This window comes from Mercenaria mercenaria, chromosome 7 (assembly GCF_021730395.1).
Source record: "Mercenaria mercenaria strain notata chromosome 7, MADL_Memer_1, whole genome shotgun sequence".
In the NCBI taxonomy this organism is placed as follows: domain Eukaryota; kingdom Metazoa; phylum Mollusca; class Bivalvia; order Venerida; family Veneridae; genus Mercenaria; species Mercenaria mercenaria.
Window position 1 is genome coordinate 64,384,254 of NC_069367.1, and position 72,089 is coordinate 64,456,342.

Below are 72,089 nucleotides of genomic sequence, written 5' to 3' on the forward strand. Positions count from 1 at the left end.
TTATCATAGTCTGCACACTGTTCTAAGTAACGACAGCTACACATCGACATGATCTCTGAATGACAACTTGTGTCATATTCTGGCACTCTTTAATGACGTCATTTTGAAGATAATTTAGATTCACCTGCTATGGCAAATCGAAACGTCGGATTCTTCTTTTGAGAAAGTCCCTTAATTTGCTCAGTTGTATTAGGTCGGGACATTTTGCTAGGTAACGCTTGAGTATCATTGTTATTCAATACATTTCGCATGGTTCTAGCCATGTTACACGATGCGTTGTCTTGGGCCAGCATCATTCTGCAATTTGTGGGCACAATAAGTGGAATCACAATGACTTGTTGATATGTTGATACCTCATTGATTAATTCACCAATGTATACATGACCTTGAAAATGAAGCCATAAACGAGTGACAGAAACTGGCACAAGTTGTCATTCAGTGATACCAGGTAACCTCATGTCCATGTGTAGCCGTTGTCGGGCAGTTATAAATGCGAACATGGGACATACGAGGTATTATCTGACAAAGAAAAGTGTGACTTTGAAAAATGAGGGTGGTGTTATTCAAAGTGTTGTTAACTTGTTACCAAATCTCGAATAGTCTAATGAAATGAAACTGGCCATATTGTTATTAAGATATTGAATAAATTGGTGGTTTATAGGTGACCGATTATAAATGTCTATGAGTGTAGTTTCTGACAAGATGCGATAACATGAATTGTTAACGGATAGTTGGAATGTCGGTCCACAGACAAAATGCGATATGAAAAGCCCACAATCTGTACAGACGATGGGCTAAAAATAGCAAATGCTCTAACCATTTGTCCAGATACCTCTTCATGGAAGTAGTGGTCTATAAAATTACATAATACTGGTGGTTCAAGACTCTGACTTCAAATCACTGTAACCGCTCATGATAGACGATCATGGGTTTCAGCTCCCCGCCACAGACCATGTCTTTATTTAGGAAAATATATTTACTTACTTAATTATTCAATTCTCTTCAGCTCTCTGTTTTCTGTCTCCAGCTCTCTGTTTTCTTTCTCCAGCTCTCTGTTTTCTGTTTCCAGCTCTCTGTTTTCTGTCTCCAAAGTCTGACAGTTTGAACATCTACCCACGTTGATATTGGTTGAGCCACTGCTGGGCATGAATTGCGATCTTGGTTGTTTGTTTGCACATGTTGGATATCCTATATTATTTAGTGATTGAAATGTCAGGGATTTTTGGGTAATCCTTGGGAGATCTTCTCGGAGAACTATAAATAGATGCGTATGTGGCTGGAGATTTTGTAGGTGTGTAGTTTAACGGACCAGGAGATTGCGTAGAACTATAACTGGATGTAGCTGGTGACTCGGGGGAAACTGGACTAAAATGTTCCCTGTGAGATTTTGAAGGAGAAGCGTAACAGAGTGGTGATGTTTCAGTTAATTTCTTTTCAATATCAGCAAGTAACTTCTGTTTCGATTTGCGCAGAGCTTCTTCTTTTTAACTTTTCTCTTGTTTTGCTTCTTCAATTTTCTTCATCTTTTCATTTACAGCCATCCTTCCTACATTGCTGCCTCCTTTGTCAGTACCAGTTGGTTAATAAAGTAAATGATACAAGAGATCCAAGAGGGGTCTTGGTGCCCACCACTGAAGGATATTTTTGATGGAAACTTGACCATCAAAAATATGATAGCACCTTTCCTTTGACTCAAAACACAATAAGGATCATATACACACCAAGAACTATGAAGTTTCAAGGTCCAAGGGTTCTCTTTTTAACAAGAGATCACGGAGTGATCTTGGCGCCCACCATTGAGCCATTTTTGAACCGGACACGCCCATCAATGCACTATCATGATATATGACATTTAACGTCTAAGTGTGACCTTGACCTTTGAGCTACAGACCTGGGTCTTGCGCGCGACACGTCGTCTTACTGTGCCACACATTAATGCGTAGTTACTTGAAAATCCATCCATTGATGACAAAGATATGGACCGGACACGCCCATCAATGCACTATCATGAAAAATGACCTTTAACATCTAAGTGTTACCTTGACCTTTTAGCTACGGACCTGGGTCTTGCGCGCAACACGTCGTCTTACTGTGGTACACATTCATGCCAAGTTATTTGAAAATCCATCCATGGATGACAAAGATATGGACCGGACACGAAAATTGCGGACAGACCGACAGACGGTTCAAAAACTATATGCCTCCCTTCGGGGGCATAAAAAAGCCAAAGCTTTAACAATAAAGCTTGGTTTGAAAAAGTAAAACACAGTTGAAAACTATCCTTCATGTAAAATGTCACACTTTTTTGGGTGCACAGGGGACAAAATTAGCTATACAATTTAACTATAATATAACTGCTTGAGTCATAAAGCTGAAATTGCACACATTTATTGACTACATTGATTTGGATATAACATGCCCAAAAACACATTCTAAAACTGTACTGAATTAAAGTAAGGTGAGAGAGAAGAAAAAGCTTCTTTTTTTCTTTCAAAAAACCAACCACAAGTAAAATCAAGTGACCCCTAGGGCTGGGTCAATTTTGACCCCGGGGTAACGATTTGAACTACTTTAGTAGAGGTCCACTAGGCAATGCTACATGTCAAATATCTAAGCTCTATGGCTTCTGCTTTTTGAGAAGAGAAGAAGATTTTTTTTAAGATTTTCCTATGTAAATTTTAAAACTCGAGTGACCCCTGGGGCGGGGGTCAGTTTTGACCCCGGGTCATGATTTGAACAAACTTGGTAGAGGTCCACTAGGCAATGCTTCACACCAAATATCTAAGCTCTAGGGCTTCTGGTTTTTGAGAAGATTTTTAAAGTTTTTCCTTTCGGTTGCCATGGCAACCAGAGTTCTCCATGGAATTCGATTCTTTGAACAATTTGGAAAGGGGGCCACCCAAGGATCATTCCTGTGAAGTTTGGTGTAATTCTGCCCAGTGGTTTTCAAGAAGAAAATTTTTTTACAAACTGTTGACGCACGACGGACATTAAGCGGTCACGATAGCTCACCTTGTCACTTCGTGACAGGTAGGCTAAAAATAAACAAAGGGCCATAACTCACAGACTCCAAAATTGTTGAACCATTCTGATTTTCAGGGGAACACAACTAGGGTACCAATACATCATTCTGACAAAGTTTGGTCAAAATCCACCCAGTAGTTTCTGAGGAGATGCGATAATGAGAAATTGTTAACGGATGGACCACGGACGCAGAGTGATTTGAATAGCCCACCATCTGATGATGGTAGGCTAAAAAGCAGAAACCAGTTTCTAAGTTTATGTCACTGTGACCTTGACCTTATGAACCCATTCTCACTTAGGACCAACTAGGGTACCACCAGGGCTTTATGTACCCTTTTCATTTTTACTTTTTTGTCGATAATTTTTCCAATTTTGATCTGGCGCCTTTTCCCAAAATAGCTGGAAAAATCCCTGACCATTCTGGCCAAGTTTCATGGAAATCCAACCAGTAGTTTCTGACTAGATGCAATAACTTTTTTTTTAAATTCCAATGTTAATATCACTGTGATCTGGTCACTGTTACTTTCATCTTGTACCCAGTGACCTCAGACTCAGTTAGGACCAACTAGGGTACCTTTGTGGAGCTAAACAACAGCTTTTTCAAAATCATACAAAGCATGACAAACCTGTTTTTGTTTGGAGAGTCCACTTCTGCTTATCAGATGTGCCCTGCTTCTGCTTATCATATGTGCCCTGCTTCTACTTATCAGATGTGCCGTTCTGCTTATCAGATGTGCCCTGCTTTTGCTTATCAGATGTGCCCTGCTTCTGCTTATCAGATGTGCCCTGCTTCTGCTTATCAGATGTGCTCTGCTTCTCAGACGTACTCTGCTTCTGCATTTCCTCATCCTCTAAAATGAATGATTTGCCAAGTTCTACTTGAGTTCATAATCATTGCATTATGATTTACTATTGTATTCAATAATTATATTTCAACAAAATTGAGTTCCTGAAACATAATTTAATGCACCCCCCCCCCCCCCCCCCCCACCACACCCAACACACACACACTGGAACTTAAAAAAGACCTTGAAAAAGTCATGAATGCAGATGATGGCCACATGTTTAATGATTATGCACCTATCAATATTTTGCCCAAAGGGGGGTGAGAGGCGGGCTGGCCCAGGGGAATTTTGTATTTTGTTGGAGTCAAAATCCCCACCCTAGAGCAATGGCAAATTGTAAAAATCCCCACATTTAGAAAGTTACCAATTTGAACTGGCACTGTTTTGTCTGTCAAATTCCCACATGTCTGTAATTGCCCTTTTGTCAAAAGTCCCCTGTATGCCCACCTCTCCTCCTGGGGCAAAATATTGATAGGTGCATTAACAAGAGATCCCAGAGGGATCTTCGCGCCCACAATAAAATGATCTTTTTGATGAAAAATTTTCAATGTTTAGGCCCTTATGAGCTTGATCTTTGATCCATTGACCCCAAACACAGTAAGGGTCATCTGCACATCAAAACCAACATAACTATGAAGTTTCAAGGTCCTAGGCGAAATAGTTTACTAGTTATTGAGCAAAAACCATTTTCAATGTTCAGAATCATGTGACCTTGACATTTGACCCAGTAACCCCAAAATCATCAGGGGTCACCTGCATATCAAGACCAACACACCTATAAAGTTTCAAGGTCCTAGTCAAAATAGTTCTCTAGTTATTGAGCAGAAACCATTTTCAATGTTCCGGTTCCGGTCCCTGAGACCTTGATCTTTGACCAATAAATCCATAGCCCTCATCTACATATCACAAACAACATAACTCTGAAGTTTAAAGGTCCTAGGCAAAATAGTTATTTAGTTATTGAGCAGAAACCATTTTCAATGTTCAGGTCCCTGTGACCTTGACCTTTGACCCAGTGACCCAAAAATCATTTGAGATCATTTGCATATCAAGATCAACATATCTTTTAAGTTTCAAGGTCCTACGCCAAACACTTTTCTAGTTATTGAGCAGAAACAATTCTCACTTAGGACCAACTAGCTAAAGGTGCTAGGGGATCATTCTGACCAAGTTTCATTGAAATCCACCCAGTAGTTTCTGTCTAGATGTGGTAACAAACATCCAAGTTTCAGGTCACTGTGACCTTGACGTTTTACCTAGTGACCTCATTCTCACTTAGGATCAAGTAGGGTATAAGGGGATCATTGTGGCAAAGTTTCACTGAAATCCACCCAGTAGTTTCTGACAAGATGCGATACCAAGAATTGTTAACGGATGGAGAGAATGACGGACGAACCACGGACGAAATGCGAACTGTTAATAAATGTAATAAAAATTAAAACGGCATGTAGCACGTTCTGACCCACAGACAGGTCAAACTCTGCAAAAACCTGTCAGACAAATCTGACAAAAATTTACGTCAGACAAAAATTTGGGGGCTGTCAGTCACATCTGACCAAAAATTTGAAAATTTCACAGGGAGCAAGCATGTGAGTCTGACAGATTGACCAACTCTCTTGCAAGATTGGAACCTGATCAGACATTGTGTCTGACAGACGTTTCAGATTTTGGTATTGACTGGACCTGTACAACAGAATGAGAACTTTTACGAAAAATATTATCTGTACAAGAAGTTTCAATTAAGTCTCTTCAATAGTTTTGACTTTGATATTTACTACACTGTTTTGGATAGATTTTATGAATGAACAAATAACCTACCTATTCCTATCACTGTCATTAATCTCTTATTACATCTGGCAATTATTTGCTGCATCTCTAACTTTAGGAGTTTCTGATTTTCTTTTAAAATGAAAAATTATACTAGTTAATAGCATTTTCCTGTTACAAGTCTTATCTTTTTGTATAACGGTAACACCGGGCAACTGAACTAGATCTAAATTTCATAAAACACTAGGAAAAGTGTATGCCTTCGTTCCCCTAACAGGTTATTTACATGCTACTCCTGTGTGATATTGACGTAAAGGTATCAGCAATGCTATCTATAAATAAGAAAGCTTCTATTCTCTCCAAAAACAAGAGGGCCATAATGGCCCTATATCGCTCACATGTTATCACTGCACTTCAGGACAGGAAGGCCAAAAAATCATAATCAAGATCAATCAAAAGAATCATGAGTAAATATAGTTGAAATTTTCTTAAAGGTACAGATATGTCTAAGTACACCTAAAAATTGGAGGTACCATCCATGTTGTACCACAGAAAAGTGGTATCAGTTTTTCCCTACGGCCAATAATAAAGAAGTTACTAAATAAGCTATTTATAGAAACATAAAATAAAGTAACCCCTGGGGCTGGGTCAATTTGACCCTGTGGGGGTCAAGATTTGAATTTTTTTTGTAGAGGTCCACTAGGCAATGCTACATGTCAAAAATCTAAGCTCTTCTGGTTTATTTTTAGAAAATTTTGAAGATTTTTCTATGTACATCAAGTAACCCCATGGGGCGGGGTAAATTTGATCACGGGGTCATGATTTGAACAAATTTTGTAGAAGTCTACTAGGCAATGCTACATGTCAAATATCTAAGATCTAGGCCTTCTGGTTTATTTTTAGAATTTTTTTTAAGTTTGTCCTATGTAAAATCAAGTGGGGGTGGGGTCAATTTTAGCCCCAAGGGACATGATTTGAACAAATTTTGTAGAGGTTCACTAGGCAATGCTACAAGTAAAATATCTAAGCTCTAGGCCTTCTGGTTTATTTTTAGAAAAATTTTGAAGATTTTCCTATGTAAAATCAAGTGACCCCTGGGGCGGGGTCAATTTTGACCACGGGGTCATGATTTGAATAAATGTTGTGGAGGTCCACTAGGCAATGCTACATGTGAAATATCTAAGCTCTAGGCCTTCTGGTTTATTTTAAGAAACTTTTTGAAGACTTTCCTATGTAAAATCAAGTGACCCCTGGGGCGGGGTCAATTTTGACCCCCAGGTCATGATTTGAACAACTTTAGTAGAGGTCCACTAGACAATGCTACATGTGAGTTATCTAAGCTCTAGGGCTTCTGGTTTTTGAGAAGAAGATTTTTTAATATTTTCCTGTGTAAAATCAAGTGACCTCTGGGGCGGGTCAATTTTAACCCCGGGGGGTCATGATTTGAACAAACTTTGTAGAGGTCCACTAGGCAATGCTACATGTGAAATATCTAAGCTCTAGGCCTTCTGGTTTATTTTTAGAATTTTTTGAAGACTTTCCTATGTAAAATCAAGTGACCTCCTGGGGCGGAGTCAATTTTGACCCCGGGGTCATGATTTGAACAATTTTAGTAGAGGTCTACTAGGCAATGCTACATGTCAAATATCTAAGCTCTAGGGCTTCTGGTTTTTGAGAAGAAGATTTTTTAAGGTTTTCTTATGTAAAATCAAGTGACCCCTGTGGTCATGATTGGAAAAAATTTGATAGAGGTCCACTAGGCAATGCTTCACACCAAATATCTAAGCTCTAGGGCTTCTGGTTTTTGAGAAGTTTTTCCTTTCGGTTGCCATGGCAACCAGACTTCTGCATGGAATTCAATTCTTTGAACAATTTTGAAAGGGGACCATATAAGGATCATTCCTGTGAAGTTTGGTGTAATTGTGCCTATTGGTTTTCAAGAAGAAGATTTTTTTTACAATTTGTTGACGGACGACGCACTACGCACGACGGACATCAAGCGGCCACAATAGCTCACCTTGTCACTTCGTGACAGGTGAGCTAACAAGTAAAAACAAGTCGAAATTTCACTGTTTCCAAAAATAAACACGCCTGGGATTAGTCGGCCATGAGACACTACGTCACTGAAACGCTTAACATCAAATTCGTGCCCACTGGTTCCCAGCTCGCTACTGCAGTCAACGTGAACAGAAAATCCAATTTTATATTTCATACAAAAAGTTTGTTCACCGTACTTTATTGCCACTATACTTTTTATCAAGATTTGAAACAGTATTATAGTATTTTTCTCAAAAATTCAAAGAGCGCTATCAAATTTATTACAAAATATTTGGAGCACATTTACCATCTGTCAAACAAGAACACTGCTGCAACAATCAATCAGATCACGGTTTTCTCTTTGTGGTCGCCACTTGAAAGCATCAATTAAAGCGTTAACACTTTTTATTTCATTAAAATCCTTCAATTAGCAAAACAAGAGCTCCGCCAAGCCGGGCAATATACACCCGAAGGGTTATATCAGAGGAAGGGGGCAAAATTTAAGGAACTTGACTGTTGAATCCCAAAGGACAGGAACAACAATGGGAAGAAATTCAAAAAAAAATTCAAATCCCCAAAAAATTCTCTCAAGTCCACAAAAAAAATCCTTACCAGGTACAGATATGTAAAAATACACCCAAAAATTAGAGGTCCATGTTGTACCACAGAAAAGTGGTCTCGGTTTTTCCCTACGACCAATAATAAAAAAGTTACAAAATAAGCTATTTAAAGTAACAAAAACGGGAAGTAATTAAAAAAAAATTATTGTAAGTGAACAAAAAAGGGATCTGCCAAATAAACACAAGAGAAGCGCAAAGCAGAGCAATATAAACATGAAACAAAGTCATATGACCTTTGACCTCTAAGTGTGACCTTGACCTTGATGCGCTCTGCACGTCGTCTGGATGTGGTAAACATACGTGGCAAGTTTCTTTAAAATCCTTCAAGCAGTTCAAGAGTTACAGAGCGGACACGAAACAATGCCATATGACCTTTAACCCCTGATTGTGAACTTGATCTTGAAGCCAGCCATACGAAACATGCACTCTGCAGGTCGTCTTGATGTGGTGAACTTTTGTGCCAAGTTTGTTCGCAGTCCTTCAAGGGGTTCAAGAGTTACAGAGCGGACACGAAATTGCTAACGGACGGACAGACAGACGGACGGACACCGGGGGTATAACAGAAGGGACGTATAAAAATTATGAAAAGTTTCAAACAATTTGCAATTCATGTCGTTTTCTATACATGTATACAAAAAATGATTTCATGTATAGAATGGACGTCGAAAACGACACGGATTGCAAATCGCGGTATTTCGTGAAATTTTTCATCATTTTTTTGCTATTCGAGGGATTTTAATGAAATAAAAAGTGTTAACGCTTGGACTTACGCTTTCAAGTGGCGACCACAAAGAGAAAACCGTGATCTGATCGATTCAGCAGTGTTTCTTGTTTGTTCAGCATGATGTTTTTGTTCCGATGGACACCTTATATTCTCTTATTTATATATAGAGAGCAATGCAATATTATCGACCCTTTTAGCTATAATATTATGTGCTTCATAAATTTGTCATCCGATTTTCCATCAAATAGTACCATTTGAAAGAACGTTTTTCATTGGCCATCTTTAGTATTTTTGGTATCTGTTTAAGAAGATATGTCCAATGTAAATCTTTGCTACATTTCATACAGTAAGTGTAGCATATATCGACCATTGCACCAATTACCGACCCCCAACTAAATTCTAAAAAAAAAAAAATCAACTTAATGAAGTATTTTTTTTCGACAAACAGATAACATTACACACAGATAATATTTCAATCTAATACCATTCGGAATCTTGCATGAAATCTTTGTTTTTACCGATTTCGGGCATGCACGTACAAACAAGGAGATTCTCGTGAGCACGCGCTGTCAGCAAACCTTTTGGATATGCTGTTGCGGGTGCAAAGTAAGCAAATTATGGGTCCCAAATCAGTTTTGGCCGAAGTCGAAAGGTCAAAGGCTTATAGAATCTTTTCATCTCCCTTTTTTATTAGCTCACCTGTCACATAGTAGTGACAGGTGAGCTTTTGTGATCACACGTCGTCTGTGCGTGTGTCCGTCAACAATTTCTTGTCTGCGCGATAGTGGTTTCATTTATGATTTTATTTTAACCAAACTTGCACACAACTTGTATCACCATAAGATCTCGGTTCTTTTCTTGAACTGGCCAGATCCCGTCATGGGTTCCAGAGTTATGGCCCCTGCAAGGGCCAAAATTAGTTATTTTTACCTTGTCTGCACAATAGCAGCTTTATTTATGGTTTGATTTTTACCAAACCTGCACACAACTTGTATCACCATAAGATCTTTGCTCCTTTCTTGAACTGGCCAGATTCCATCATGGGTTCAAGAGTAATGGCCCCTGAAGGGCCAGAATTAGCTATTTTGGCCTTTTCTGCACAATAGCAGCTTCATTTATGATTTGAATTTAATCAAACTTGCACAAAACTTGTGTCACCATAAGATCTTGGTTCCTTTCTTGAACTGGCCACATCCCTTTATGGGTTCCAGAGTAATGGCCACTGAAAGGGCCAAAATTAGCTATTTTGACCTTGTCTGCATAATATCACCTTCATTTATAACTTTGTTTTAACCAAACTTGCACACAACTTGTATCACCATAAGATCTCGGTTCCTTTCGTGAACTGGCCAGATTCCATTATCGGTTCCAGAGTTTTGGCCCCTGAATGGGCCAGAATTAGTTATTTTGACCTTGTCTGCACAATAGCAACTTCGTGTATGATTTGAATTGAATCAAACTTGCACAAAACTTGTGTCACCATAAGATCTTGGTTCCTTTCTTGAACTGGCCAGATCCCGTTATGGGTTCCAGAGTTATGGCCCCTGAAAGGGCCAAAATTAGCTATTTTGACCTTGTCTGCATAATAGCAGCTTTATTTATGATTTGATTTTAACCAAACTTGCACACAACTTGTATCACCACAAGGTCTTTGTTCCTTTCTTGAACTGGCCAGTTTCCATCATGGGTTCCAGAGTTATAGCCCCTTAAATGTCCAAAATTGGCTATTTTGGCTTTTGCAGCCATATAGAGACTTCATTTATGGTTTGATTTGATACAAACTTCCAAAATATCTTCAACAACAATAAATCTTGGATTCCATGACGAACCTGTCAGATCCAATCGTAGGTTCCAGAGTTATGTTATATCTGATTACCTCCCCTGATTGTAATCAAAATGGATTTATATCCGTAAGTACTTATAGAACTTATTTGAAATTCATAATTGTCATTAGTTGGACTGAGACAATCAGGGTAGATAACTATGGACTGATTTTATGTCAAATTACCTCCCTTTATTTCAAATTAAAATGGGTATATCTCCGTAACTAATGAAGATACTGATCTGAAATTTCATTTATTTCAACAGATGGACTTGGAGAATCAGTGAAGATACATATTGATTGAATTTATGACAGATTACCTCCTTTATTATTTATCTAAATGAATATACCTTAGCGGCTTCTAATGAGATTGGTTTGAAACGATCATATCATTTTGAGCAATAGTACTCAGGTTAGCGACTCAGGGCCATCATGGCCCTCTTGTTTATATATATATTTTTTTCAATTTATTTGTAGATCTCACCAATCATGTTTCGGTTTCTAAATCCTATCTGAGTTGCCAATTAATATCGATGTTCGAAAATTCAAATTCTTGTGTTTTTCAAATTTTGATCGAGACGGGGCGGGGTGCAAAGCATTTTTAAGTTGATTTAAAAAGAAAAAACGGCGTAGATATTTCATTAAAGTCACTTATGAAGGGTGTGTGTATCGATTTCAATTATACGATAATGTAAACATTTAAAAAGTGCAAGGGACCGAATGAAGCATGCAGAACTGTTGCCAGTTAGCACCTCTCGGTACCTGTATGTTGTGTGAGGATGATGTAGTGTCATGTAAATCTACAACTTTCATTAAAGATCTGTACCGAATATAACGAAGAACGCGGGACTCACACTTGCTAAAAAGAAATTACCACGTCAATAAATGCTAGATCTACATTGGTATACATTTATAATCATATAAATATCCTCTTGATGTGTTGAAAATATATATAAAGTTACTGTAGCCTTGGAAAGGCATATAAAAAACATGTACCCGGCCAACTTCGATGTAATTGTCTTGTATTGTCAATATTTTCAGTACTTTGTTGTGTTTTATGCAAGAAAAGCGATAACGCACGTTTCATTATTTAAAAAAAACACTAAGAATCCCTTTTGATAGAAAAGTCTCATTTTTTTACTGCCAGGCAGACCGATTTTACAGACTGACATTTACCGTATATCTTTATATTTTGATGTACATAATTACATAGTTTGTTAGCGTTATCAACATGTAAATGTAACCAAACCTGTTATGAACCTTAAAATACAGTCGGGGGTCGATAAATGATACAATGTATAAAGAGCGTAACGTATTATCGACCCTGCTATAACTGTTAATTAAACCAAGATACTTGGTTATTTCAGTCATTTTTTGATCTACTTTCATTTCTTTTGAATAACTAGACATAAAATTACTCCAGAAACAGAAAACAATGATATATGATATTATCAAAAAATTCACACCCTCCTTATTTGCAACAATAATTTTCGACCAAATTTTTTCAAACTTCTCCCTGCAGCAAAACTTGGCCAATAATCAAATTCCGTAAAGAGGTATGATGACGTCATAAACTGTCTCACAATCTATGTTGTACGTGGAGGAAAGATATTGACCTATACAAAAATTATCACAATATCATGGCTCACGTACAATTAGTTGGACTAGGGTCGATATATGAAGGGGGTCGACATTAGATCTACGCAGTTGCTCTACATACAGTATAGGCCTAGTAAAATATTTGATTATGTGTTTAACACCTGTGACACTCTGTTCCAACACCCCTGTTGTTTACATGTAATCATCTAATAAATTATAAAAAAAAACTAATTACAAAACATCCTTGGACGTTACCTCCTTTTCTGACAATCTTTGCTGGATAGGACTTTTTCATAAACTTTGCTTGGACCTGTTCACCTATATTCATCAAAAGTACGTCGTGGTTCCACAATATCGGAACATTTGATAACGCTGTAGGCACCTTCTTCAACTCAAAACACAATAACGAACATACTGCCCTTTTTTTGCCAACGTTTATTTTTGTTGTCGTTTGCTTTTCCTGCAGAGGCGCACTGCAAGTTTTCACCGCGCGTTTGCTTGGAATCGGCCAATCAGCGAAGACGTCTCTTCCAGGAAGCTGAACAGTCCAATGAAATTTCCCGATAGCATTGCCGGAAATTGATAACAGAGATGGCGTCTCGGAAATTTTGAAACTTGTCGGTTGATTATAAAATTGAAATTGAACCATGCAACGATAAAATCCCTTGGTAAATTTACGTCTTTTTATTTTCTAGATTGTCAGGTCGTGCCGTCCGTATTCCTGATCACTATGTCGATTATTCCAGTGATACAGTGTTCAACGAAGTCATACCTGTCAAGTTTCCAAAATATGAAAGAGTGAGATTTGTGCGACGAGTGGGGGTGGGTGCGGGTGGAGGGTTTGGGGTATCCCCCCCCCCCCCCCCCCAACCCCACAAAGAAATTTTTTACAAAATATACATGAAAGTTTGCATTCTGGTGCTTTCTTAGGCCATTAATATGAATTTCAGGTCCACCCTTTTTTGCTTTGCTTCAACACATTCTGTATGGAAAACACATGATTTTTTTGTTTAATTTTATTTCACGATAGATCTAGATCTACAAGAAAATTTAGTTTTCTAAAAAAACAAATAAAAAATAAGGTGATTTTGTCAGTGAAACTGTTTTGAGTTTTTATTAGAGCCGTGATATAAAATCTATCTATGAACCGAAATGTTTAATACAAAAACGTCTCAATGATCTACATATTTCACTTTCGATTTGAAATGTACTTTCGGTTTGAACCTGCACCGGAAAAAAGGTTGTGCATAGAACTGACTTCCTACATAGCTTGCAGAAAGCAAAATTAGGTTCATTGTCTGCTTTTCCAAGCCAAGGAAATTCAAGTTCCCACGCGTTGTTATATTTTGACGAATAATTCTTTTTTTCTGGCATCTTCATGTTTTTTTTTAGTGTCGGTCAAGGCAAAGAGCTATAAAAATAAATAGATCGGCAACTTGAAAGACATATAGAGCAAATCTCGCCAACATCCCGTGATAAATGAATGAGATCTCGTTTACCGGAAGTGACGCTTTCTCCACACGCGATTTTGTATGCAATTATTCATCGGTAAATTAATTATCATTGTATGACCATGCTTATTTTGGTGGCAAGAAACGTGTACTTTGTGTCTTAAGACTATTTCATATTAAACTCATGTTGTTTTAGAAGCTAACATGTATCTTAAATGTAGTTTTAATTGTACAAATTGTAACTTCGCCGATGTTTGTTTTTACTAAGATAACGCCGATTCACGCTCTGACACGAGATCACGCGAGATTACAGCCAGTTGCCATTCTGTGTATTTTATACTTCTTTGGTCAAGGTCAAGTGTGCGAATGGTTCTAATACTTTTCCGACAATGCAACGTCCACGAATAGCATAAATAGTAACCAGTCAGTCAATATCGATGATTTACGTAATTTGCTCGGAAATTAACGCATCAATTTGTTTGATACAATCTCTCTTGGGAAGCTTCGGTTAAAGCAAAAACTGGCCAGAACCAGTTTCTGCAAGTCCGTTACGTAATCAGTACATTAAAAATGACACTTGACATGTGTTTTCTGTTTATTATTGTCTCATCCTGTCTAAAATAACGATGCCAGATGGCAAATTAGAAAATAAGTGGTCCACAATTTTTTTGGTCTGATTTTTTTAGAAAGAGTGAAAAAAATGGTCCAAATTCGTTAATTCGTGATCAAACCTTGAATTTGTGAGAATCACGATTCCAGTGTCGACTTGACATGTATGACGAAGTGTATTCTTTCTCTATCAGAATTTCTTGTAGATTAATATCAATAATATTAATATTCAACGAATATCGCATAGTAGGAATTTCTATCTGTGAGAGCACCTGTGCTATTAAAATTTAGTGGATGTCTGACAACCTTCATTTCTTTTGAACTTTTGATATTTTTAAAATGAGTGACCACTAGATCTATTTAATTTTTGACGAAATTTCACCAGCATAATCCTTACATTTTAAATGCTTCATATATTTTTTGGATTTTGAACTCCTTGTTAAAAAAAATTCTGAAACAAACTCTTTATATTTTTTATTGCCCAGGTTTTCTCTAGACAATGCAGCAGAGCTCTTATTTGCTTTTTGAAACTGGGGCCAGGGTGCATCAAACCATGCAAGTGGGGGTTTTGTGTGTGTGTGTGTGTGTGGGGGGGGGGGGGGGGGGGGGGAATTTCGCATGATTTTAAAATATCTTTTGCTCAAGGGGGAATTTTTAGAATTATCAGTAAAAGAGTTTGAACAGAAGATGAAAAGTGTACATGCTTTTTTTGGATATGAATGTTTTCGTTTTTCAAACTCATAAAAATCTATTAAGTAAGCTGCACAAAAGCGAACTGTTTCTGATATGGGAGAGTTCTAACAAGTAGACGATTTTGCCTTCCATTTTTCAAAATTTAATTATGAAAAGGTATGATCTGGACTCGAGATTTCTGCTCTGTCCTCTATTTTCGTAACTCCCTCTGATGCGAATTTTCATTGATCCAGCTTGAGAAAAGTTATTTTGATGGAGAAAATACATGAATACTTCCAGGTTTCTTTGGTCAAATTTAATTGTGTATTTTAAGGTCAAAAGTCGGACCAAACACTACCATTTTTTATTTGAAATGGGGCTGAATTTCATGCCAAATTTTTTTGACATTTCAGCTTAAATCTGTCTGGATCAGACAGCACTAAATGACGTGTACTGTACAGGGTATGTCTATTTGCCTTTTTTTCTTCCAAGGGGGGAATTATTTGAAAATTCTGGGGAAAATTAAAAAGATACAATTTTTAGGGGGGCATGGGGTCCATATTTAGCCCCCAATTTTGACAAACGAGAGCCCTGCATGTGCAGGGGAATATAATGAGAAAGTGTGAACTTTATTGAGAAGGATAGAGGTTGGGTTATTTTATGTGATTTTAAGGCAGTAGTTTAAGACTCTAAATTGAGGTTTTAGAGCATGGAATACTTGACAAGATAACATTTTGTTTGAACTGAACCATGTAATTTAGTTTATCATGTGCATATGCAAGTTAAATTCGTAAGAGTCTGATAATACGAGAAGGAATCACATGTAGAGATCCATAACTTGATATAAAAATCAGACATAGCCAATAAATTCATACAACTATAATGCGAGGGGTGTTCAAATATGAATGCAACTGGGTCAATTTTATTTTATGCAATTTTAATGGTTTTAACTAAATCATATCCAGTTTGTTCGCGCAACGTTACGTCACGTGCATCACATCATGACGTCCACAATATTGTGACGTCGAATATCTTTGTAGAAAAAAATGTAAATAGTTCTATTATGTTTCCTGATTTCTTTTACATTTATTTATAATAAAATGTAAATATTTAAGATCATGTAATTATTTTTATACATATATACCTTTACTAAAGAATATTTTGCAAGGAATTTCATTTGCTATCTTATTATATTATTTCGCATTCAAGTGTAGTTCCGTACCAGTGAAAAATAAAAATGATATTTTCACTGTTTGAAACAGTGAAAATATCAATCTTATTTCAATGATAAATTTCAGTCTTTCACTGAAGAGCGTAAAATAAATATGTATTTCGCCTGTATACCAAGAATACAATGGTTCTTGATATAGGACCGTATTTGGTCAGTGAAAGGAGACCTATTCCCAACCATTTTATCTTAAGTGTACACGAGTAGACAGTGATAATCGAGCTAAAATGTCAAAGCCTGACTGAACGTATTTAAACATGTATTGTATCAATGGAGAGCTTACACAACCCTCTGTGCGTTACATGTACCTATTTCATGCAAATCGTGGTTAAAAACCTAGTTGCATTCATATTTGAACACCCCTCGTAAAGTATGGCTGAAAATTTAGGAAAAAAGGATACAAATGAACCCCATTAGTTTTGCCTAGTTTATCTGTTATTTTATGTTCATATTTCTATATTGTGGGGGAGGTATTGTAGTAATAATACTTGAACATTTTCACACTTCTCTGGAATATTTGCCCACCATCTGCTGGCTCTATTTTAAATTCTCTGGGGGGTATAGCCTGTAAGTCGGACGATCCACTTCCAACAGTTGTAGTTTTAACTTTTATATGTATAAATGTGAATAGACAAAATATTTATTGAAGAACTGATGTTTTGCTTGTTCAAGGGCTCAATATGGCAGAGAATATTGCCAGTACACCAAGGAAGAGAAGAGGGCCATACAAAAAATCAAAGTATATAGAGGAAATCAAAGAACCTAGAAGTACAGCTTGGTTTAAAAAGAAGAAACAAAGCCATTGCTTTGCGCCAACAAGTCTTGAACATCCAGACCCGAGTACAGATGCTGATTCATATCAGGAAGCACAGGGTAATGTACATTTTTAGCTCACCTGAGCCAAAGACTCAAGTTCAGCCTTTCTGACTGCTTGATGTGCGCCGTCCGTCAACAATCTAAAAGGAATCTTCTCAAAAACCACTGGGTGGAAAGATTTACACCAATATTGTTCAAAGAATTGAATTCAACACAGAACTCTGGTTGCCATGTCAACCGAAATGGAAAACTTAAAAAATCTTATTGTCCAATACCGCAAGGCTAACAGTCTCTAGATGGGGTATGTGACATCATCTAATGATCCTTTATGAAATTTGTTCAAATTATGCCCCTCGGGTTAAAAGAGGCCCGCCCCAGTGAGTTTGAAGTTTTACATAAACTTATACGAAAAAAAATATTAGCTGAAACTGCAAGGCCTAGGCTTTCGATATATGTTATGTTGCATTGCTTAGGCCCGAAAAATAAAATGTTTCTGGTTTCATGCTCCAAACATTAGGGAAGGTACATGTTATGTAGGTCATTAAATTTTTGTTTCCAGATTTATGGCCCCTGAAATAGTCAAAAATGCACATTTTCATCTTGTGACGCGCCTAGCTCAAAAAGTAGTTTATATAAACTGATTAAACCTTGTGTGAAACTTTATAATAATTTGAACTTGCGCGCCCCCTATTTCCAGAGGTATGTCCCCTGAAATAGTCAAAAATGCACATTTTCACCTTTTGACGCACCTAGCTCAAAAAGTATTTGATATAAATTGATGAAAACTTGCACGAGTCTTTATCATGATATGAACTTGCGCACCTTCTATTTCCACCTGGCTCCGCCCCCTATTTCCAGAATTATGGCCCTTGAAATAGTCAATAGCACCTTATTTGTGACAAATGTACTAGTGGGGGCACACCCTGTGTCCTACAGACACATTCTGGTTTTTTGTTAATTTTAAGTGGGACTTCAGTGTGGCAGGTTTTGTTTTTACTTACAGCATCTACTGAAAGTCAGTCAGATGAGGAATTAGTACATAGTGAGTCCAGTACTTCATGTGATAAAGATGGAGATGTCCATACGCAATATGCCGATGATGAAGAAGATCCAGATTCAGAGGAAGAGTTTGAAAACAATAGTGGAGGTAAATGAAAAATACAATCAGCTTTTTATGCCTTCCCATTCAAATAAGATGGAGAATATTAAAAGTTGATTTACAACTTGGTCCATCAGTACTCAGTAGGTTGACCATTTGATTTCTTTCAGTAACATGAACTCAGTTTTGCCAGTGGTCTGTGTGGTGATTGGCAATTTCAAATATTTTCCCCATCTACTTTAAGGTTAGTTGGGCAAAGGTTATTGGACATCCATTTGTCAATTTCAAATTATATCTGCTCTGTATCTCATTTATAAGTCAAAGGAAGGGTTTTCAAATAACTTGACACAAATGCTCACCATAATTATGGAGTCTGAGTGTGATGTAGAGGGACTTGTTTCATATCCGGAGCATTAACAAATTAACAATCTTTCTTTTTGATGAACGGCTGGCACACAAGGTCATTTGATTGACTTGCAAGGGCTCATATTAGTTTAATAAACAGATGTTGTTTCTTTAACCACTTGTCATTCATTATTAATACTTTACATCAAGTCTGACATGTCACTCAAAGAGGCAATGGTAGCTGATGGGTCAAGTATGCATCCTGTGGTCAAAATAATGAGAAGCAATCAAGCCTTGCTATTAATACCTATGACACACTAGAACTCGTGTTTCACTTTCTATTCTTTGTTATTTTCAGTAACTAGTTTATATTTTGTATAAATGCATGATTTTGTTATTTATTTATTTCAGATCTGCCCCATGCCCCTGAAGGTGAATCATTGTATCAGGGTTCGAGATTATCATTACTTGAAAGTATAGTATTGATAATTACATTTGTATTGAGACACCAGCTCACTCGAGAAGCTACAAAGGATCTTTTGAGCCTTTTGGAACTGCACTGCTTGACTCCAAACTTATGCCGAAGCAGCATGCATCTGTTTTACAATTTCTTCACTGAACTCACTTCACCTGTACAGAAGCATTTTTTTGTGACTTTTGTAAGGAGTACTCAGGTACAGTAAGCATGAAGGAGTGTGCATTATGCGGCAAGAAGAAAGAAAAATACTGTATGTACATTCCAATAGCTGGGCAGTTACAATCTATTTTGTCAGGTATTGTATATATCTTTTCCACCAACTTAAAATAATTATGACTTAATTGTGTGTCACAATATTACTCTTATCTGATGGTTATGGTCAATAATAGTGGGTAGTGTCTGGTGGTGTAGTGGTTAACATACATGTACTTCGTTTCAAATAATGAATTTTGATGTAATCAGTTTGATCTTCAATTGGCTACAGCCTACACTCATTGTGGACGTGTTGTCTGTATATATCATTATGTACTCTATAAATACTGGCATTATTACAGGTGACATGTTGATATAAAAAACAGACTTCTTCTAAAAGTGGCTTATTTATCTGATCTGTGTATTACTCAAAAGCCAGTGTGAGGTGATGTAAACAGATTTGCTTTTTAAAAACTGTCATTGTCTACTGTGAACACTGAGCCTGGTTCAAATTATTATATAATTTTTTGTTTGGATGTATTTTCAAACAAATATAATTAAAGAATATTTTTGTTCACAATAATCCCTTTTATTTACAGGGTTATCAACAATTGACCTTAACTACAAAAGGAACAGAGACAAAAAAGCTGAGAGTAACATTGAAGATGTCTTCGATGGTAAAATGTACAAGAAACACTTTGATGGTTCTCACTTCACTGGCACACCGCAAAAAGACAAGTCGAAGGAGTTTCACATATCATTACAACTGAACACCGATGGAGTTTCCATATTTAGATCATCCTCATACAGTGTGTGGCCACTTTATCTTATCATCAATGAACTCCATCCTAAACAAAGTATGAACACAAAAATATAACAGGGTCATGTTGGCTCTGCTATGTTCACAATCCAAATATTGACAGGCGTTGGACAAAAGATGGTAGCACATCATTAAGCACATCATGCTTTGTTTTTTTTTAAAAAGATTTTAGTTCTGTATAATTTTAACATAAAGAAAATATTTTTGAGAAATTTCTTGATTTAATTAATTCAATAAATTTTAGTTGTTAAATACACCAGCATTTTTTTTTTGATGGTTTTTGGAGGAAGCCCTAGCCTCTTTAAATTGGGAAAGCGAAGCGTAATTATACCCAAGCCAAAGGAAGTTTGAAGGGGGTATATTGGAGTCACCCTGCCCGTTTGTCCGTCCGTCCGTCCATCAATAAATGTCTGTCCATAATTCTCCAAACTCAATTGCTCCTAAACTACTTGAAGGATTTTGATAAAACTTTAAACACTGTTAGTACATGACCCAAAGACATTAATGGTACAAGGTCAGGGGATCCCAAGGGGAGATAATTCGACTTAAGTAGTTTTTTATTGCAAATCTTGTGAACACAGCCACTTTAATATCAATGGAAGGATTTTTATGATGCTACACAGACTTACAGTGTATAACCTGAAGATGTGAATACTGCCACATAATCAAGGTCAGAGGTTCCCAAGGGGAGATAACTCGACCCTTATATTATATACACATGTACATTTCATGTTCAAAATAAATCAAACAACATATTTTAAAAATATTTAATCTGAAATCACGTTAAAAACAAACGGTGCCTAAATAAACATTATAGGTAATGCGCTTTAGTATTTGCCGCAAATAAGACGTCAAAGTTTGTTTTCGCAGTACTGTGGACGTCAAGCGTCTTTCCATTACAGCGTTAAGAAGACGTTCTATATGCATACGCCATACACAAGTAGTTCTGTCTACACAAGACTGATGTTATACAGAACCGGATCAATGAGAGTATCAGTGATCCGTCGAGTCGGATTTTTTGACGTAGGTTGACAGAAAACATGCATGTATCAGGGTTAGGTATATATTAAATTGTGTTATTTTCCGGTTTAATTGTCAGAACAGAATCTTTGCGGGACTCTGGTTTGGTGGAATAAAACCAGTTATGAATGTTTTTCTGCTGCCACTTATTCAAGAGCTGTCTGAACTCTACCATACAGGTGAGACTAACGTGTTGTTGTTTTTTCCCATTATTATGGCGAATGCATTTTTCAGAAGGTTGAAATAATTAACCAACATTGTTTCTGTAAAATTTAATTTAGGTCTGTTATAGATAGATGCAATTATATTACATAATTATATTATGTGCAACATATTAATACTTTTCTTTGGGGTTTAAATGTTTCATTGTTTTACCTGGATATTGTTCAAAAGTGAAACGAACAAGTGTTGCAGTTGTAGACTTAAACAAAAAAAATCTAGTGACAGAGGTACAGATACAGTCAAATCTGTAAGTACAGACCACCTGTGAATAAGAACTGCATAGGACGAGTTTGTTTACTTTCATCGGCACAAAAGAACATTTTCTTTGACTCAAAAGATCACATAATGGTCATTTTTAGGGTGGTTTGTAATTTCAGGATTGATTATGGAGGGATAGAATTGAAATTTTATTTTATTGATGTTTGCAGGAATATCAATCATACTACATGGAAGGGAAATTCTTCTTCGGGGAGTATTATTAAATGTGGTTTGTGATGCACCAGCCAGATGTCTGGTACAAAACTTTACTCAGTTTAATGGATTTTTTGCCTGTGCATTTTGCCAGAAAAAGGGAAAAAGTGTGAAAACAAGCGAAAGAGGATCGATGATGTCATTTCCATACGATTTTAACTCTGAATCAGGTCATGCATCTGTACGCAAACATTCTGAATCTGTCAAGCAAGCCAGAGATGCTGAAGTGGCTGGAAAATCTCAGTATGGTGTAAAAGGTGTTACTGTTCTGACAAACCTATTATATTTTGATGTTATTAGAAATGTTAATTGATTATATGCATTGTGTTTTGCTTGGTGTGCAAAAAATGTTGCTAACTCTATGGACTGATAGTGCCAAGAAAAACTGAAAAATTCTATAAAGGGGATTTTACTGCTGTTTTAGATGCCCGCATGAAGGAACTCACACCACCCAATCTGATAAATAGGTCACCAAGATGTCTTCCTGACTTGAAACATTGGAAAGCTACAGAGTACAGGTCATTTCTCTTGTTTCATTCTGTCTGTTGCCTCCAAGAAATTCTGACTGAGGAATATTACCTCCATTTTATCTTGTTTGTTGAGGGAGTTTACCTACTCCTACAGTCATCAATATCAAAGTCTGATCTGTCCATAGCGAAACTTCTTTTTAGCTCACCTGTCACATAGTGACACGGTTAGCTTTTGTGATCACCCTTCGTCCGTCTCCGTCGTCAGTCCGTGCGTGCGTGCGTCCGTCCGTCAACAATTTCTTGTCTGCACGATAGTGGTTTCATTTATGATTTTATTTTAACCAAACTTGCACACAACTTGTATCACCATAAGATCTCGGTTTGTTTCTTGAACTGGCCAGATCCCATTATGGGTTCCAGAGTAATGGCCCCTGAAAGGGCCAAAATTAGCTATTTTGACTTTGTCTGCACAATAGCAGCTTTATTTATGATTTGAATTTAATCAAACTGGCACACAACTTGTATCACCATAAGATCTTGGTTCCTTTCCTGAACTGGCCAGATTCCATTATGGGTTCCAGAGTTATGGCCCCTGAAAGGGCCAGAATTAGCTATTTTGACCTTGTCTGCACAATTGCAGCTTCATTTATGATTTGATTTTAACCAAACTTGCATACAACTTGTATCACAATAAGATCTTGGTTCCTTTCTTAAACTGGCGAGATTCCTTTATGGGTTCCAGAGTTATGGTCCCTGAAAGGACCAGAATTAGCTAGTTTTACCTTGTCTGCACAATAGCAGCTTTATTTATGATTTGAATTTAATCAAACTTGCACAAAACTTGTGTCACCATAAGATCGTGATTCCTTAGTTGAACCGGCCAGATCCCATGATGGGTTCCAGAGTTATGGCCCCTGAAAGGGCCAAAATTAGCTATTTTGACCTTGTCTGCACAATAGCAGCTTCATTTATGATTCGATTTTAACTGAACTTGCATACAACTTGTATCACCACAAAATCTTGATTCCTTTCTTGAACTGGCAAGATTTCATTTTGGGTTTCAGAGTTATGGCCCCTTAAAGGTCCAAAATCGGCTATTTTGGCTTTTGCAGCCATATAGAGACTTCATTTATGGTTTTATTTGACACAAACTTCCAAAATAACTTCAACAACAATAATTCTTTGATTCCATGACAAATCAGATCTAAGCGTAGGTTCAGGGTTATTTTATATCTGATTACCTCCCCTGATTGTAATCAAAATGGATTTATATCAGTAGGTACTTATAGGACTTATTTGAAATTTCATTATTGTCATTAGTTGGACTGAGCCAATCAGGGTAGATAACTATGGACTGATTTTATGTCAAATTACCTCCCTTTATTTCAAATTAAAATGGGTATATCTCCGTAACTAATGAAGATACTGATCTAAAATTTCATTTATGTCAACAGATTTATTTGGCAGATCCTTCTTTTGTTCACTTACAATATTTTTTTTTAATTACTGTTCTATTACGTTACTATAAATAGCTTATATTTAGTAACTTTAATATTATTGGCCGTAGGGAAAAACCGAGACCACTTTTCTGTGGTACAACATGGATGGTACCTCCAATTTTTAGGTGTATTTTGACATATCTGTATCTTGCAAGATTTTTTTTTCTTTTTGGTTAAATTTCTTCCCTTTGTTGTTACTGTCCTTTGGACTTAGATATTTTTTCTGAGGACCTTCTTGTCCTCAAGTGCAATGATAACAGGTGAGCGATATAGGGCCATAATGGCCCTCTTGTTATGAAATTCTGTGCACAGATTGATTACTTGTATGGTGTACGCCATGAAACTTCCAATGTGCATTGTTTACTACACCATGTAGAAAAGGTTGAAGAGTTAGGGCCACTCTGGTCACAGTCTTGTTTCTTTTTTAAAGATCTTAATGGTGATTTACGCTCTTTGTTTCACGGAACCACAAAAATTGAACTCCAAATAGCAGAAGCTGTAACTATACATCAACAGCTTCCTTTGTTGATAATGGCTATTCCCAAAAGCTCTGAAATAAATCTTTATATCAACGCTTAACTAAGCATCATAAATATAAAAATAGAGAATATATCAACACTTCTTCACTGGCTGTTGGAACACAAGTTGAATGTCAGCTTTTGCCAGACACAAGACAACGGATTTAACATTTGATAGGACAAGTTCAAAATGTTTACAAGTTCTACAGGTTGTTAATTGGTGGTACAATGTTTCATTCAAAAATGTACTTGTCTGCAACAAAGAGGAATAGCTATACGATAGAGTATGTACAAGATTATATGTCATATTTTGGACAGATTTTGTATTTTCTTAAGGTAGACACAGAATCTTCCTGTTCCAAGTATTTGGCTGTCATAAAGAGATTTGAGAAAGTTGAATGCAATGTGAAGCTTCCTTGTCATTTTTTCAAGTAAGGGAATTGATTGAAACAGATATTATTGAAGTATAGAATATTGTTGATATGTATTATTTTGCACATTTAATCAGTTCAAACAGATGTTTTGTTGGAAAAATTCCTGTCATCAGTGAAAGTGATTAAAGGCAATATACTAGCAGAAAAAAAGAAACAGTGCACTTGGGTAAAAGAAACACTGCTCAAAATATTTAAAGGATATACATGTATATATGATTTTCCATACACTTACATGTTAAAGGTGTCATGTTTGTCCTGCTGTCACTATCATTTCTGTAAAAGTAGGCGTTTAAACTTAATTATGTCTCCCACACCACTGTAGTGGTGGGAGACATATTGATTTACTGCAGTCTGTGTGTGTGTGTCTGTCTGTCACAAACATTGTCCGCACTCTTAAGTGGAACATTTCTCATCCGATCTTCATAAAACTCGAACGAAATGTGTCCGCCAATATGTCCTCGGCTAAGTTCGATAACTAGCCAAATCGACCCAGGCACTTCGGAATTATGGCCCTTGAATTTCCGAAGAAATGCTGATTCCCCCCTGCCTCCCCGAATTCATTTTTCATTCAGCTTGTCATGACACCCACCCCCTCCCTCCAATTGGGGGGAATTTTAATATGTACATGTGAAATTTTATAACCTCACTGATCACCCCCACCCCCCGGAATTTATTTTTTTTTTCAGCTATATTTTAATATGTACATGTAAAATTTTATAACCTCATTGATCACCCTCCACCCCCCTCCCCCTCCAAATTAATTTTCCCAGCTATATTTTAATATGAACATGTGAAATTTCAATTACTTCACTTCCTCACTTGTCATGACCCCCCCCCCCCCCTCCCCACATATTTTCTGTGATTATACAGTATAAAAAGACAGACTTACTAGTCAGATGATTAGGCACTTGTGTGAGACATGCGCTTTTCCCAAAAGCACCTATAGTTCTCTCTTGTAATGCACTGCATCAACTTTATAACATGAAAATATTGCACATGTCCGATGGCTTGGAAACCATAGGGAGAGGAATTACATGTATAAGGATGGCATTGTTTTTCTGAAAATTTTTGCCTATACAATCCTTTTTATTTAGTACAGTGTGTATCTTACCCACCCTTAGTGTGAAAAAATTCTTGTCGTTTTACTGAACAGACATTTAAACACGATTTTCAAACCCCTTAATTTTCGAAAATTTGATACTTGTATGTTCACTATTTACTTCGTACATCAATTGTCAGACACCTGATATATTTCATTCTTTCACAATATAAGGTTGATACTATACTATAGGAACCAAGAACGCGAAAGTGCATAAAAATATACTGAAACATTGAAAAAATACTATCGTGCCAAAGATGCAGTACTTAATATGTAATCATATGGGAAAACAACCTGTGATCCGTTAACTTTTTTGAGCAGTGTATTTTTAGAGTATTTTTTTCACTGAGATGCAAACTTGGTACTAAAAATTTAGGTTATTCATTGGCTAAGAAAACTTTCTGAAGTTGAAATTATTGGTACAAAAAGATGTTAAATTCACGTTAAATGACATAGGGGTCAAACTGAAAGTTCGCAATTTTTTTATGTCGGCCTTCAAAGTGGTTTTTCTTCAGGTTTATTTTCTGTACCTCTTTCAATACTGAGTATGTCTACATCTTCTCCGAATCACAGTTATTATTCCCAAAAGCATCATGCACACATAACGTGTAATAATGTCTTTTGAAATATGATTCAGTTTTGGCAAAAGTGCATCTCTAAGGTCATTCATTTCGTTGATGACATTATTTACCCTTGCCAAGCGTGCAAGAACTTCTAAAATGTGTTTGATGGGATTCAAGCCGGTTATTGAGCTTGTTAATGTCATGTCTGGTTAGTAATTGCTTGTATGTCTGTCTGGCCATGTTTACATTTTCAAGCGTAGGTGTACCAGGATATTTTTTCCCAAATGGGACAAAAGCTCAATGAAGAAGCATATATCACTGAAACTGTCTTGCGACATCAGAACGCTAAAATGTGAGGCAAATGAGTGCAGTACATACACATGGTTACTTATCCTTGAAAATTTCATTCGTTTTCAGAGTAGTTTAAAAATTACAGCGAAAATAAAAGTGCACAATTTCTTTTTTCTGAAAAAAAATTCCCTTCATTTCTCAGCGCAGCCTTATGAAGCACGGTTTCTTGACCTAACATTTTTTTTATTTCCCTTTAGTTGTTTTTTAAGATTAAAACCTTCAATTTAATAGTATATGGGTACAGAAATGTGACATGAAGTAAAACTGTTAAAAAATATTAATATCTATGTCATGCAAACTTTTTAAGATTTATTCGTAAGCTTAGAAAATCAGGTAAATTGAGCTAATGTTGTCACTCATTGTCTGCGTTAACGCGTGTTAGTTAAGTTTTTCGGTTAAGTTTTTTTAAATCAACATATCTCCAGGTTAAGCTTTTCAAACAGACCTTGGTCAAAGTTTGAAGTGGTTAGGCGCTTGACTGTCAATCAAGAGGTCGTGCCAACCTCTGCGGCGATTACTTCTCCTTGCGATACAGTAACTAATGAACGTCAGGGAAGGTAACTGCTGCGAATAGTTTGGAGGTCGTGAGTTTGTATCACGCCTTTGGCGCTTGAAATTTGAAATTAATAGAACATGCTTAAAGACTTGTGTAAATAAAAGATCAGAGCAGAAAATAAAATATGAAAACCGTGACTGACTTGACAGTTATTGTAGTTTGGACTCCATGAACTAGACGCACCAAGAGTCAAACCTTAAGGTCTATGTTCACCTTTGCTCCGGTCCTTACAGACATTTTTTTTATCTTTTTTATGTATGCTTTCCGTTGCCAGTGCCTGGTACCTCCTATAAACGGTAATGTACAGTCCTTGCCAGTAGACTTGTCCCCCATGGTACCTATGTACTTAACTAACTCATTTCCAGTTTAAATATTCTTATACTAATCTGCAGAAATCACATGATCAACTTCTTCTATGGCATCTAGTCTCTAACTGACTCACAAAAATATCATTATAAATTTTGAACAACTATTGAAAGAAACAGACAAGTTCACCACTAGATGAAAACCGCTTCAGTAGGCCAATTCCATGCTACCGGTGCAAGGGATAAAAATGGTACAAGTATGGTAAGCTGTACCCCGCCACTACTGATATCTTATGGATATGTGTGTGACATCAGAATTGTCAAACTTTGTATTGGAAATAAACAACTTGTTTTCTAGTAAAAACTGAGAAAGGGACTATTACATTTTACTTTACACAAAGTGCGGCTGAAATTGTCAGATGTCAGCCCTAATGGACAAAGCTGACTTTCATTTACATGGAATTATTCTATTCTTGTGTAATTTACATATATGTGTTTTGAGTATTTACATGGAATTATTCTATTCTTGTGTAATTTACATATATGTGTTTTGAGTATTACGTAATCGGTATTTTTGTATTTTTTCAATGATATAACAAAAATTAAGGTATAGGATAGTGTCAAAAAGCATGAGCTAGAATATGCAGATACTATTTTTAGTGCGAAAAGAATCCAGTTGAAATCAACTGTAAAATTTACACAATGTGGCACTTGGGCTTTATGATTAGCAAGACAAAATATCTGTACAACTTTAATTGTTTATTACAAATATACAAAGTTTAACACTTTCATAGTATAAAAAACCACTGCACATAAAATGAAGGAGTCACTTTAAAAATAGAAAGTCACAGAAGTACCTCTTAAGTTCCTTAGATGCAGGTATTTTTCAAAGTTAAGAAAGTATATTTGAAGTTCCACTTGAATCCTCAATTGTTTCTTAAAGATTCTAAAGTATCATTGAAGTCCCCTGCACACAAAAGTGGAGCACACTTAAGGCCCGGAGACTTCAGGGGAAGTATGAGACAAGTACAATTGAAGTCTCCGGGACTGAATGCGACGCAGGTCTATGTGATTGGAAGTACCTTTAAAGTACATCAGAAGTGTATTTGAAGCAGAGGGCTTATTTGAAGCTCCTACTACTTTTGTGGCTGGGCATGAAGCATGGTGTGGATAAAATAGCTGCTTGGCAAAGTCAAATGAGTATTGCTGTGTTCCAGGCAATGAACATGGTGGCTGACCTTTATTAATAAATCATATATATTAAAATAGAATCAAATTTACCTATATTTATATTCATCTTCACTTCTTACATGTATTGTATATTATATTGTACAAGAAATTGAAGTAACTCATGTAGCATGTGCATGAATTGGAAAAAATATGGTAGTACTGACTAGTTACAAGCCTAGATTCCATTGTTATAATGTTTCTTAAAGATATAAAGGTAGTTTGAGGGGCACACTTTTACATGCCTGGGGTTTTACATCAATTACCTGCATTGACTTTTTAAATTTTGTTCACCAATATCCTACACTTTTGCACAGTGGTGTACAAAATGTGAAAATCATTGCAGGAAATTTGTGGTATAAAACTTGGTTGTATTTACCATTTATTATATCAATTTTTACTTATAAATCAACAGTATACAAACCATGGCACACTGTTTTACAATTAATTTACTGAAAAGCCAATGTTCTAGCTAGTTTTCTGTAATTTTTCTCAGTTTTGTTGCAAATCACAAAACAAAGTGGATATTTAGAAAGATTGGTGATCTCATTACATATCTTATTCAAAAGTCAACATGATAAGTTTGATTTTTTCAATTTTTTAATTTAATAAAAGATCTAGTTAAATTATAAATAAACAAACCTCTTAGTTTCTGTTCTGGAGTCATCACTGAATAATTCAATTTAGCAGCCTCACATTTTTCCCTGTAGTAATCTCTCTGACATTTGTCTTTACTCAGGTGTGTTCTGTAATTCTCTTAAAGTTTTTCTTTGTCTTCCTCACTTAAGTTTCCACTGTTAGAGATTTCATGTGCATATTTTTGGCATTTAGCACAAAGATCTGTAGCTGGTCTACAAATAACTATGTGTGGACATTGTTGCAACCATATCTTCTTGAATTCAGATAGGCTGACTGCCCTGAAACTATTTTGCTGAGCTGCTTCATTATAAAGAGCATGTATGTCAGCTTTACTCTGATCAGATGGTAAAACTATAACACTATGCTGTCTGTAATTTGGCAAACCATTAGCATTTGCATAGCTGAACAAAAAACTTACAACCTGTTCAATGTCAGTCATTGTCAAAGCATGCTTGGGCATTTTACCTGTATTTCCATGAGTCCTAGGTTTAAGTCCATTTTTATCAAGTGAGGAAGCTATGTTTGCCAGCGTATTCTTACTTATACCATGACAAAACATGAAGGTTTCTCTACACACTTTTACACCAAACACAAAATATTCTTATGATACCCTTTCTCTGTCCTTTAATTGCCGTTTCTTGTTCCTAGCAGATGACCAGTGAGTAAGATCTTTCCTGTGGGCAGACAGCTGCATTTTAACTGTTAAATCAAGTTCATCAGATGTCATTTCCTTACACTGCATTCTATATTCAATAGCCTGATCAATGTTAATTACCTGACTACAAGGTTTTCCATGAATTTTATGACATCCACAGCCTTTTCCCTGAAACTCACTAACTGCATTATTTTCCTTAATGTCAATATCACGTTCACCAATATCCACTTCCGGTAACTCAATATCACTACTATTATTCAAGTCAGAATCATAATTCTCTTCATCACTGTCATCAAAAACAACATTTTCTCCCAAGTGTGGTTCATCCGAAGACTGAACATTTGAAAAGTATAAATCATTGACTTGCTCAAGTTCACAAATAAATTCTACATCTTGGTCGACAACCAAGCTTTCTGGTATCGAAGACCGTGTAGAGCACGTACTTAACTGACTCATCTTAGATATTTGGATACTTATGCGAAAAGTAACAACTTTACATCTTTAAGTAAACATTACAGCTTCCGGAATCCATGGCAACGGTGTCAGGCGTGAAATTATTCTTTTGTGAAAGTTGTATACAGTGGATAAGGGGAACTATCAAGCAAGTAGCATGACCAGAATTATCGATTTTTCATGTTAAATATTTGCTGGCTTTTTTTACTTAAATAATAACGGGAATTTTATCGGTGTCTGTCAAAGACTGAAAGAAGAAATAATAAGGTACCGTCTCGAGCATGTAAACGGCATCATTACGAGCATAAGATTTAAAAAAAAAGAACATTGTCATCAATTAGCGCCATTTTATTTAGCACGTCATGTTTTCATCACGTTCTCGAAAATGACGTCAAAACTCAACAAGCCCCAAAATGTCTTGGCGTGACAGAATTATGCCAGAACCTCGAACCAGTCGACATGATAGTAAATGCTATATTTATGATTTAATTGTTTTCCTTTATTTCCGGAATGTCTTAAAGGTCATCAAGCGGATCTACATTGCATTGCAAGCTGTGTAAAATTAACTATGATACTATGGACCAGCTGGTGCGACACAAAGATGACCAGCATAGGTCCCAAGTGGTGTGCACTGTTACTGGATGTGAATTTGTGATTCTATAAAAAGAGGACTGACGTGCAGAGGAGACACCTAGTTACAAAGCACCAGCATGCACCTGGAGTTCCAATAGAGATTGTGAAAAGGTTTTTCCAACCATGCTTTTAGGAGACAGAGACACCTTTACCGGATGTTGCTGTACGGTCCACTTTAAACAAGCCTATACCCTTTGAAGACCTACAACAGGCAGGCTTCAGGGTGCCACCTACAGAACATGCGGTTGCACCAGCAGGCATCACGGGCGACCTAGACCAGCCAGTGGCTGAAGCAGCAATACCAACAACCGACCGGACTAAGACCAGTACATACGACACCAACACCACGGCACGACCCTCTGCCTAACCTGGAGTTGGACTGGATTATTGTCAAGGCCGGTTAGGTATGAGGAAGTGACAACAAATTCACAGGACGGTGACCAGAAGAAAACGATACACCAGAAGACCAGCCGACGACACCAGACGTATCTGCATCAGAAGGTTTTAGTTTAGGTAGTAGTTCTAGTGTTAAGGTTATACCCCTTGACCCTCGACATGACGGACTGACAGCAAACTTTCAGACTTTTCCTAGACCGAAACGTAACGGGACTACGGTTATAGACGGGATGGAGGTACAACAGAGGCCAGAGTTTCCGCACAGGAAAGTAACGATGCATGCTAGGTCTGCGCTTGACAATAGACTTTTGTTTAGGGATCACCTTCAGACTTCTTGACGGGAGGTATGACCAGACATGCAGCACAGCACAGACATGATGGACTTCGACGTGCTGGGTCAGACGATTTAGACGTGTCCTTCGAGGCACAGGACTGGACTGTTGCTCAACTGGTGAAGGTTACACTGCTAGACGGACGAACATTGACTTTACGTACATGTACTTTGTCAGACAAGGTTCGTGTCAGTCACACAGCTCAGACACAGACAAACGAACAGACTGAGACTAAGGCACAGACAGGGCCGGAGGACCTAGACCTAGACAGTGCTGGACCTACATTACAGGACTTGGGGTTCTGTTAGAAACTTTTTAAGTGTATTTCTTTCGCTCTTGGCTACTTTTTCTGACATTTTTGTAGGACTTTAATCTGTAAATAGTAAACTAGTTGTTTTCAAGAAATGCTATTTTTACATTTTTGGTATCAGTACTGTAACAATTGGTTAAAGTTAGAATGTTTGGTAATATTTACCTCTGATATAATAAAGTCATATTTAAGTATATCTCTGGTATTTTAACTTAAGTTTTATATGTGAAAGTAGATTTTTTACTTTGTCACTTCATTTAGCACTGTTGTCAGTCAGTGGTCAAGCAATCATTCATATTTCTTTTTTAACATTCTGTTTAAAAACAGACATTTGGTACATTTCATGTTCAACTGTTGAATATTACTGAGCCCTGGAATAAACTAAGTACTGTAACAATAGTTAAGTTGAAAAGCAATTGTATTGCCATTGTATTGAATTTGTTGAAACCAGTACTTTGTAATGGCGGTACAATGGTTGTTTAATGTACATGATTATATTGCTATGTCTTTAGGTTACCGGGTGCATACTTGTTAATTGTATTTAATACATGTTGTGAATTAGTATGATTCTCATCATTATTGCAGTCAAGTAATTACTATTGCTGTACTTTGTGTAACAGGCTGTATTTTTTCAATTTCGAGGACGAAATTTTGTCAGTAGGGATTGTAAGGCAGGCATGAGACCTCACGACCTTGTTTCATGCAATTGTTTTGTATTGCTTTTACGGCCTATCAGTAGTTTTTCAATTTTGATTTCAAAATTGTTTGGCTATCTCTCAGCTTGTCTTAAAACACAGTTCTTGTTCTGTAACATTTCTAGGCATTGAAAGATAACCAGGTAACATTATTAAATTGTTGTTTACTACATTATTTCAAAATATATGTCACGCGATTGTTTCAGTTAGTGAAACTTTGATTGTAGCTTTCGCAGGGATTCATTATAAAAGTACGCATTGTCAGCATAAAATATTCAACAGTTCAATTAACAATTACCTGCTGTATGAAATTGAATCGATGTTTTCATGTAATGTCTATTGTTGACTGTGTGAAATATTGATAAAAGTTTGTCAGTTGAAATTTTGACAGTTGTCAACCATCTTGGATTTTTGTACGTATGCACGGGTGACTAATTTCTTTATAGGCGCACCGAAATCGCTTCATATTCTGTAGAAATAGTTCGCTCTTTATTGTCAAGTATTTGATATTTAATACTTGGCATGCAGTGATGATTCGCAGCGTTCTATATTGTTTCATTTTTACGTTTTTTTCCGACTACACCTGTTTTCTTTTGTTTAGAGGTTAAGCTCCGCCCTATTTATATAAGGAAATGTTCGTATTCCGAATGACGTCATGGTCGGCCGAAGAAAGTGTGTAGCCTCAACTCGGTTACGGACCTGTCCGTGTATTTCCGACCTTGGCCTTATTTAGATTTGATATTACATCCTCATTTGCATACCACATATTAATTCTTAGAACGCAAGAATCATCAATTTGCTTCCGTCTCTCTAGTTAGGCTGTTATTTCAGTTGCGCTTAAACAATTTTTCATTCACAGTTCTAAAACCAATACAAATTATTCAAACCTTGAAACTTTAAGGTACTTTTTATTATTAAATTATAGTTTATACGCGACTTTTTGCAGATATTTCATAACTGAGTATTTCATTCAGTCTTAATTAATATTTATTGTTAAGGCTTGCCTTAAATAAAAGTTGTTTGAAGCCAAAAGGAACGTTGTCTGTAGTTTATTTAACTTAGAAATGTTTTAACTAGGACGCTACCAGCCTTGACTTGAGCGCTACCAGACCCTAGTTTAGTCAACATATTGTTTTTAACCCTACGATATTGTAATTTGAGGACTTGGTCCCCTGACCGTAGGCCCTTGCCCTTGGTCTATTTGACAGTTACACCACCCAAGTACAAAACCACGGGGGCACTACAATATATATGAAAAAGGCGGTATTTGGCGCAGGATGAACATTGTTGGGTGATTTTGGGAGCTTCATCACAGATAGCACAATGACCGCTAATGACACTGTCAACCAAACTTTTAATATCTAAATAATAGATCATATAAATCTGTAATTTTTACAGTTTGAAAAGTAAACTGACCACGAAACGGCATAAACAACTTTGACGTCCACTGTGGTTGGGGTGTTTCCCCCTTAATCAGTACATAATCAAAACGAAATATAATGCTAAATAACAGTGTTAAATTCCGGTACTTTCATAGCAATTTGTTTTTGAAAGCAATATAAATTAAATAAATCTTAATTTAACTTTTTTCAAGATATGGCAGAAGTCTGCGTTTATTGGTATTAACACTCATACACTGCTACAGGGACTGTAGTTTTTGGAGAGTGGCTTTTCCTATTTGGGTATTAGATATTTATGATTACTTAAGTAGTACTTTCCAAATAACTATTCTAGTTAACATAGTGCTGTTACATACGTTTTGTATATGCCGCGTAAATGTTTACGACCCTTCACGATGATTATTGAAAAGAATCAATGTTCAACAGCGCTGAATTCCCATGAATCATTGAATATGTAATGGTATGATTGGCAAAATACGATAATTTTAGTCGGCTAACGTTTCAGCGTTTGACGAGTCTTGCTATCCCGATTTCTCATTCTTAATGCTCACAACACAGCGAAGTGATTGATTTCATCAGTAATTGTCTCTAATTTCAAAAAAGTTTCTTGTCGACTGAGTTTCAATAATGATCATTCCTATTTGCATGACCAAATCGAGTAATCTGTCATATTTATGACTTGTAATTGTGCAATACTCGAATAAAGCCACGTATTTTCTTCCGCGGTAACTCATTAAGCATAAACACGCATAACGATTCTGCGCGATTTGGTAATACATTTGCGCATATGATTATGGTGACGAATTTTATGCCCTTTTGTCACAAAATAGCAAATAGGATGTTCACACATTCAAATAAAAACTGCATATTAACTTATTAGCCAAATTATCCATTTGTTACCCTGTCCGTTTCAAAAAATAATCTTTAAAATCATTGCGCAAATAACAATTCATTGCGCTGTGCATTTTATAAATTGTGCAGGCTTACAAAGCTTGCGTAACATCCAGCGAAAGACAAAATATAGTTCCAGAACATACTGCTAGTATTTTATTGAGTTGGTACCTCTGAAAGCATTGGAATGTCTCTTATCAAAGAGTTTACCACATCGTTGAAATTAAATTATGACAGCTTCATTTTAAATGACTCGAATAAGATATGTGCAGTACGTTAATTCTTCCGCGAGACTTCGCGGATGAATCCTAACTACATTCTGGACACTTGTCGGCGAACACGCGTGATCTGTTTATAACAACGCTTCTACGACTTTGCGTGGGTTGAATTTTGCAGTCAGTAAACGGATAAATTATCGGAAGAAGAAGCTCTTACTGGTTTGTTCAGTCAGTACTGATATTAAAAATGATTTTATTTCTTATTTTTCGAGAAATAAACAAATCGGCAAAACATTACATTGTATTTTCTTGTAGTTTTTGAAATCGAAAGTAGATCGTCTATGTTTGGCTGCTATGACGAAACGAAACAACTTTTTTATGAAAAGATTTAAATAAGAGGTAATTTAACCGTAAACTTCAATGTCAGATACTGCCAATTGCTGCTAAATGTCTTCGTATCATCACAATTTGTAAAACATATTGTTGAAACTGGAGAAAAGTGTAATCGTATCCGGATATAATGTTTTGGGTAAATATCGAGCTGTGTTATGAATTTTTAACATTCAAGTAACATACATGATAGATATTATTGTAACAGAAATGATTCTAGAATTTATTTCTATAACACCTACATATAATTATATCAGAATATTTTAGTCCTGAGGCATGATCTGAAAGTAAAAAGATGAAGCGACAGTCATACTTTGGATATTGTAATACTAGAAAGAATCTAGGTAATATTTAGAAATTGAAACATAAGATTTTCAGTTAAAATCGCACCAAAGGCTGTATCAAGGGTCTACATATTCAAAAATTTCTTGTGGTAATACCCCAAACCCTACTTGCAGTAGGGGGTATCCTCCCACACCCTTCCCCCATATTGCCACTTTACAGTTTGATACATTTGCCCTTTTACCACCTGTCGCAATGCCCATTTCAAAATCTGACTGCAATTTAAAGCGGAAAGAAACACCCTTCCCCACACCCACCCTGCTACCGATCACGTAAAAATGGCTTAAACATTTTTCTGCCCAGTCTTGGCCTGTCTGTCTACATGAATCAAAGTGGATAATTGAAAGTGCATGGACTTCGGGATTACAGACATGATTTTTAAGGGGTTAACAGGTCTGAAATAGAATAAATGATAGTTTTAACTAAAAAAGAACTGCATTTATTAATATCGGTTACACTATATATTGACACTCAGCAACATTTACATACATGTATCTCTAAACGCAAAAGTAAGTATACTTTAAATTGACATCAATTATAATATGATTGAACAATACCTAACATATGACAAGGCTATCGCCAGGCCCATTATAATATCTGTAAAATATCAGTTCTTTCGTCATCCGTTACAAATTGTATGTGGCAATCCGCGCTGTAACATTTTAATATATAAATTGTCATATTCAAATTTTATCATGTGCGAATATAAACCAGCCGATAATTGCCTCTTTTGGCAATGCCGGAGGCAAATGTTTACTGGAAAAATATATATATAGTCATGGGCGGTATCTTAGTGTCAGCTGTCAAATTGTAGTTTGTACTTTCAACATTTTTATTTCTGCGAACCACTCTTCTATTTTAGAGAAGTATATTGGGTTTAAATACTTGTATAATGTCAATCAAAGTTTTACTAGGCATCGACCGAATGTTCATTTCATTTATTGTAACAAAATCTCTCTTTAGTTGGGGAAAAAAACTAAAAACAAACTGAAACTAGTAGACTATACTGTCAGTACATCAATCATTAGCCAACTCAGGCCCTTCAGGCCTTTGATTTAACTTTACACATGCTTTTTAAGCTAGTGACTCTGATTTCAGTAATCAGAACAGAGAAAATCCATTTATGTGTGACATTGCCATTAAATGGTATAAACATTAGAGTATGCAAGACTTTTTCCTCCATAAACTCAGATTTAGCAAAGTCCCAAACCATTAGTAGGACAGTACTTAGATAAGAGAGGCAGTTTCAATAATTGATCATAATGAACTTCAAGAGATAACATTAACTAGGTCCTGTCACTTATCAACTCTTTTCAAGCTGTTATATATATCGGAAAGAAAAGACAGAAAAAAGTATCTCAATCTAGATTTTAGTGTAACAAGAACGGAAACAAAGTTTCCATAGTATCCCTCAGTACGAATAGATAGAATTTCAATGGTCATTTAAAAGGGACATGCTTCCAGATGAACATTAAAAACGGATATAATGATAATAGTAGTTTGAGCAATATTTTAATGCGTATCATATAAAAGGCAGCTAAATTCCTTCTATTTTGCATCAAATGTCAGTAGCGTTAATGAGGCTTTTGTGAGTTTTCATCACATTGTATTGAATATAAAAAGGTTTTATAAATAAAAGAATCTTTAACTGAAAGATTCACCTTACATGTATGTTTATTGGAAGTATTACCTAATGAAAGCATATTCTAAATTTTGGTGAAAAAAAAACCCATAAATTTGGAGGCGTAGAGCAATGACACTGCACACGAAAACAAAACGTTTTTAACCGTACACTTTGCTCTATAGCTTGTGCTGATAACTCCAAACCTATTTGGAGGTCTAGTCTTGAAGGTTCCATGTACTCACTCCGTCGTATGAACACACATCGGCGGATATCTATTGTTTGGAGCCGCTAATCTTGCGTGACGTTGACGGTAGCATGCAATGTCACCACCGTCCCTGAACAGTGTCTGCAAAAATTTCATTTTTAGCGACCTTTTGATTTTTTCAATAATGTGCAAGAGTCGTTTATTAAGTAATTAACGATCTAGTGTTAAATGAAGCATACTGCTACATTTAGAATGAATCAGTGCCGGGAAGCTAAGCCAGTTAAATTTCAAGTGATGTCTTTTAAGTTTGAAATATCCAAAAAGGAAAGAAGAGGTTTGGATTCTACTTTGACAGTTGTGGCGCTAAGGACAATTTCTGTGTTATTTGCCTCCACAGAATACGAAAATAGCTTAGAATCTCACAAATTGATATGTTTACCGACTATTCAACTTAATTTTTAAATTATTTTATTTGACCTCAAATAAGTGACTACCACTGCACTGAACAGACTGTAAAAATAGCAAAGTACACTCAATGACAATTTTCGTAAATGTCATAAATTTCATGAAACCATTTCTTTCATGTCACGGATTCAAAGTCGTTATTATCAATTCTAACTGGACACGACTCTCATGTTTGCGAACCAGGATACGAATCAGACGCCGTGGGGGCTATTAATGTTGAACAAATTTGAAAACGGCAATCCCTTTTATTTTTTTTATCAATGTGTAACTTTCATAAAGATATCATTTCGTTGGGTTGTTAGAGTGTAATTCAGTACGTAGTTTTGATATCGCGTCACTCTGAATATTTCGAAATTTTATATCTTCTTTCACATATAATTTTTATCAAAGTGTTAGAGACAATCATCTTAACATATCATTTTAGAAAATACTTGTATTATAATATACTTTTGGTTTAGATCCCGGTTGTTAAACCAGGGGGTATATATGGATAAAAAAAATAATATATAACTTTAAAAACCCGAAACTCGACTCATTTGGATTCGGAAGTAAATCATTATGGCTTGAAATTTGTTTTCTTTAGGACGTTTAATAAACAGTGTTTTTAAGATTACTGATGTCGCCAATGGTAACCCTTCTAGAGGCACTGTAATGTTAGTTGGAGGAAAGTGCAAGATAAATAAGTCATATCCAATTCGAGAAGCTTCCCTGCCTGCTTAGCGTTCCAGGTTGCTACACCTATGCACGTTACTTAACAACTGATCGGACTCACGAACTCTGCTTTCGTAGATACGGTGTTACCATCGAATCAATCCGTTCGCTCTTGTATAGTAAATATAATTTTCGTCATTTATATACTCTTAGTTTAAAACAGAAGAAGTCCCTTCTTGAAAAGTATCTACCCGACCAATTTCATTTACTGTCCACTAACGTTTGTCTGTTTGTCTGTAAGCTTATTTTTACAGTCGCCGACTGTAACCAATTAGAAAACGGTCCCTGATATTAGTGCGAGGTTAGTGCGAAATACAGAAGTTGGGTCTATTCTTATAGATGAGTTGACTATTTTAAACAATGAAAATACCTGTATTATAATATAAACGGTAATCTGATAGCGACTCGTTTACAAATTTGTAGTTCCTAGTCTCATTTGTTCGAAATACCGCGCTTCTGAATGGTCGTGAGTTCACAGCGTAAAGAAATAAAAAAACGAACTTTATTCGAAAGCCGTTAATATTAATTTTAACTAGACACGATTCCCAGGGGGTTTAAGCAGGAGAATGCGAGAAAGCCTAATGAACATTGCCTCTGTAGAAATCAAACAATCAACAGAAATGCAATTCAGCTTCAAAAAGATCTAAATGATGTAAAGTTTAATGCTAACTCATAGCTCCCAAAAATGAATACGTAGGCAGATTGTTTAATTATGCTTTAGAGGTAGTAGTATAAGTGCGCTTACAGTTACTATTCTATCTTTAATTCGGAAAAGGCTTTTTAATTTGATTCAAAACCTTAATACAAATGCAAATTATACTTTGGTGCGTTTATCTGTGGAATTTCCTTAACACCGGGTTATTAAATTAGGGGTTAAGCACAACGCAGATAATAGTTCGATTATCTGAAAATATTTTTCTACATTTTATAACAATTGCATTGCTATCACTCACGCAGACCACTTGTCAGACTATCATTACACATTCAAAACGCAAGGACACATCACTAATGTGTGAATATATATTCGAGTTACATTCTGTCATTTCAATGGCTTCAAAGGCTTCAAATACTATCTATTCATGTATATCTCTCTGAAGACATGTTCTTCTTTAATGCTGATATTGTTGAGTGGCATTTGTAACACGACATTAACAGTTGTAGTTCATTAGTGTAGGACTCGTGTTATTTCGAGAGGACCGCGATCCAACACGCAGATACAGGCTTATGATCAATTTTATCTGAAAAGCTTAATTAGTATAATTATTCGATAAGAAGATACTTTGGACACAGGCAAAATGAAAGCAAACTCAGTTTCACGAACTCGTTTTCACGAAAGGTAATGAAATGTGCAATCTTGTACTCCAGTACCATTCATGTAAGGAAAAGAAGTAAGCGCTTGGCTAACGAAGGGAGCTTTGTCAGAATTGTGCCCACTGTGTTAAAATACCTAAGGTAACCAACAACAGGATAATAAAGAACCACACCTAAACTCTGTGTGTGCAGGATTTAGAAAAGAGAAAGAGTCACGACTACATGAAATTTTCACTTTAAAAGACAATTTTTTTAGTCGTCTAATTTCTATAAATGCTTCAGTTGACTCTTTAAAAACCGTTTGTTTTGAGACATGACTCGAACACACCACCCACAACAGGCAAAGCATATTGAAGTGGATGTTTCCATGTATAAAGTAACTTTTTAAGTCATCTAAAACCTTGAAATATTTTAGAACAGCACGCTATGCCTGTTATGGTTTTCTCAGACCATTTGAAGGGAGTTGTTATAGGGACGATGTTGCTCAAGGGAGAGGCCGTTGTAGAGAGGTTGCACTGTAGTTATTGTACCTGTAATAAGAAATCTCACTGTAACGACATTCAAATATATATAGTTCTTTAATTGAGATTCAAGGGAATTTTCTTTAAACTATCCTTTCGTTAACTAGTTTAATATTATGTCGTTACAATGTGATTTCGCTGTAAATGGGACAATAAGAATATATAAGACAAAACATCTTCATGTTTACAGTAGAAAATCCCAGAATAAATTTTTCAGATGCATGTAAGTTTTATGCCATAACTAGAAATAGAATATTAAATCCCCGATCAACGGTAAAATTCTTTACAAAGTTTTGTCTCTCGCGAACTTACAAGTTTATTTTCTATAACTTCAATGTGCTATGCGCATGCGTCAATCCAGTCATGACGATATCCTAAGTTAGGAGACAGTTTCATATTAAGCGACCACCTTTACGTATCAGCCCTATCATGGTTGCCATCTTGTGGTTCCAGTGAAAATAGAAAATATATGCCAAGAAAAAAGGGAAGGGTTGGTGCGGTTTTAAACATGTACATTTTATTTTCTAAATGTATAATTTTAAAAAACATTTAACTGTATACCTCTCGTTCTTGGAATTTGCAGGAAAAAGACCGCTCCTGAATCGTGGGCTGTTTATATACGGGGTAGTATGTAGTAGGCGGTTCTAATTTTTTAAAATGGATCTTAGAAATCATGCGGTCGTTTGCCAAATAAATGATGTTCACGTTATACGCCATAAACATTTTATTCTTTAATCTATTTATTGCAAATGACTAATTTTTTATGCATGAGATTATGAAAAACAAATAAATGAATGAAATACATTAGATCATTTGCCCTGTGCATGATAAAAATTACTTTCAAAAGTCTTGTACTTCCGTAAAGTTTAGTTCAGCAATAGCAAATGCACCTCGCATTAACACGCTTCACGCTTTCTTGCTTTCTCTTAGACCTCCGTCAAATCGTCACGAAATCAACTGAGCTATAAAATTAATACAATGTTTTACTACTGCGTAACTTGTAATTATAATAGTTTCGCGATGAGCATTTACAAAGATGTTATTATTATGTGTAAATGAAAAAGGTGACAGGGGTTCACCCTACCACTTCCTTTTATTTCGCTTAACGGGTTTCCCATGTAAAGCCGCCGAGCTTTTACAGGTAAGGTACTGGTCTTGCAATTTCTTAAAGTAAAATATTACCGAATATTGTATAATAGTTCTACAACACTGTTTTAAATACCTAACGGAGCAGAGTTGCGCATAGTAACATCGATTCGTTGTTTCCTTGTTTTCCTTGTGTATATATGGAAACAACAGAAAATGTCCATCTCAGGATCGAGCAGTCTGCTGTTTTTGCAAGACATCAACCTCAAGTAAGGTTAATTAGTCAAGTACATTTGCAGCACTCAAACCATTTATTGTTTAACTAATAAAAGCAATGTGCCTTTGTGTTATTTTGTGTCAGTTTGTTTAAATGTTAACAAGAGCTCCGCCAAGCTCGACATTATACGCCCGAAGGGTTACATCAGAGGATGGGAGCAAAATAAAAGAACTAGGAGTGTGAATCCCAAAGGACAGGAACAATAAAGGGAAGAAATTCCAAAAAAAATTCTAAGTCCATAAAAGAAATCCTTACCAGGTAAAACTTTGAGGTACATTGTACCATCCATTTTGTACCACAGAAAAGTGGCCTCGGTTTTTCCCTACGGCCAATAATAAAAATGTTTTAAAATAAGCTATTTATAGTAACATAAAAAGAAAGTAATTAAAAAAAAATATTGTAAGTGAACAAAAGAGGGATCTGCCAAATAAAAAAAGAGCACTGCAATGCAGAGCAAAAAACACAAAGCAAAGTCATATATGACCTTTGACCCCTAGGAATGACCTTGACCTTGAAGGGAGTCACCGGAACACGCGCTCTGCACGTCGTCTCGGTGTGGTAAACATTTGTGTCAAGTTTCTTTGAAATCCTTCAAGGGGTTCAAGAGTTACAGAGCGGACACGAAATTGCTAACGGATGGACGGATGGACGGACGGACGGACACCAGCGTCATAACATAAAACGTCTTTTCGGGCGTATAAAAATACTTATGGCTTGTTCTCAGCTTGCTGAACGTCTCTAGATCTGCTTTGAACATTTAATTGTGCACTAAAAAGAAGAAGTTCATTTATTTAGCGGTTTTTAAAATCCTATATAAGTACCATGAAAACGATTTATTCATTCTGCATAATACACTTACAACTGATGATCATGATAAAAATAAAGTCTGACCTGGATCAAGTTTTTTTAGATGTTATGAACATGGTATTTCTTTTGGATATCAGAATATTATCAGTGACACGGACTGACATATCATTTCGTCTCCACATAGCATTGCAAGTGAGTTGTGCTCAGTTTTTCAATTTGAAATAAACATCACCACAGACAACTGAATCCACACATTCATTATATTTGATTTTGAAACGTTATTTTGTGCTTAAGTTTTAAAAGGCACTGACCGTTTTAAGACGTGGTGCTTATTTGTATCTTGCACATTATGTAAAAGTTACTTGTTTTTATTTTTTGTGTAATTTACAATTTGTTTCACAGTGACTATAATAATGTGTTTGTGTATCGTATTTCTTGTTATTTTCAGGATTCCCTTTTTTATATCATTCCATTACAGGTTCAAAGACTTTGTTACATCTGTGTTCATAGCGAAGAGGTTCTGCTTTCACTTTTTTACTCATTGTACAAGTTTTGGGTTACAACACATTTGTCACTTATTTGTAGTTTGATCCGAGGGATCTACTTTTCAGATTATATTTGTAAGCTACCATATTGATATGAGTATTTTTACATGTAGGATAGGTATTTTGTACGCAGTGTATGTCTGTCTGTACAGAAATTGTCATGAAACAAAACAACACGTTTATCATTCTAAGTTTGGATTGCAACGGAATTTGGTCTCCACACACTGAAAACCCCAATTCGTACCAAAGGGAAACTTCAAACCCGCGATTTATTTCTAAATTGATTGTCTTGCTGTGCTGCAACAAATAAGAAGACATTGATGCATAAATGTTGAAAACGTAGGAAATTGCAATCTATTGAACAGCATTTTATTTCTACTAAGAGCATTGAGAGCTGAGAGAGCATGCATTAAACAACCTAATTGTGGCTTAATTGACTCCATATAACACAATCAAAAGCATATCAAACTGACAGAAAATGTAAATACTGCAACATTGATTCTATTTGAAATGTACCATTTCCTTAATTATATATACCTCTAGTTGTGCATCAAAATGTCTAATTAAATCGGTCTCGTGTAATTATTAGGACTAGACAGTGTTCTTATGATATTGCACTTTCGAAAAAGAAGTGTCACCTTGGCATTCTGAAATTTTATATAGCAAGTTAAAAACTGAAATACGTCGTTTTTGTAATTTGTGGCATAGAAGAATATCAACAACTAAAAAATGGTATCTATTAAATACACACAAAACAAGTTTGCGATTTCACATACATAGACACATCTAAACATAATTTAACAGAGTATGGGACGCTCCTGTTCACATCTGTTATAAAAAAGGACATGACTTTTGAAACATGTTTTGTTCGTTTCGCTCACTATGAAATATAAAAAATAAGTGCAAATTCCTGTATACCTACGTGCTAAATTTTCATTCACAACATTAGTCTTGAAGTACAAGATAGCGTTCGTTAAAGTCGTCCCGTAGTTGGACCTGTTTTTGTTACTTGTAACATATATGCAATGTTGAGATCTGCTAAACTCCGTGCTAGAGGGCGTGGACGGTAGGATGTTATAAACAATTTTCAAATGTTTTAGATAATTTTGAAGTTCTTCTTGAAAATGTCCCGATTTACAGGCCAAAAGTTCAGGAAAACATTCTATGTTTCTTTTCTTTCCTTGACTGCTTGTCTTCAAAATATTTGCACTAATCGGGCTACATCTGGGTACAGATTTCATTCATTTGAAGAAGCTCCCGAGCTTACATATAATCTGGACGGGCAACGAAGGTCTTTCACAAACATCAATGCCGTTATGTCGCCATATGACTTAAGCATGCCTTTCCACTGGCTCAATCAAACTGAGCATGCAACATTTTTTGTTTTTGTCGTGTTGAGCGACCTGTGGAGTTTCCACTTTTTCTATTAAGTCACAGATTGTTCATAAACAAAGATATTTGCGTAAACTAGAATTTTGTTAGATTTTTCAGACTAAATAACTTGTTAGAAAATTTAAAATATATAACGGTCGTTTTTCAGACCAGAAATTGTAAATGTAATAAAATCTGTAAAAAGATCCATTGGAAGCATACAATCCAACCAAAAATAATAATAGCAGACTCGGTTTGATTGCCAATGCCCATTCCTTAACATAGTTGCCGTATTGAATTCAAGGTTTGGCTTCGTATCATTTGAAACCATTTACAGCGGGGATATTCTTCCGGCGGGATTTTTTGTCCAGCGGGAATCAGGATAGCCTGTTATCCAGTGTGATGCTTGTGTGGCCGAACACCAATAAAAACAAGCAGTGGGTGTACTGTATGGTTAGAAGCAGTGCAGACTTGTTTTTTTGTACTCTTTGTAAAAGTGCAGATTCTCCTAACTTATAAATTAATACATCAGGAGAAACATGTTGCGTAAACAACTCCTTTTACATTAACGAGATGTTTAAATATCATTACCGTGCAGTTAACCTTACATAAAAGGAAAAGAAGATGGCTTTCTTCCATAAATCACCACTGCTTTTGTATCAGATGCAACGTGATACAATCTAATGTTTCGGTGTTTACATTATTCTGTTTTATATTGTATATTCTACGTTGACGGTTTTAGCTCTTTCCAATGCTTAATAATACATCTACAAATTGAGCTTCTATAGTTCTTTGCATTCCGTAAAGTCTATACCTCGGGTCTCTGCTTGAGGTTGTAGTACATTTTGTTTACGTACTGTCTGTTGCAGATCGTGCCCTTTCTTTACTGTGTCCTGGCGATTTATACAATCTGGTTTTTTTTCTTTCACTTTTGCTGTAACAATTGTCTTCATTGACCGTGACAGCTGAAAAATGAAAAAAGCAACCCATTGAAACAACAGTTGTAAATAGACATTGCATTCTTAAGAAATATCAATAAAATGATAGAACGTCTTATTATATGTTTTTAGTGAATTATCGAAATAAAAGAGTGAAATATATCTGTTATTTTCACAGTGAAAAATATCAAATCCATTTTGCACTGGTAAGAAATTATAATTTGGGTAAACGTAGTCAAAACTTGAAATAAAAAGCATATTTGCTTGTTTTACATGTAAGATAAAAAAAATCTTAAGACTTATGAACACCATATATCTTATATTTTCGCTCGAGGTATTGCCACTTCGTTGACTTGTACCGTATACTTCCATGTGACGAGATTAGCAATTAATCTTTTATCTGAGTTTTGCAATCCAAATCAGAGCTCAGAGCTCAAAACAAATGTAAACCATGACATTCTCGTTGATGTGTTGAACAAGCAGTATGGCGTTCGTGGAACAGCACTGAGCTGGGTTGATTCCTATCTGCGCCCCAGAAGTTGCCGTGTAAGTGCCAATTCAGCCTTGTCCTTTCCACGCCAATTACATTGTAGCGTTCCACAAGGGAGTTGCTTAGGACCGTGGCTCTATTTGACATATGAGGGGACACTGTTTGATGTTATTCCGTCACCGATTTTAGTATACGGCTTTGCAGATGACCACACTGCTAATAAATGCTTTAAACCATCATCTCAACAGTCGAATCCCAGGCAATACAAGAACTATAACAATCAACAACTGGATGAATGAAAATAAGCTCAAAATGAACATTTCCAAAACAGAGTTCATCATGTTTGGTAGTAGGTAACAGCTCTCTATGTGTGCAACTGACAAAATATGCATTGTAGGTGATAAAGTGAAATAAGTGAGCTTTATTCGATATCTAGGTGCATACCTGGATGAAAGCTTGAATCTAAAAGAGCATGTAAAACGAAAGTGTAGAACAGCAATGCTCAACTACTTCAGAATAAAATGTATCTGGAATATCTTACCCAAGAAGCTGCCGAAACTCTTGTGCTGTCATTGGTGATATCCCATTTAGATTATTGCAATGTCATTCTTTATGGTATTGCTCAAAGCGAGGTAAACAAAATGCAACGAATTCAGAACATGTGTGCAGAACTTGTCCTAAATCGAAGAAAATATGACAGTTCCAAGAAAGCGCTCTGTGATCTTCACTGGCAAGTTTTGATACTGTTGGACCTAAACTCTGGAATGAATTGCCTCGAGAAATAAGGAACTCAAGACATATTAGATGTTTTCAAAACAAAGTTGAAAACTCATTATTTTGGAAATTACTTTGCACTCTTTTAGAGACTGTGACTGTGATTTCTAAGATATTGTAGTAACATGAACTGGATGATTTTACTGTGTAAATATATTCGAATATGAACAAGCTCGGATGCTTTCAAAAGATCATTAAAAACACACCTTTTTTTAAGGACTGAAACTAACTTTGCACTGGAAAACAAGCTGTATTTGACTTGGCAATAGAAACTATTTACTGTTGTATATAATTCTTTATAATATCTGGTACAATTTAAATGTAGAGTAAAAATCTGATTCAGGCTAAATACCTTTTATTGTTGATATATTTTTGTGTTGTATTGTGTGTCCATATCATTCTGTGATATGTAGTTTGTACAGCGCTTTTGAACGTTTATATTATGGATGAAAAGAGCGCTATAAAAATCTGGTAAATAACAATAATAATATTCAAAAATACAGTTGTTTTGATAACTTATTGACATGTCACAATAACTCACTTCTACGTACTTACTAACAAAACAGCTGTCTTACTGTATCTTAATATTCTAATCCTATCTGATGCCTGATCTTTTGTTTAATGCTTACTAAATAGTTTATTCACAATGATATTTATGCTGATTTATTTCATACATCTTAAAAATGTCTTAATTTTTAGTATTTTTTATGTATTTGTAAAACGCCGTTGAATATGTTACGTAAAAATAGGCGTTTAATCAAATAAAACAGTTTCAGTTTCAGTTTTTTTTTCTGAATTTTGCAATTGTTTTTAATTACAGATACCAAACATTGTATAGCTTTTATGCATATCTTTAAGAAAGAACGACTTTATAAAATCAGTAAGATCTCTTAGAAGCATAGATTGCAACAAAGCAAAATAATAGCAGACTCTGTTTGATGCGAGGTAATACATGTAACCTCTATTTAATTGTTACTGTGGTTGATTTGCCTTATCGAGCTGCAGGGGATTAGGAATCGTGTCGGACACAATGTGTCTGAAAGGTTAGGATTTCCAAAACAAAAATATATGCCTTCTTGCACTTAAGACATGTATTGATGCAGTGCATTTTATTGTTTCTTCAAACAAGGCCATTAAGTGACAGACCTTAATATAATATACAATATGTGGAACTACACTTTTAAATGGACTGTTTTCGTTTGGCAATAACTTATTTATAGCCATACAACTTTAACATTTACAACATGTACTCAAAAATTTATATTTCGAATTATTGAAAGAAAATTCTTTTAACATATCAAATAAGAGTGTACGCTTTTTGCAAGATTTAAGACGCGTGTCTCAAAATGTTAACCACTCCTTGAAACCCCTCAAATGGACATCAACCAAGATGGAAAATAATTACATCAATATCATACTAAATAATTAAGAACTGCGGAAGGCTTTTCAAAAACCTCATAAAAATAAAGTTATAAAAACATTAACAAAATATGCTAAAATGCCTTTACTTTGTGAGAAAGCAGAACTAGAGTAGACGGAGCATGCATTTACTCACATTTCACTGTGAGTAAATCAATTATTTACTAATTTCGTGTTCCTATACTACAAAAACAACAACAACAACAGGTTTTAGGTAACAGGCATTAGTATTTGGCAGCATTTCAATCGACATGTATTGGCAGCAAAAATATATATTATATTATATACAAGCGGTACATAAAGCTACTTCTTTGATATTAAGTAGCGAAGTGTCTTTAACACATCAGCACTTGAATGTTATTTTTACGTACATAACTCCATGTATCCGAATAAGAATTGTTCACATTATCCATAAAGGTTATGAATGTTCTGCGTCATTATATAGATCCTGAGGGCGGCAAATGTTCCAATAGTAACTGCTTCTCAAACTACTTATTACGTAAAATTCCATTCAAGTTTATTGTTATTTGTTCTGTAGGAGATATAAATAGTAGGAACATGACCAATGCGATGTGTCTGACATCAGTATCTGAAAAAGACTAACTACATATGTTAAATATAATGTCAAACTTAAGCAAAGACACAATATCAAAACGTATGCAGCAGTTCTTTGCAACTGAAAAAGAAACAAACTTCATCATTACTGAAGAGACTGTAGACTTGCTTGATGCTGAAAGAGGGAGGGTGGGAGGGTTAGTATGCAACAAGAACAACTTCGGTGTGTAACTGCCAAATACCTAGCCTCGAGTGATTGACAAAGGCGAAATCCCCAATACATAACGCTATAGAAAATCGCTCAATCGAAACAAAGAAGCGCGAAACTATCAAACCTTGAAAAACATAGACTAGCTTAAAACCCAAAATAGACTAGCAACCACATACTAGTAACAGCGAAAAACGTAAATAATTTTATTTCCAATACTGTCCATGAACAGACTCAGTCAAACCGAGCCTGCAACATTTTAATTTTTGTCGTGTTGGGCGCGATCTGTAGAGTTTTCACATTCTATTTTACCGAATCTATAATCACAAATTGTTCCGTTACAGTGCAGAACTCTTTGAAGTTTCAGTTTATTCCAGCAAGTGGTTAATGAGATACTATTTTGAATCAAAGACGTATAATATTGTGCGAATCCATAAATAGTTATGTAAGCTGTGCTCTGCATGTCAGATTATCACAGTAAACAAGTGTTTGAAGTGCCAATTCATTCCGACCAGTGGTTACTGAGATATTAGCATTAAAACTACAGGCGGTACGACTATGTGAACAAACATAACTGTTTTAATACATAGCATGCAATAACACTGAGAAAGTGTTTGAAATTACAGTCTATTTCAACTAGTGTCACATGTGAAAACGTAAACAGTGTTGAAGAGGACGAGTACGGCAACAAACGGATGCGCTCTTCTGTTTACTTTTTTTCGAATGGTCGAGCTGAAAAGTAATTTTCTTTGGTAACTTATGTTATTCAATGAAAATTATCAAAAGCGTGACATTATAATATTTTTCTGCATAAACGTTCAAAAAAGTTGGATGGTAAAAACAGTTTTACAGCTTATAACTTTCGGGCTCTAGTAAGAAGTTTTGTTTAGTATCTATTCCAAACATAATTCAGTTTCTTTCTTAGAAGTACGTTTGCATTAACCCCCTGCCCCCCCCCCCCCCCCCCCGCCCGAACCCCTCCCTCTCCTTTTACTATGCCCACCGTATTTTGGCCACCGGGCGACCCTGGGAGGTGCCTCACTGTGATGATTTGTTCTGCTTATTTGCTCTCTGTGTGTGTCTTGGGCGTTTTTCCACTGTTTTGTTTGTTTCCTGATTGTTTGCTTTGTGTGTGTGTGTTTACGCTGCTGTGGTTTGCGGTGTAGGGAAATTTCGTTTTTGTAACGTTGCTTTTCCTGTTGAAATGTCATCCTTGCTTTCTCCAATGCCCCCACCCTTTCATATACCCCTTACTCATTTTATGTATTTTTCATATAATTAAAATGTATCTGTTTGATTTTAAGCTACATGCCTTCTATATTCTTCCGTTACAGTTTCTTTTCGTTGCTTGCCTACTTTGTGATGTATGGCTGTGTTTTGGGTGCTCTTTGCTTCCGGGATATCCGCGCTTATCTCTTTTTTTATTTCGTTCTGGCGACAGCTTTCGCAAGACAAATACATTGGAGGAATTTCTCACACTTTTAAAAACTATTGTTATATCAAATTAAAATTTTACAAACTTGAGGCAATTTAACACGAAAATACATATTTATACTTAGACGATCCTTCGGAAGAATTGAATGTAACCAAGCAAAATAGTAGCAGAATCTGACTCGGTTTGATTAAGCCTGGTCATGAGAGGTAATGAAAAACGTAACACCCCTCATACCCACTAGCACCGGCTTAAGCGGAATTCTATTACATATGTCTTGAATGGGCTCCATAGTTCCAAAGCACCAGACAAAATAACAAAACTTGATCCAAATTCTTTTTACGACCGCCACACGGCTCTTCAGGATCGCTGTTGTGATCGGTAATAAAATCTATAAGAATATTTGGAAGCATTCAAAGCTACCAAGCACAATAAAAGCAGATTCGGTTCGAGCAAGTCTGTAATCTTATTCTGTTTTTGATATATCTTAAAAAAACTGTCGAGTGTTGAGGAAGATATGAGGGGATCATTAGAAATAATTTAATAAATTTATTATGAAGATAACAAAATGTGCATCATGAGTATGCTCAATCATGCCAAGCCTGTGACATTTTAATAAATTTCGTTTATTGCGACATATGCCATTCCACTTTTTCTATATCATTGCAACTGGTTGTTGATCCCTTCAAGAAATAGACCGCCTCGGTAGCCTAGTGGTTGAGCGCCCGCTTCGAGTAGGGAAAGTCGTGGGTCCGATCCCTGGCTGCGTCATATCAAAGACGTAAAATGGTCCTTGTAGCTTCCTCGCTTAGCGCTCTGCATTAAGAGGATAGTGCTAGGGCTGGTCAGCCCGGTGTCAGTATAATGTGACTGTGTGGGGTACCCCGTCACGTGTATATGGCGTGATATTCCAGTGAGGCAGCACTTAAATGTTGGGCACTGTACTCACTGCTACAAGAAGACACCGTCATTTATATGACTAAAAATTGTTGAAAAAGACACTGAACCTGAACACTTAAGAAAATATCAACAAAATAAATTTACTTGCATTAAACAAAACCAACGAACAGCTAACCAAGCATAAACGCACTGTAATGCCTCAGTTTGATTGTCAGTTCATGACTGGTAATAACAAGTGGATCACCCAGCACCCAACACGCACTTGCTTAAAACTTGATGGCCGGTGATATTTCTCTTGCTATTTTTACTTTAAACTTTTTGCATATAGGCACCTACTGTATGAACAAGAAGTGTCTTTAAAAATGATAAACGGCGCATTTACATTAAAGAAATTAGTTTGGTATACTAGTATTAAAAATCACAGTGGTGCTTACACGTGCTTTTCTTGCCTGCCCTGCGCAGGCGTGCTTAAAACTGTGATATTTACTGTTAGGATTTAACCCGGGTTATTTGAGGCCCACTTCTTCAGTTGTGTCTTTACAATAAAGCCTTGATTTTATATGAAGTAAAACTGTTGAATAGTCACAACACAATACTCTGGTGCGCTTTAAAGAGGTATCACAAAATAACTGTATTCTTTTGTATTTCCATAATGGTAATTATACATGCTTTCCATGAAGAAAATGAGAAATATAAAGTATCTGGTTACAAACTGACAGTGGCATATAGAAGGCCAAGACAATGTGTTTAATGTCTAAATATTTTGCTAAATTAATGTAGTAGTATGCACAATACTTGATGTTTTAATGTGAGTTTAAACCACACTTCGTTTGTACAGTGTAAGATAGTTATTATTCTATGTTTATAAAACTATACTGAAAAGAGAATGACTAAATAACTTTGCAGATGAAGTTGTAAAAACACATTAATTCATGGGAGGGCCTAAATTGTCCACCTGTCATTTTGTGGAATAGCTGTATTATACCAGTATTATTAGAAAGATTTGCACGAAGTTCATATGGGAGGAAAAAGTAGGTCGTGGTGGGTCTTTAATGTTATTTTAGCAGCAGGCCTCAAGTTGTCCACGTCTTTAGAGGCACCACAAAATAACTGTATTCTTTTGTATTTCCATGATGGTAATTATACATCATTTGCATGAAAAAATATGAGATATACAAGAATTTAGTTTCAAATTGACAGTGATATATATTAGGCCAAGACAATGTGTTTAATGTCTTAACATTTAATTGAATTAATGTAGTAATATGTACATAAATCAGTGTATTTAGTTAAATATCAATCACATTATGTTTCTACAGCGTAAGACAGTTATTCATCTATATTCTTAAAACTATGCTGAAAAAAAGATTGACTGAATAAGTTTGCAGATAAAATTGTTAAAACACATTTATTCAGGAAGAACCTAAATTGTCGACCTGAAAACTTGTAGTATAGTTGTATATTTCCTTATTTTAAGAATAATTTTCATGAAGTTTTTGTTGGCGAAAAAAGTAGGTCATTAGGTCGTGGTGGGTCTTTAATAAAGGTCACGAGGTTTTCGTGTTTCGACCTAGGCCAAGTAATTTTGTGTTTCTGCTTCTATCGATTCGACAATATATGTATTTAGATATAATTTAAACATTTATTTCGCGGATCAGTTAAGGCAGAATTCTAACAATAAATTAGCAACACCGACCTTTAATCTCCTGTATCAGTTGTAAATGTGTTCATTCAGGACTTTTAAAAAAAGAAGAAATAGCTTGCACGTGAACCAAACAATATTTCACATATGAAAATAAAAACCTGAAATCCCGGGAATCTCACGTTTCGACTTATCGGCGCAGACATAACATATGTTTTTTACAGGCTTTCCCGCGCGTTTTTTTTTCCATAGACGACAACGCAAGTTTTCATTTGTCAGGGAGACAGGCTTAACTTGCATATTCAGTGAAAACAAACGGCGGCGCCGAAAAATAAAGAAACACTTACTGATAAAAATTACTGTAATATTGTTTAAAAAGTAAGGCATGTTGCATAAAAGTCTCAGTGATGTCTTTGCTTTTTTGTCTTTATTGAATAAAATGTTTTATTAAAAGTTATGTCAACGGCATCAATGTGTGTAAAGATGAACACTGTTTCTGTCAAAATCTTACTTGCCTTAAATATTCCATTGTAGAATCTTTTGAATTACAAAGGTAGTAGGAAATGCGTTTTGAAACCATTGCATTTTGTAATCTAATTCGATCCTTTCATTCCATAAAATATTCTCAGCTGAAAATTTTCTTGTAATCTGAAATTTAGTCTTAATCAATTACCAGAAATGTTAGTTTCGAAAAAATAAAACCCTTGAAATAAAACTAATGAGACTGGTACCTTTCTTTTCCGTAATTCATCAATTTTCCGTAGTGGTTTGATCGTACAGACGATTCTAAATTAAGGCTTTGACAGAGCCTGATTTTATTTAGCTGCAAGACAACTTTTAGAATGAATCTAATGTTTTCTAAATCACGTATTCGTGGTCTTTGCAATTTTAATCTTTAACTGTTTACCAGAAAAGAGGCAGAGCCACGAAACCAGGTTTTCAACTCGTCGCATAAGGCTAGCTGTCGCAGATTTTTAATGTATATCACAATTCTAAGGACTCGCTTAAGTTTGCAATACGTTTAGAACTACCCAATGTAATTCTTTTGAAACCATTTATATAGTGACAAGGGGGCATTTGTGATCGCCCGTCGTCCGTCCACTATTTCTTGTTAACACGATAGAGACCACATTTTGTAATCAATTTTAATCAAACTTGTCTGTCATATTTCGTGTCCGGAGCATAACTCCTTGACTATTCAAAATAACTACTTCAAACTTGGCATGTAGGTAGGTAGTGATGAGATGTACAGTTAACATGAACCTTGTCTTAAGGGTAAAAAGTCAGGTCACAATTGGAGCTCAAAGGTCAAATCTGTCCGTCAGATTTATTGTCCGGATCATAACCGGTCAAGTAATTTAGTTCAAACTTGGGATGTAGGTAGGTGTTCAGACAATGTGCAGAGTGCATGAACCAAGGTGGTAGGTCAAAGGTCAATTTCAAGCCTAACTATCTGATTTCATGTCCAAAGTATAACTTACAAATGTTAAAGGTATTGACTTGAAACTTGGAATATATACAGGTGGTGATGAAACGATATGCAAACTGCAACCGTCTACCCGTCTATATTAAACGATTGAACGCCCTCCATCCCCCCCCCCCCCCACCACACCCCAACAACAAAAAAACATCACAATACTCTGGTGCACTTTAAATTCCGCCTTTTCCTTAAATTTGGCTTCCGTCCTCCCCTTCGCGCTTGATGGAGCTCTTGTTCTATTTTAGTAAAAGTGGACCTCGCCCAGTCGTCCAAAATTAACTGCTAACTGTAACCTTAGCTACTTACACATCAAGTTTCACAATAATATCACAATCCTAAATAAGTTTTTTTTAACAGTGACAGTGCCTTGACCTTAAATGGAGTGACCCAAAATACAGACCCAGTCGTTTTCTTGATAAAAGCTACATACACACCGATTTTGGTGATAATGGGTCCATCTAAACTAGTTATTGAACGGACATGATCTGTTTGACGTCGCCTGTCCGCCGGTTTACAAAACAGCGATATATCACTTATAGCCAGTTTGTATTTAAATCATTGTGAACGAAGCTTATCACATAAATGCAATCGTTAAACAATATAAGTACGGGTTATCAAGTCAATGGGCGCAGTGATTTCGAACAAGATCTCTGGAGACAAGTCTTAATCTTTTGAAAATAGTTTATTACACAAAGGTATTCTAATTGCATTGAGTACACATGTTGAGAAAACAATATGGTCGGTAATTTTTTGAAATGGGATGAAATTTTGTGTTGTTGACAAAAGGTTGGTATGTAAACCCTAGTGAATAGTCTATTAAATATCTCAAACAAACAAATAAATGATTATTTTATGCTATCCTCTGAACACTTCTTTATAGAATTAAACTCTGTTACTTTGCGGAACGTGGTTAGTATGGGATAGAAAATATAACCAGTATTTATTCCTACAAAAATGAAAATATCACGTTTTCCGGATCCGATGTGATATCACATTAATGATATATTTTGAGGATTGACATATTGGCGCTATTATGACAAACAAGGATAAATATCAAACAGGGAATGCCATGTTCCAAAAACGCAGCCTCCCAAAAACAAAACTGCACGCAGACGTGCACACCACCAACACACACACAAAGCAAAACGAACAAATAAAGGAACACAGTGGGGTACCGCCTTGAAATGGCCAGTGGCAAAAACACCAATGGGGAGTTTAAACCGGTTTATGGTGCGCATCCAATCGTATCCATATCCGTTTGAATGTATGACGATACAATTGTATGTACCTCTGAGTACTATACCTTTTGTTATGTTGATCAGTGGGGCCGCGGTTCAAATCACAGTCCGGGTTTTTGTACTGAAAAATCATTTTGATGCCATATAGTCAAAGTCAGTCACAGTTACTTAAAATGGATTTTCTTTTGACTGATAATCAAAAAGGTGGTTTTCGGTTATAATTCTAGTTACCACCATACTTTGTATATAGCAAGCTTATATGAAGAACTGGTTTTGGATTGGATTTGGGATCACTGTTACAGCTTCTAAAGATAGAAAAGTGGTTAAACGCTCAGTAGTTTTGGCACACCTTTTATCTCACACATCGATGATGAAAATATATTTTGGGGTCACTTGGATCAATGTCTTGTACTAAAATAGTCAGCTAGATACCATATGGTCAAGATCAAACTAATGCCTTGATATGGCAATGACACGTCGATGCTCGTTTTACTTGTACGTCCGATGATATTCTTAATATGGATAATCCGTTTTTTAATCATTTGGTGGGTACTATTTATCCTAGGGAGCTTCAGTTAATTAAAACTAACAATTCAGATACTGATGCTTCATTTTTAGATTTACATCTCTCTTTTTTTATGACAATATTATACATACCAAAATTTATGACAAGAGGGATGATTTTAATTTTAGTATTGTAAATTTTCCCCATTTGGATGGGGATGTACCTCAGGCTACATCTTATGGGGTATATATTTCTCATTCGGTTTGCCAGAGCGTGTAGTCATGTCAAGCATTTCAATGAACGTAATCAATATATTACAAGTAAACTTCTTCAGCAAGGCTACCGTTATTACAAATTGCGTAAATATTTTGCTAAATTTTACTATCGTAATTCTGATTTAGTTTTAAAATTCAATAGTGATTTAAAGACACTTCTGCGAGAAGGTATTTCTAAACCCGTTTTTATGGGGATGTGGTTTACAAACTTCGTAAGGTATTGGGTCATGGTAATTTTCCAAATGTATTTGGTAAAATTATAAAACGTTTTATTAAAAGAGGTTACGACCCAACTGTGTTGAGACATACCGCATGTTTAGTGTTCAACCCGTTCACAGTTGGACACTACGCTTCCCTCTTTGATTGTGTCTGACGGAAGAGGGGGAGGACTCTATGATAAGCAGTTTATAAATCCTACCAGGACTGAACTGTTTTGATATTTGTCTTCTGGCCTGTTTCGTCGGGCCCTTAAGGGTGTTTCTCTTGTTGCTCTGTCTTCTGAAAAGGCATTGAGTACATACGTTTTTGGTTCTTAAGGTTTGCTTTTTATATATTTATACACGAGCATTTTTGTGTTTTACATGCCATGCCTTTTTGTTTCCATTACGTGTGTAAGAGATTCACCTTGAGGGGATTACTTTTATTTACACTGTCCCGTGTCTTTGGAACATGGCGGGGGTAAGAGTGATGTTGGGTGCGCACCATAAACCGGTTTAAGCTCCCCAGTGGTGTTTTTGCCACTGACCGTTCCAAGGCGGTGCCCCACTGTGTTCCTTTGTTTGTTCGTTTTGTCCTGATGTGTAGGCTTTGTGTGTGTGTGTGTGTGTGTGTGTGTGTGTGTGTGTGTGTGTGTGTTCCTTTGTTTGTTCGTTTTGTCCTAATGTGTTGGCTGTGTGTGTGTGGTGCACGCGTCTGCGTGCTGTGTGTTTCGTTTTGAGGAGGCTGCGTTTTTGGTGCGTGGCATTCCCTGTTTGATATTTGTCTTTGTTTTTTCTACCAGCGTGATTGAATGCATTCAAATAACATGACCTTTTTCAAACAGAACATAATGGCGCGATGCAAAATTTGAAAACCTGGTTCTCGTGAATATTTAACATTTTTTGTTATCTTGCTATTTATCCGTCAAGTATAGTGGACGCAACTTGACCCCGATGGTTGACCCTTGCATTATAATAAATAATGAGGCACAACCTATTATTGAAAAGGAGTGTACGTAAAACGAGCTCCACGAGAAAAAGGAAATATATATTTGTGTAAATATAAATTAGTGTATTTGAAGGTTTTAACTGATCAAATGTAAGTATATATACTTTGATACTGCACTGTATACAAACTAATTCCATATAAATATACATGACTAACCTAAGCACCCTTGATTTCTATAATGAAATAATCGATATGAATAATCAGCCTAAGGTCAACCATCGCGGTCAAGTTGCGACTACTATAAGAAAAAAGATACAAACAAATATGTGATTTTTTCGTGCGTATGTTACCGACAGGTCACGTGGGTTAGTCACCCTGTACTTATTTGCGATGTATACATGACGTGCTAACTGAAATTCATCAGCCAATACGTTCAATACAAATATTATATCTTTTGTAAAGCTCTGTGTTAGACAACAGCTTTAAACTCTCATGACTTTTTATTATGGTAATTAACGTCGGAGTTACTACTTGCTTTATTGATTTATCAGTGGAAAAGTGCATTGAATACATTATAGCTGAAGTTGATTTTAATGTTTCCGTGAGAGGTTAAAGGTTTCTGACATCTTCGCACTGGCCACTTGAAAGAAAGGTTATCGATGTTTTGATATGAATTGTTTTCCCACATGATGAAGTCAAATTACAGTGTTTCTTTCTTATTCAGAGAGTATTATCGTTAAATAATCGTCAATAAAAAGTAAAAAGATATTGCTGTAGTGCGTGTATAGATAATTTTAAACTGAAATTATTTGGGCAGCCTGTATTGTTTTAGAACAGCTACTTATCTCCATTTGATTACGGTTGATGGTGAAGGTGTACTGTCAATCTGTATAAATATCAAGGAACAAGAGCTCGTAGAAAGCGAAATGTCCCCCTTGATGCATTCAGTAACTGCACAAGGAACAGAAGGTATTTGGTTACTGTGCACTGCACATTTGACGTACTGACAACAAATCAATAATTATGGGTCATTTACCAGTCATAAGTGATCTCTGTATCAAATGTAATCTTAAACCAAAGCATTCTCTAGTTATTTGGTAAAAAAATGTTCTACTGTTCTGCTTCAGTGTGACCTCGACGACCTACTGACCTCAAAATCAATAGGGGTCATCTGCTGGTCTGATCAACCTCCCTATTAAGTTTCGTGATCATAGACCCAAGCGTTCTCAAGTTATCGTCCTGAAACGGTTAAACTGTTCCGGGCCAATTTGACTTTGACCTACTTACCTCAAAATCAGTAGGGGTCATCTGCTGGTCATGATCAACCTCCCTATCAAGTTTCATGACCATAGGCGCAAGTGTTCTCAAGTTATCGTCCTGAAACGGTTCTTAACACTTTATACCTGTCCGTATTTATCTAATCATCTTTATTTATTTTTTCAGACATCTCCAATTTAATTCTCATTTGTTATAGTATTTATTGCTTATAAATTTAGAAATCATACTCATGTTTTTACTGTAACTAGGTTACTGCTACTGATACTTTATAAACGTTCAGTTTTTGGTTTTGATAGTGTATGTTTCAGGTCCTTTTCGGTACCATGTTTGTTTCATTGTTAAGCTCAAGTCACATTTCTTAAAAATACATTTTAGAAGTCATGAGGGTAAGTTAGATCGAAAATCTTTTTACGGGAAGAATGAAACAAATATGAAGAAACCATGTATATTTAGTTACCACATAAGCTCTGAGAAATAAGCCAGCGTCAACTCATAAATATTGCAATTAGGCTATTTAATGAAGTTTTTTATTTTTACATTAATTACACAAGGACAGAAGTTGGGATCCAAATATAAATTTTATTGTATAAGGCATTATTTATTTAAATTTTAATAAAATGTCTTTCATATATTACGAATGCGCAAGTCCACACTAAAAACTAGTATATAAATCGCAGATGTATTCCATTTTGAACTGAAAATTATGACATTTTCGTTATGCCTAATTTTTTAAAAAAAAAAAACTGCTATGTAAGTCGCAAAAGTATTCCGTTATGAGCTAAAATCATGACAGTTTTATTAAGCCTATTTTCAAAAAGGTTATGTCTATGAGATATAAGAATTTCATCAATAATGCCGAATGACATATATATTTTTTCCTAAACATAGCAGTTGCTGAGACATTTCAAGCTTTTTCTTCCTTGATGGTTTATTTTGCAATTAACGTGTCATTAGTACAGGGAATACGAGTGCACCACGTACAATTAAAACAGTTAATTTACAATGGCTGTTACCGTCCGTTCGATACAGTAACGTCCTTTTGGTTCGTGCCGTTTCATATCTTGTGTTTGCTGTTTTTGTCTGTGATGTCATCTTACTGATTTCCCTATGTTTATAATGTATTGTTTTGAAGGATAAATAATAGTTTGCGTATTTCATATCATCCCACTACAGTTCATATATCAGGTTTTGGTTCCGCTTCATTAGCTCAATGCTTCCAGGGATCCAACTGTTGACTACTGATCCAGTTGACATTCTGCAATTGTTCTTGTAAATTACATAATACTATGTCATTTTAGCGCATAAACTACAGCGATTGTAATACTTGATGTCACTATGATGTCTTATGTCATTGTAAATGTTTTTAAGTTAATATCATTATCTAAAGTACATGTATGTTGGTTTTGACTTTACAACATTGTTTTGCTGTTTTACTTTGAAACAATTACAACTACTGGAACTGTTTATATAAATATAATAGTTTATGCTATATATGCTTTTAGTTTCCTTAGTATATCTACTTCATGCTTTACACTGATCTTAGTTTTCGTGTTTGTTATGTAAATAATTTACGTTTCATTCTATATCCGTACTAATCGTAGAGCGAAATAGGTATTGGAACGATACAGTATCGTCGTATATATATATGTGTGTGTGCGTGCGCGCGCGCGCGCGCGTGTGTGTGTGTGTGTGTGTGTGAACGAAAGGCATATACGAGCTGAGGTTGTGTAATGGATAAGACACCTGTCCGCAATCTCGAGGTCGAAGGCGGGTCTTGGTACTGAAGAGAGACCGGTTGGTGAGCTGCCAGCTAGTTAAATAATGGTTATTGATTTCCTACATGCCTAGTGTCTGCCATTAACAAGCAGGAACAGGAAAGCAATTCTGCTCATTAGTGGTCTTATAAGCCAGCATGGCTAGCCCTTTTAGTTGGGGTGACACTATAATAAACAAACACTTTATCCGTCTTGCTGACACAAAGTAGCAGACGTTAACTCATAAATGATAAAATAAAAGTCGTGAGTAACTTTGTTGCCCCATGTCATCATTGGACATTGATATTGGACCAGTTAAGCGGTTGTGATGTTGCCTTAGAAGTGAAAACTAACTACGTTCTGAAAGTTATTTTTAACAAATTGAAACTAAACATTACCTAATCTATCAATTATTTCAGAAGTCAGCTTAGCGTGACCGGAAATATATTTCAGAGCACTTGTCCAGGTTTTTATTCAGCCTTCATATGTAAGTTTTTGTTTTGTTTTTATAGTGCATCACGCATGTCTACTTCAAATTTATAAATGTTCTTTGAGGCTGATGTTAGTTTTCGTGTTTGCGTCATATTCAGTAAAAGTACAGATGTTTTAGACTGGATGCGGATATGGATTGAATAGCATCTAATGGAAAGGATGAAACAGATGAGAATTAACGTTAGACTAGTTATTTTATAAGTTTCCACAAAAAAGCAAGTGTAAATTCAATGTAATAAGTGTCGTATGTTTTTTTTTTTAAATTCTTACTTTCATGATAAACGGTAACACAAACATGAATATTTGATTGTAAAGGACAGTATCTGTTAAACTTGTAGTAAAAATGTTTTTGTAATAAGGATTGTTTTCACCAGAAACAAAGGAAAGCTGATGAAATGCGTGACAAAAACAATCAGTTCGGATTTCGTTTATTCTAGAAATTACACATCGATTTTCTTCTTTACTTTCAAATTAGCTACCTTAACATTAGATGTGGCCAGAAATCTGTCAGATAAAATAAATGTTTCCGCCAATTTTCGTCTGTTAAAACTGATATTAAAATATGAAAATCCCAATGTTTTTCACTCAGCTACTCTTAAACTGTCATTACACTACCGCTGTTATAGAGGTTGTTTGCACTTTTTCAACCATTCCAAGTGCTGGGCACTGCAAATTTCATTACTTATCATTAACGGACGCAGCGTGTTCTTTGCTTTGTTACATTCTCTATTCCCATATGATCTTCCAGATTTTGATTATGAATTTGGAAATAAAGAAAATTGTAACAATAAGATTATGATTTTGAAAAAATAAGTCAATAATTATATCATATTGAAGGCGTTACAAATATTGCATGTTGGAAATGAGTATATAATCAATTGTTGGAAGTACATGGTAGAGTCAAAATATGTCAAAATGGGTTCCATAATCTTCGAACTTCATGGCTTTCAAAACAATGGTATAACATTTCATAGTTTGTGATTATGAGCACTCGCATAATGTCAGATTAACATTTCAGATAAAAGCTGACATAATATGTATTTGCTTGAGCGCTGTATTCTACTTACAATGTGTAAAGTTTCAGCTCTGGATCATTTGAAGGCCTAAGTCCGATCATAAATCGTAATGTATAGTGCAGCATCGCTCTTGGTCTCTGGCACTGGTGTAAGACATGATTACTGGGATAATTACTTTACTAAATGTAATTTCAGAAAATGATATTTACGACATAAGAAGGAACACTAAATGATAAAAGATACCGTAAAATTATTGTTTAAATGGTAAGGAAGACACACAGAGATCTTAATCATGTTTCGTTACAATTACCACAAAAATGTCCATGACCGGGAGAGGTAGTGTTGTGTATGAAAGAGAGGCGGTTCGGTGATCCTCACCTGGCAGCTGAGTGGTGTTTTTTTTTAAATAAATGCATTTGAGTAGGAACTTTGATTGGAAAATAGTACAAGAGTAAGCCGTGCAAGAGATAGCACGGTCATTGTAGATGTACATCTTCCTTAAAATAGGACAGTAAACAAAAACCTCATTCTTAAGATGTACAATGTATTGCACTAGAACGAACATGTGTAGGCGTCCAGAAGTGTGCAGATTGACACAAGTTACAATTTGGTATCGTTTCCTTTAATAGTATGTATAAAGAGTCATTGTGTATGTGATTTTTAGGTTGAAACTGCGAAGCGGTTGAAACCTATTATAACCATATTCTGGATAATGCAAGAATTCAATAATGACAGTTTTCACTGAAGCAGATTATTCCGCCGTTCTATTTCTGCACTACTACTGATTAATTACGATAATACCGACTGCTTATCTCTCTACAAAAATTCTATGGAAAAGTTCCTGTTCAGGTTTAACAATCATTTCAATGCACATGTTAACAGAAAATATATCAAATTATACATCTTTGAAAAGCTCAGACCGCAAACTTTCTAATGGTGTATAAGTTTAGAAACTTGACAGAGAAACTATGACACAGTTTTAAAAATAGCAAATTCTATAGATTTTAGCGTAAAGTAACGTTTATATCTTTCAAACCGTTAAAGGTTCTTTAAATGTTAAATTTGAATATCTAATATTTCTATCATCTATATTTTCTTTGTGAATATTTTTGTTTTTAATGAAACAGACAATTGTAATTCTCATTGGTATCTTTATAGTAAATTTTAATTTAGCCGATATATATCCTTTCGGCTACCATAGCAGACTAATGCGTACCATAAAAACTGGGGTCGCTATTACCGCTATCATACACCGACTGACTACCGCAAACGCCTAAAACGTACCATCAAAACAAGGGTCCACATTACCGACATCGTACAGCGTAGGACTACCGCAAATTTTTAGTTTTTCTTTGTATCTGAGGGGAATTTGAATGCGTTTTATTTATTGCAGAATTTCATCTGAAATGTAAATTTTCATTTATGTTATTAACAAAACGGTATGATATCAGTTAAACCAATAAGTTAAGTCATTAATATGACATACTAAATAATATTACGTAACAAAGTACAGGTGTCCACTAAATTTAAAGTACGTGTTGGTTCTACCCTTTCTGACTCTTTTGAGCAAGAACAGGGAGTTCCACAAGGTTCTATTTTATCTGTCACACTTTTTAGCATCAAAATTAATAATATTGTGAAATGTTTGTCACCAGGGATAGATTGTTCATTATATGTTGATGACTTTCTAATATGTTATCGTTCAAGAAATATGCGTACGATTGAACGCCAATTACAGCAGTGTTTGAACAAAGTTCAAACTTGGGCCATGGAAAATAGTTTTAAATTTTCCCAATCAAAAACTCAGTGTGTCCACTTTTGTCAATTACGGAAACAACATTGTGACCCTGAGCTTTTTCTAAATGGTACAAAAATACCCGTTGTTGACGAAGCAAAATTTCTTGGTGTTATTTTTGATAAAAAGCTTTCTTTTATACCACACATAAAATACCTGAAAGCCAAATGTTTGAAATCGTTGAATCTTTTAAAGGTAATTTCAAATACTGATTGGGGAGCAGATCGCAAGGTTTTGTTAAGACTTTATAGAGCTTTGATTAGGTCCAAGCCTGATTACGGTTGTGTTGTATATGGTTCGGCCAGAAAATCGTATTTACAAATGTTGGATACTATCCATAATCAAGGTCTTCGTATTACTCTTGGCGAATTTAGAACATCGCCTGTCGAAAGCTTGTATGTTGAAGCAAACGAACCCTCCCTTTACACGAGACGTGAAAAACTGTCATTGCAATATGCTTTGAGGGTAGCTGCCAACAAATCCAACCCTGCTCATAAAATCATATTTAAACCCAAATACCACGATTCGTATGACAGAAAACCAAAACAAATTTAACCTTTTTGATTTCGCATTGATAATTCTATGAAGGAAACAGATTTTGAATTTGATGATGTAAAAGATAATTTAGTTCTGAATACACCACCATGGATTCTTAATTCTCCAACAGTTCTTTTTGATATGAAAACCGCATTGAAAAAGGCTGAAACAAACCCTGAAATATTCAAGTCCAAATATAACGAAATCAAGTCCGCTTACAAAGATCATTTTTCTATTTATACAGATGGTTCAAAAGATGATTCAAAGGTAGGATGTGCCGCCGTTAGCCATCTGCATCAATCAAAATTACGTTTACCAAATAACGCTACAATTTTTTCAGCCGAGGCAAAAGCTATTGATTTGGTCCTTAATTTTATTTCAGAATATAATGAAGAAAAGTTTATCATCTTTTCCGACTCACTTTCTGTTTTACAATCAATACACAGCCGTAATACAGAAAATCCTCTCATTCAAAACATTCTTCTCAGGGTTCATGAACTATCTTTTAAAAAGTCCATCATATTCTGTTGGATTCCTAGTATGGTTGGTATTAATGGAAATGAAGATGCTGATACTGCAGCAAAGAAATCACTTTCATTAAATCAATCTAAATTGAAATTTAGGTCAAATATCAACAAATACATTTTAACTAAATGGCAGTCCTCATGGAAAAATGCTTCGTTCAATAAACTTCGTGAAATTAAACCTACTTTAGGTGAATGGCACCAAGGAAATAGATCTGTTCGCAGGGGGGTGGGGGGGGGGGGGGGGGGGAGTTGTTCTTTCTCGTTGTCGAATAGGTCATACTCGGTTGACTCATTCGTATCTGTTGAACAATGAAGATCAACCTGAATGTATACCATGTTAAACACCACTTACTATTAAACATATTTTAATCAACTGTATAGACTTCGTTCCACAGCGCAACTCGTACTATAATGTTGAATCGTTAAAAGAGCTGTTCGAGCAAATTTCAGCCGACAAAATTTTACAATTTTTGAAACAAATAGGAATATATCATAAAATCTGAACCTTCTTAGATTTTTATACACCACTTTTATACTTTTTGATGTTTGCATTTGATTTTTTACACTATTTGTGTATATACGCTTTTACTTTAATAGTTTTATTTATGCTTTGCAATTAACGTAATCCATTTAACTTTTTCTCGGCGATATATGACCTTTTTGTGTCGATTCGCCGTAAAACCCAACTCACTCATTTATACTAAATTTAAAAACAAAATGAAACGTCTCGTGCGCAATAATGTTCTAAAATCATTGTTATCGCAATCTGTTGATAAGAAAACCCTTTTCAGGCAATTAAGGGATCATTACTCCAAAAATATTAATTAGTTTTGAAGGTTGCTCGTCGTGGTAATTACCAAACTCAGTTTTTAAAAATTAATTAATTACTCATTTCTACCCTACGGTATTTAAAGCTATTTTACCACGTCTGCATTATGCGGCTTCGGCATTCTAAGAGTCTGAAGACCACAGGCCTGCCACTGATGCGTTTTGTAGACTTTTCACCAATTACTTTCACTGTGGCACTACGGTAATTCTGTACTTTTTTCAGTAAAATACAAAAGTCCACTGTGGTAATCAGAAAGAGTGTACATTCATACACTACAGCAGTAATATTTTAGATTGTTCTTGCACATGGAACATACATATATACACTGTGGTAATTCTCTACAGAACGCTTCATCGTTTTTACGCCGCAACGGTAATATATATGCACACATCGCTTCTTCCAAATTCGAACTAGACGTGTGTAAATTTATCCACTATGAAGTATTGTACTTTTCAAATTTAAAACTCAAACTTTATGTAAGAATGCATTTGAATTATCCCAAAGTGCACAATAGTAATTTTGACTTTGAGCTCCATGCATTATGCATTATAATGCATAGAGACTCTGGAATGCTTTATAAATGGTGCAGTATTCAGTATTTCACATGTGCCTTTGTATACTCATTATATTCATTTATAGTCCGGGTCCGTAGTGTAGGAGATACATTCGTGCACTTGTAATCTCTGAAACCTCTCACTGACGGAGGGTCGCAGGTTCGAGCTCTGCTGCCGACTAGGATTTTTTATGTGAGAAAGTAGGCACTTACGGACTTTGGCGTCTAGTAATGGTCTTTCCCAGGAACGATGGTTAGGTGAACTGGCTGCTTGATATAACTGTAATTATGTTGAAAATGGCCGTAAATCCAAACAAAAACAAACTCTTTATTTATGTACTCTGATACTGTGGCAAATTGGCCATTGTCTTCTAGACGTAAAATCGTCATTGCGCAGTTATAGCAATTAATTCTACCCTATCGACACTATGTGTAGACAGAAATACTTTAAATATTAAAGTATAGTAATTATATATATTTGCAATATGGCCTGTCGACATGAGTGATTCAACCGGGGTCTAACTCTCAATCTCCCGATTATGAGTAAGACGTTCTAACAACCGAGCTACGGTCACAAGGCAGAATAAAACTTTTAACTCTAGAAGGGAGCCCGATTACCGGAAAGTCCCATAAATTATTCAATTAAAACAGAACAAAAGATAAAAATTTGAATTTATTTTACGTTTCTTTTGTCAAAAGTCGGTAATATCTCATATTAATTTCAATGAAGCCAGAGCATAATATAATCAGATGTACTTTTTTAAGTTGTTTCGAAAAGAAACAATCGAATTTCTTAAAAGAAAACGTTCATAATTATTTCAGTCCTAGAATTATTAAAATGATCTGTTTCCAAAACCGTACATGAATATGTTTTCGGTAAGATGAGATCTAACAATTCTTCATTATATGATTAAACAATTGATACCTTAATTGTGACTTTAAAGAAAAGTATCTACGGAATACAGCTCGCAACTGGGATACGCTCTAATTTAAATACAATGTATTAATAAATTTAGTTATTTTAAAATCTGTTTATAAGTCAATAAGGCAGAACAAACTAAGAAAAGGACACTTCTGGCTACTACTATAATTTTTACCACGAAGTTTTATTCGACATTTTTGAGTTTTGTTTTGGCACTTACATCATATACCCCACAAAAAACAGATTATGAATATGTATAAATTTAAATGAACCTGAATAACGTATAGTTGACGCGTTTACATGATAAACAGTCAAACTTATGGTCCGCTCCGCTGACAGAACTGGTAGGTGACTAAAAGTAAAATGCAACAAAAACATTTTCTTTGTATTTACAAACAACCTTAAAACAGCAAATAATAAAATAAGATAATAAAATTAACAACTGAATGAAAACAATACAGTACATCATATATCAAATGCTACACAACCTGAACAAAGTATTTTGGACTAAATGTCATGATAGACAGTCAAACCTATAGTCTGATCCGGGGGAACCGGTAGGAGACTAAAAGTAAGACATTAAAAGCAAACAAAAACATATGACAGAAAATAACAAAAAATACAACTAAACGAAAGCAAGTTGTAAAAGCTATAACAGATGAGGATCATGCATTACTTACAAATCTTCGCAAAAGGTAACATAGAGCATATGTAGTGTTACACAATCAGTTCACTAAAAGTCATGAAATAATTCCTGTTTTTTGTTGAATTTGTACTGTAGTCCGTTTAAACTGAGTTAGAATGAAACAATTTTGTCAACAACTTACGACAATAACCGTCAATCTATATATACATGTATTTTCTGAATATAATCTTAAACAACATATTAGATATGAGCCGTCTAAAGGCAATGGGGGTTTAGTGTAATTGGCATTGTTAATGACGAATAGAAAAATAAAATATCCAAAATTCAGTCTGATAAACATGTCATCGGTAGAACTGTTATGTGTCTATATTTAATATGCCCGTATATATGATTATTATTTCTATACCATATTATTAAAATTCACAAGAAACCAAACTTTATGAAACATGTCTTTCTTGAATTTAAAAAAAATAGCTCTAAACCCCTATACCTTGAGAAGCTCATATTAGAGAAGTATATTGCATGTGAAAACTAATTATCAAAAGATGAATCAGTCAAACTTTCTCATTCGTACTAAAAACCTAACGTACATATACACACGACACATTGTAAAAATATGTACACCATGTAATGTTCTCACTAATCTTAGACACTGTCTGTTTCTTTCTCCAGTTTGTGCTTAGTGTCCACTTGTCAGACAGTCATTTCTTCTTTGTCGATTTCCCAGATTATTTTGATGGCATTTCACGGGGTGTTTCTGTTTTAATATGTACCTTCCTGGGTGATTTTTGCAACGGTTATGTAGCTAAATTGAAGGAAGGGATTACTTATTTAAATGTAGTAATAATGAGCAATAATCAAACGTATCAAATTAAAACATTTAGTAATTTCCAATGGTGATATATACTAAAATAATAAAAAATACTTAAATACTTTATGCACTTAATTTGAGACACAGCAGTTTAGTTCCTATTTTTTCCAGATGCCGTTTTCTGTTGATCGATCGATTTTCTGGAGTTTCCAATTTAGCTCTAGTTGCCATGTTTTACGGGCGTTTCCGGATTTGAGGTCTGTATGGACCTGTTATGAGCAGTCGAATATATAATGCAATAACTACGAAAGACCCGTGGTGACATTTCAACTTCATTATTTCACAATTTCTGCTTCATGATTTCACGAGTTCCACTTAATGAATTCACGATTTCTGCTTCCTGATTTCACGATTTCCACTTCATGAATTCACGATTTCACGATTTCCACTTCATGAATTCACGATTTCACGATTTCAAGAAAAAAAAACTTCACGATTTCTTGATTTCACGATTTCTTGATTTCACGATTTCCACTTCATGAATTCACGATTTCTGCTTCCTGAATTCACGATTTCCACTTCATGAATTCACGATTTCACGAAAAAACTTCATGATTTCTTGATTTCACGATTTCCACTTCATGAATTCATGATTTCTGCTTCCTGAATTCACGATTTCCACTTCACGAATTCACGATTTCACGAAAAAAACTTCACGATTTCTTGATTTCACGATTACATGATTTCACGATTTCTTGATTTCACGATTTCCACTTCTTGAATTCACGATTTCACGATTTCACAATTTCACAATTAAACTCCGCGATTTCATGATTTCTTGATTTCACTTGTTCTATTTGGCCTATCCATTCCGTTACTCTCCATTCAATGAAATGTAAACATAATTAATGGTCTTGGTTAAAGAGGATGAGTTTACACTCCTGCATACGTCTGTGTGGAGGTTGGGGAGGAATATTGGTGCCTGTACCAACACAGTATTGGGTACTTTCAACACTAAAACATGTATGAACAAAATAAGATGCCCAAGTACCTTGACTGTTTTAGACAATTCCAAAATATATAAGTATGTTTATTATGCCCACGCCATGTATGGCGACTGAGCATTAAGCCTTGCAGTTGTCCGTCCGTCAGTCCGTTATTTTGGAATCCGTCTTTCCGTCTATAGACACATTGGTTTCTGTTCATTTAAAAGAGAATGCTTGCATGGATTGAATTTATATTTTGTATGTATATCCTTTCCACGCCTGTAACGTCTAAGCCGCTTTTTTACATTTTAAACGACCCTATTCTTGCTCAACTCAGTTTGCATACCATTTACACAGCAGGTGGCAATAGCTTACATGTGAATAAGATGCATCGCTTTTCATTTAAAAGCACAAAGAGGAGGAGCTTACTAAAACCGAAAAAAGGGACTGGAACAATTTCACATTTTAAGCAATAATGCATTCTAAAAGTATTGTTTGTAAGTCTTTTTCCTCATCACTTGAGGCATTTTCGGCCAGTTTTCACTTTCAGTACCTAAACCTGGTTGTACAATTATATAACACGCCATCTTACATGTAGCGAATATCACCCGCGGTTTCTACGTCATACATCAGTCATGTGACTAATAAAATTGCGAAAAGTTGAAATTGTACTATAATTATGAAATCGTGAAATCGAGAATTCGTGAAGTCTTGAAGTAGAAATCGTGAATTCGTGAAATCGTGAAATTTAATTGTGAAATTGTGAATTCGTGAAATCAAGAAATCCTGAATTCGTGAAGTTTAATGGTGAAATCGTGAATTCATGAAGTGGAAATCGTGAATTCGTGAAATCTTGAATTCAGGAAGTGGAAATCGTGATTTCATGAAGTGGAAATCGTGAATTCAGGAAGCAGAAATCGTGAATTCATGAAGTGGAAATCGTGAAATCAAGAAATCGTGAAGTTATTTCGTGAAATCGTGAATTCGTGAAATCGTGAATTCATGAAGTGGAAATCGTGAAATCAGGAAGCAGAAATCGTGAGTTCGTGAATTCATGAAGTGGAAATCGTGAAATCAGGAAGCAGAAATCGTAAATTCGTGAATTCATGAAGTGGAAATCGTGAAATCAGGAAGCAGAAATCGTGAAATAATGAAGTTGAAATGTCACCATGGGTCTTTCGTAAATAACAGACTTTTCCTCTTCTGACATGCTTAAATGTTTCGAGAAATTTAAACCAGAGAAATAATTTGTGTATATTTTTGGATTTGAGCGACTTGTTATGTTTTCAGCAATGACCATGACCCAGTTTATATATATTCAGTATAAGAAGTTACGTTCACTTAACATAGCAATGACTCAATAACACCATAAAATCTTTAAAACTACTCATAGGATCAATATAACTTTCTAATAAGAAGAGTATTGTTATACCTATGTAAATTGTCTTTACATTGCTTACAACCAAACGATGACGTTTGTGTTCAGAGACCACCGGCGGTCTTTAGCGTCTTCATACTGCAAATCCGACAAGCCCTTGTTCGCCCTGACATTGAGATAATTTCATGTGAGTCTGCAAACTCTAGGCCAACGGTACCAACGACCTGCGTTTGCTTGGGTTTCCTAATTCTTGAACGGTAACCTCTAATCAGCTGTTCCGCAACCTGATGTAAATGAAGCAATTTTTATTTAAAATTATGTTATTGCAATATCCATTTTCATGGATATTTCTTTCATTTGATTTAAATATTACAGACAATCTATTTTTAGTTTTAGGCTTTTA

At 35.6% G+C, this 72,089-nt stretch overlaps 1 protein-coding gene across 1 annotated transcript; it reads left to right on the top strand.

Annotated features, from left to right (window-relative positions):
- Nucleotides 1-12,662: 12,662 nt before the first annotated feature.
- Nucleotides 12,663-19,352, top strand: LOC123555350 (uncharacterized). The gene is made up of 4 exons (XM_053548550.1): nt 12,663-13,106; nt 17,071-17,271; nt 18,218-18,361; nt 19,070-19,352. The coding sequence occupies exons 2-4, from the start codon at nt 17,079-17,081 to the stop codon at nt 19,339-19,341; spliced, it is 609 nt and encodes a 202-aa protein (XP_053404525.1). The 5' UTR covers nt 12,663-13,106; nt 17,071-17,078; the 3' UTR covers nt 19,342-19,352.
- The last annotated feature ends 52,737 nt before the right edge of the window (nt 19,353-72,089 follow it).

Excerpts from the sequence above, each read along its gene's own strand:
- LOC123555350 (XM_053548550.1), top strand. The coding sequence starts at position 17,079 with ATGGCAGAGAATATTGCCAGTACACCAAGGAAGAGAAGAGGGCCATAC. Across the intron at positions 17,272-18,217 it reads TTCATATCAGGAAGCACAGG|CATCTACTGAAAGTCAGTCA; the intron begins GTAATGTACATT and ends TTTTACTTACAG. Across the intron at positions 18,362-19,069 it reads GTTTGAAAACAATAGTGGAG|ATCTGCCCCATGCCCCTGAA; the intron begins GTAAATGAAAAA and ends TATTTATTTCAG.